Source organism: Myripristis murdjan, chromosome 19 (genome assembly GCF_902150065.1).
Source record: "Myripristis murdjan chromosome 19, fMyrMur1.1, whole genome shotgun sequence".
Lineage (NCBI taxonomy): Eukaryota > Metazoa > Chordata > Actinopteri > Holocentriformes > Holocentridae > Myripristis > Myripristis murdjan.
Window position 1 is genome coordinate 5,339,154 of NC_043998.1, and position 55,847 is coordinate 5,395,000.

A 55,847-nucleotide genomic window follows, 5' to 3' on the forward strand; every position below is an offset into this window, starting at 1 on the left:
TCCGCTTGCCAATTTAGGTAAGTGTGGGATCGTGACCGAGATTTATTTGTAATTTTATCTGCTTTCCATTCGCAGAACTCCCGCTGCCTCTTATGTCGTCACTTTAGTTTCACCGTAATCTGTTATTACTAAAATTATTTCAAGTGTAAGTGATCATTTTGGTCATATATCCTGGTGGAGATAGAGGAATGCATACTGTCATTCTCGATTAATAAAAACATTCTCGGATCATAAGTGATTACCGATGGTGGGGAGAAATTGTGATACTTACCACTTTTACATAAAACTGATGATGAGAGGACGGAGACACTCACTCGGACCGGTTCACATCAACAGTGAGAGATTAAAGGGGAACTGAAGTGGTATGAGGCCTCCTCATTATGAACTCCACGGAAAATAAGGGGAAGCCTCTCAAGCCTACAACTTTCCATGTTAAATAAGAGCAATGCCCCCTTGCCTAAACATTGCTCTGAGTATTTGTTAATGTGACTAGCAGGGTTATTATGGTTTATTTATTTTTTATTATTATTTATTTATTTTTTTTTTTTCAGTTAGTTTCCATAGTGGGTTTGCTTGTTTCAGTTTAGTTATTGTTTAAAAATGGTAAGCTTTTATTAGTTTCAGTATTAGTTTTTGTTGTTTCATTATTATATGGGGGTACAGTACCAACATATCTCTTTGTGAAGGCAGTTGATGTCCTAGTCTCTATAAACATCAGCACTAACGCCTCCTCATGCTTGTAGTGTTGACAAGTTTAGCCAAATAGACAAAGACTAAAACCTAAGGCATTTTCTGTATATTTTCATTTTAGCTTCTTTTTGTAATAAGTTTTTTTGTTTGTTTGTTTTGCTAAAGTCTAGTTTTATGTCTCTGTTAACTAAAATATTTTTGACACCTAGTTTTAGTTTAGTTTTTGTTAGCTATAATAACCTGTGTGACTAGTGGCTACAAAGGTATGCCCTCTGGTCTGAGTGTGGATTGCCTTTGGCCAGATTATGCAGCCAGTGCATGAAGAAATAATTCAGCCAAGACAGCACACGCCAAAAAAAAAAAAAAAAAAAAAAAATACTTTCATGGAATATCATTGTGAAATTCAAACAAAAGACCCACACAACTGAGTAAACAACAATTCATTTAATAATTAATCTTTGTGGTCTCTAGGGGAGGGATTTTGAAAGGTATAAAATGGTCATATTAAAATAATCGACCCAATGTCTTTTCCTCCTCTCAGTATACCCACTGTCTAGTTGTCTTTTGACAAGTCCTTTTACTTTTTTCAGTTCCTCAGCAGATGTCCCACTTGTCCATGTATATAACTTATTTTTCTTGATGAAACATCTCGGCAGTTCAACATACAAGGCTCATAATAGTCCCAAATGTGATATAACACACAACCAACGACACACACGCAAACCTCCCTCTCAGCATATTAACAAAGTCATAGATCAGATCCTTGAAGAGGCCAGAGGTTGCAATGGTTACGGCTTAATGTTCACAAGCATTTAAAAGTTTTCTGTGAAGCAAGCCTTTTGCTTTGTCTTTTGTATGATTTGAAACAACTTATTACTACCTGGGGAGAGAGTACTGGTTGATACCTGAAACAATGACAAATAACATAAACAGTGAATATATTTATTATTATAGAAGATAATTAATGTTAAGAATAATAATTACAAAGGCAATTTCACTATACTACTATAATCTGGTCCTGCTCATATACTGAGTCAGAGGAGAATGGGAAACAGTTACAGGAAGTTCTAAAATATTGTGTCCACCCACACAGTGTAGTACAGTTCATGTCGCCATTCATCCTTTGAAAATAAAATAAAAATGGAAAAAAAAAAGGTGGAGAATCTCATCACAGAAGTGAAGTTGAGGGTTTGGGGTTGGTTTTTGGGTGAAGCAGAGAAACTGAGGTACAGGTACTCACTGATCTTCATTAGTTCATACATTTCATCAGTATAATCTACTGTCTTTTCACAATGACAGACGCAATTAACAGAACAGAAAACACCCCTTTTACCACTGTATTCCTTTAGCTCTTATCCACAATACCGAATCAGGTTTGATTTATGCAAATGAGGGCTTTATTATATCCCACAAGTCTAACCAAGCCAAGGATGAACCTTTAATGTGTTCTGAAAGTGCACATCCCTCTGGAAGCCATTTCCAATCCACTCGGAAAAGGCTTGCTTAAAAGCATGGATCATAATTCACCTGATGAAACCAAAAAAAAAAAAAAAAGAAAAAAAAAAAGCTGTCCTCTGCCTCTTCATACAGCTTTCATCATTGAGTACTGTAATAACCAACAGTCAATATAAAATAAAAATACACAAGGATGCACAGAAACCATGTACCTTTAAATTGCACTGATAGAACCATTGGAGATATTCCTAGTCACACTGATGAGTCTTGCATTTCCCTCCCTGCTGTCATCGCCCAGTTAATCAGGGTTACCCTTATTTTGGGTGGGGGGGCTGGAACCATGTATGCTTGTGTGACTGGGGGGGGCTGGGTTTAGTAGTTTATAAGGGGGGAGGGGGCAGGTTGAGAGCAGCACAGTGATCCTGACATTTCCCTTGATCTCCTCTCCAGTGTTGTCCCTGTACTATCTGGACTCTCCGTCTTTGTGGGCGCTGTACAGTGCCAGCTCGCCTGGCCCTCCAAGTCTGGAGCTGCGGGGAGGGGTGGACGACCGGCTGGTCACGGACGGAATGAGGGGAGGCGGCGCCCCTACTGACAGAGCTCCCACCAAGCTGGAGGGTGTCTTTGCCAGGATGCCATTGGACACATGGTGTGGGTGTAGCGGTCCCAGACGGGAGTAAAGGCCCGGGTGGTGCTGGGAAGCGGCAGCGGCTCCTGGAGGGAGTGCGTGGGATAGAAGGCCAGGGTGAAGCTGCTCCAGGTGGGCGGCAGTAGCAGCGTGAGAGGGGCTTGGCAGGTGGGAGCCAGTGGAGAGGTGTGGGTGCATCCCAAAGTAGCGAGCTCGCTCATAGTCTTCCCTCAAGATCTGGGCACGCTGCTCCTCGTCCATGAGCCCACCTCCTGGCGGCCCGAGCTGAGGAGGCCGGTCAAAGTGATGCGCCATCAGGCCAAACTCCTGGCGGACAGCAGAAGCGGAGGCAGAAGAGGTAGATGTCTGAGGGTGGTGAGGGTTGGCTGCTGCTGCCGCTACTACAGCCGCAGCCCTCTCTGCCTCCAGTAAGCGCTGAGTGTGTTGATGCTGGAGCAGCCGGGCAAGATGAGGGTCAGAGCGCAGTGCAAGGTGAGGGTCTGACCGCAGTGCCATAGCCTCCCTGCGCTGCTGCTGTTGCTGCTGCTGGGCCACCAGCTCCCTCCAGGGGTCCCATGGGAAGCTGTGTGGAGCCTGGGATGGTCCTTGAGGTGGGCCATGAGGGAACCGCTCTCCTGGACCCACTACCAGCCCTCCAGCCCCTGCTGTGCTCCCAAGATATGCCCTAGAGCGCTCCAACAGGGACAAGTGGTGATGGGAAGGAGGGTGTGGAGTAGGTGGAGGGATGGGGACGCCGGGAGTAGGAGTCAGTGAAAGAGAAGAAGAGGAAGGGGTACCAGAGCTAGGATGGTGGGGGTGGCTGTTGGGGCGGTCAAAACTGTGGCTGGGTGCTGGGGGAGGCTGCAGGGTGATGGGGATGTGCTCTGGCTCCTCTTTCCGTTCCTCTTTGACTTTGACCGGAGGGAGGAGCAGGGGAGGTTTGGGAACTGGGGTTGTGGTCCGATCAGACTTCTTGCCCTGAGACAGAGAAGTGACAGTGGCAGAAGCTGAGGAGCAAGTAGGGAGGCTGCTGTCTCTTTGGGAGGAGGAGTGTGGGGGTTCGCTATGGAGGCTGTGTGCTGTAGGTGCCTGAGGGCGGGGGTACAGGTCCAGGGGAGATGGGGCTGAGGGGTTGGAGGGCGGGGGGGTGGTGAGCACAGACGATGATGAGGACCGGGGTCTGTCCCTGTCTGCTACTAAAGATGAAGAGCCAAGAGGTGGCCCCCTTGAAGACATTGTTGGAAGCTGCCTCTTGTCCCCATCTCTGTCACGTTCACGGTCTCTGTCCCTGTTTAAGCTGCGCGTCAGGTCCTCAATAGGCCCACTGCTCCCTCCCAGGGTGCTGCTGTGGCCATTAATGTGGGAAACTGGGGTGCTACTGCGGGCCTTAAAGGCAGGGGCAACCGGAGACATTCTCACAGGTTGCCGGCCATACAGCATATTGTCTCTGCAAAACAAAACAATGCGTGCATAGTCATATCATGGAAACCATACATATTTTTATAAAACAGCCTGCTCCAGCCTTTAGTTCTGGCTGGCTACGACAGGCCAGTGTACCCAATAAAATCAAATTTGTGACTTCATAGTGATTAATTCATACGTAAATGCATGTGTCACTGAGTATCCACTTTCTTTACGAGCTGGTCAAGAACTAACGTGTGTTAATAACAAATAAAATACTAACTGAACATTTGTATAGTTTCAACTGCCGTTGTATCAAAGCAATGAGCCACTCAACATGGTGCCATAGAACATCTAAGGGACACTACTAAGTAAGACACAATGCATGGCTTCTCGGGCCTTTTGAAATACCATATGCTGGGTGTGGAAAGAATCCCTGTTGTAAAAAGCAATCAAGCAGACATGACACTATGGTAAAAAAAAATAATAAATAAAGAAAACTAAGGAAAGATCTGCCACTCAGTGGAAATGAAACTCCAGTTTAAAGCCAATATTAAATTCTGCATATAAAAGGAGTGAGGTAGCTGAATGTCATACCTGTCTTTTTCATCCTTGATGTGAGGGATGTCTCTCCTCTCTCCATCCTTCCCTCGATCCCTCTCATCCCTCTTGTCTGCCCCTTTAGCCCAGCTGGGACCTGCAGGGAACCCAGAGGGGCCCCCGTGCACACGGTTCCACGGGTCATGATGGTTGGGGGTGGATAAGCCCCCAACGACACTGGCTGGAGAATCCTTATGGCCAAAAACAGAGCCACCTGTAGACAAAACAAAAATGTAGTACCATGTAAAAAACTGTCTGCATTGTAGCTCCAGAAGTCTATTCAGCGGTTAAAAACAAAACGACAGAGCTCCTTGTATGCAAAGAGACTTAAGTTGAGCTGTTTCAGTATTACTACTGTGGGACTGACCGAGTGTTGGGCTGCCAAGTCCTCCAAAGGCACCAGAACCCAAGGCTCCCAGTGGGGTAAAGGGTGGTGAGCGGCCATATGGATCTGAAACACACACACACACACACAACAGATAAACATCAAAAATCAAGTGAGAATACAAAATTCACAGCATCACAACATTCCACAGAAGCTTCTGCATGATTTCCAGCTGATGTGAGCAAATGAATATAAACATCAAAAATGCTATGACACTACTGTTCAAGTTTTAATCCATATTTATGTGTATAAGCATGCAGTATATGCCAATAAAACATACTTTACGCAAATACTGGGTTATAAGATAAGAGTGAATCAACGTGACAGAAATTGGTTGGGGGTTAAGGCAGCATGCAGGTGTGCCTTTTGAAGCTGGTCTTACCCAAGTGTGCCGTTGGTGTGAGGAAAGAGGAGTGAGGCGTTGATGGAGGGATGAAAGGAGTTGAGGACGGATTGACTCCACCTGAATGGAAGAGGGGGGGGAAAATCATGAGAAATCAAATCAAGATCAATGCTGTCTGAGTTGCACACTTGATGCTGCAACTCAGACAGCAATGCTACAGCATCTGTCAAGCCTCAGGAATATGAGAACAGGACTTAAAATGAAAGAATTAATTAGGTTTCTCAGCAATTAAACAAAATGGTGTGTGAACAAATAAAATCCTGAAAATTACAGTTCAAAAAAACTACAATAATATCTTTTGTCGTATAACACGATTATTCATGTGTTAAAAATGTTCAAAATCTTTCTGAGGTTGTGTTCAAATCACCACTTAATGAATTTATACGTCAGCTGTTGTTGAGATGCAAATGCTGATGTTTAAGCGTGTACCTGTAGCTGAGAACAGACTTGCAGGTCTGGTCAGGTCATGTGTAGGAGGCAGGGCTCCCCCAAGAGGCCCCAGAGGCCCGAGGCCCCCTGCTCCAGGAAGACGGGCCAGCAGGTCACTACGGAAGTCGAGCTTGTGAGGATCAGCCTGCATCAGCTGAAAGAGATGAAGAGTTAACTGACATATAATAGAGCTATTAACCTGGCAAAGAGTTTGAGTTTTTCTCTGATGACCAAATGATTTTGTAAAATGTATGATCAGAGAATTGGTGGGTAAGGAAGACTGTAGCAGGTATGGTGATTCTGTAAAGCACCAAAACACAACTATACAGTCCAGATTATGACCAGGATGGATGTGTTCTTTAAAAAAAAAAAAATGCAATGAACATTGATTAAAAGCTGAAAAAGTGCTTATGGTTTCATGAAAAAATTAAACCATCACTCTTTTCATTTGCTTGTATTGATCAGTGTGCTGCTCTTGGATGAAAAGGTCTGTTTTTCAACAGTGTATGAAATAATTTCCATTTTCAGAGCGTAAATGTTTCATTTTGTTTTTTTCTTTAAATTATAGAATTTATAATGACTGGGCTTTCTGAAAATTGGGGTCTCGATACTAAATGTGCACATGCAGATACATCACTTTTTAATATGGTTTTAGCATTAGAAACTATCAGGAGACGGGAGCAGGTTTTAAATTTTATTCATTGATAGATGAAAATGTCATGCTTTAAGAGATCAATTTTCAGATTAAAATAATCACCACTCAGATCTACATTTTTTTTTAAATTACTTGTGGTACATAATTTACAGAAACAGAAAAACCTACCTTTACTTTTTTCTGATGGCTAAGAATCATCCAGGCCACATGTACATGCATAGCACACCATTTTCCTGGTTTCTGCACGAGACAAAAATCACAGGGTTTACTATGCCATTCCATGAATCATGCATTTTAAAAAGCCTAAAGCCTTTGCACACAGAGTCAGATGCATTTCTGTTGTACATAAATATCATGTTTAGCCTCTGCACAAGGTTGGCGTTTTCCAGCTGGAGATAAGGTTACTTACTGCTGTTCAGTATATGTTCTGGGATTTAAAAGAGGACGTGAAAAGTAAACAAGTAGGCATATCAGAAAACCATGAGGGAGAAAACACAAACATACAATACACACTAAATTCTGGTTCTGAAATATCTAACTTGGTGTGCAAGGACATTGATTGGACCAGCAGTGGTCAAGATTAGCAGTGAGATTAGTGCAAAGAGTGAGTGAAGCAGTGAGAAAAGTTTCAAAGGCTGAAAGTTTTAAGGAGCCAAGGGATTCAAAAACAGCTATTTTTGCTTACATTACTGATTTTCAACGATGTCCCAAATGGATCAGTTAGCTACGAGAGAACAGAATTGCAAAACCACTTTTAATGAACATGTTTAACTTTTTATCAGGAATAGTTTTGCACTCTTTACTGCACTGACTAGGCCCATGTTGCAGCACATCATAACCTGAACTGACATGTCCACATCGGTACATCCCTACCCAAAAAAGGGCACGTCTAAAGTCTTATATTACCACGGCTCTAAATAAGCATGCTGTCCTTACCCTGGGGTCTTTGGGCTGCAGGTGGTGAGGCACAACCCCAAGTCGTGCGGTCATCTCAGGACCCGTTCCCTGAGGGACAAGAGGCTGTCAAACACAGTACACCACATCAGCCACAACCCACCAAGCTACAAACTTAAAACAAACTATGGTCAGTCGTTCAGTGTCCGTTATTTTTACAATAACATATTGTAAAAATAATGCCAAAAGGAGTGAAAAAAAATTACACATACACCTGATGTTTTGACAGCATCATTTTCATCATCAACAGACTGTATCAATTAGGGGTGGGACTTGTAAACGTGTACACGTGTACACGGTTAGCCAATCATAAACGTTTAGAAAAAACCACTAACCGTGTACATGTTTTTTTTTTTTATTACCTGACTTTAAGTTCACTCACGAGATGCAATGGCATCCACCAAAAAATAGAAGCACTGTTTGGCAGTTGTTTCAAAGAAATGTAAGTGGAAACACTGTCAAGTGTACACTGTGTGACGCTGAATTATGCGGTTTTGAAATAGCACGCACGGCGCAGACCTCGGCCGCCGCAGCCATTCATTGTGTATGTGATCGCGGGGCGCAAGGGCGCACCGGTCTGTGCCAAGCTGAACGCAGCGCGAGGCTGGCGCCACCGCCTGTGCGCACTGTGCCCAAGTTGATAATTTTTAAATAACCCCAATACTAACCCAGCGCAGAGCGCGGCCCAAACCGCGTGCTATGTGAAAGCCGCTTTAGCCTTTAAGGGTAGCAGCACAGGCTCACTGTTAAACCACCTGTGGTGGAAACACCCGAACAGCCTGGGGACAGAGCCCGGCGTCAGTGCAGGTGCGAGTGGAGGACGACAACAGCAAGTTAGCATATAGGATTTCATATCCAGAAAATGTGACAAGCCATGAAGCGAAGCAATTAACTTAATTGCGGTTGCTGTTGCGACTGTGTTATTTGAATGGTGACAGCGCCCTCTAGCGGTTGTATAGCAGTAAAAATCAACCAACTCTGAAGACACGTGTACACGTGTACACGCAATTAAATGGCGCGTGTACACGTTTAGTATTTTTTGTACACGTTCCCATCCCTAGTATCAATCATTTGTCTTTTCTCAGAGGTAACCAATGCTTATGATTGATAAAGAGAAGTTTGATAAGAAATGTAAAATTGTTTGACTTTTCCACAGCTAAAATGTTCGATTTGCACAACATATTAAACATGACTTTGTTTTTGTTTTTTTAGCAACAGTTCAGGTCTTATTCAAGTGTATTACTCTGTTGGAATAATAATAAAGTTGATATACATTCAACGTCTTATAATCAGGATAGTGAATAATACAGGAACACAATAAAAATTCTAAGAAATGTCATGACTTGTCCCATGAACGTATTCAATTCTTTGACGTTTTCTGTCTGGAAAACAGTTTTCAAAATCCCATCACTTTTCCAGAAATCCCATGTCCCATGGAAACCCTGAAGAGTTGCTCTCACCTTTGGCTGGAAGGCTCCTTGCAGGGAGCCGAAAGGCCCAGTGGGAGGAATCACAGGCTGGATACCCGGCACTGAGGGTGGAGGGTACTGTGGGAAGAACTAAGGTGCCACACACACACACACACACACACACACAGAAAGAGAGAGAGAGAGAGAGAGTCCTTCGTGACCACTGATGCTTCCGTACCACTCCTTCAGATCATATTCTACTAAACTGGTGCACTGTTGTGACTCTAAACCTTCATCATTAACATTTTGTTAATACTTGAGGATTTCAAATATACACCTTAGTTTCAACCTCATGGCACCGTCATTTATATTGTGCTTTCACTCACTGCCACTGTATGCAAAATTCTAATAATGTAGACAACTTTTAATCTTATCTAATCACAGATGTTTTTTTTGTTTTTTTTTTGATTTGGAGAAAATGCAGAGGTTGTAAAGTCTACCAGAACCTCAGGTTGGGTATTTGATTGGCTAAAGAGACTATCTGTGCTAAATAGTATGATGTCTTGTTGCATCCTTCAACCTGGTAATCTGTATATTATCACCAGTTACATAATCAGAATGACATTAGACAAAGTACTCACTGGGTGTCGGTACAGCCCGTCCATTTTGCCTGCATACTTATCAAACTAAAAGACAAAGGAGTGCATGCATTAAAACATTTACAAACTCAAGGCAGTCTAGATTGCAGGTACATTAGAATTTCAAGAAGTACTCTGTGCATTTTCAGGACTAACGACAGAGGGCATCTTACCAGAGGTGGTGCGGTAGCTGTGGGGTGCAGGAAGGGCGTGAAGTGTTGGTGCGTGTGTGTGTGTTGGTGCTGGTGGTTGTGCTGATGGAACTGGAAGGCAAGGGGCTGGATGTTCGGCTGGTTCTGGGACGTCCTGCCTGAGGAACCTGACGTGGAGCTCGATGCCGATGGACCAGGAGTGGAGCGGCCTGCACCTGCTGCACTGTTTTCAGCCGCGGAGACACTGCGCCTTTCTTCACGCTCTTGTGAAGCCAAGAAGTGGGAGTTCAAATTTTGGCGCAGCAAATCCTGGTCTGTGGTAGAGGGTTAAGGTATCAAGAGAAACGAGAGGGATTTTAGTTAAACATGTTCAAAAGCAATATTCCAATTACAAACTATACAACTATAAAGAGCATGATGGAGTTTAAAGCAATGCTACACTGTGTTTAGTGGCAATTAACTCAGCAAATGAAGAAGAAATAAAAATGGACTTTAACAATAAAAGTAAGACAACTCAGATTTAAACATTGTACCATAAAATAAAATATTCAGCTTCACAGTTACAACTGTTTTAATACAGAATTGTTTCTTAAGAAGCCTAACTTTAAGTTGATCAGGAATAGGACCAAGAGAAAATGACTTCACTTCCCCTCTGTTTCAAGTCAGCTCTAGCAGTAGAAAGAGGCTGAACCACAATTTGGTCTCACTTTCATTTTGCATATGTGAAACACTGCTTACATCAAAGGAATACAACAGATTAGCTTTGTATTTATTTATTCACTGCAGAGTCCGGCATAACCACTAGCCTGGTGGCCCTGGGCCAGCAAAAGCTCATCTCGGGACAGTAACAACAGCAGCTCACTGGCCCAATTGGGCCAGTGCTAAAAACTGGAGATTGATGTAAATGTTTCTTGGCAGGGGATTTAATACAGCTCGGACATCTTAAACGTCCTGTGTTTCATGATAAATAATTAGTGATACATAATGTGTATTTGCCTATTACACAGGATCACAATGAAAGCTCCACTAGTGTTCGGTGTAGTCAGAAATCTACAATTCTTATTTCCATCTACGCCAACTGCTGTGCTGCAGAATATACAGCACAGCAACACCTAATGTTTGCATGCTAGTAGCGTAACCCACATTCAAATGCTCTTGAAGTTGCAGCTTATTCATGTATATAGACATGCTGCACTGCTGCCCAGTGTGATCATTTCAAAACATTTATTTGATCAAAAGGTCGTATATTTAACAAACCAACTAAAGTTCCCTCCAAGGAAAAAACAACACTGCACCATTAGACAGTCTAATTTGTGCCATATGAATTTAGTTAAAAATCCATTAAACTGAACTAGAATTCATAGAATTCAAACATAATCCTTGTGACAATAAGCCACCCCACTGTGCATCAGAACTCAAACATACAATATCTATGCAAACCTACAATATTACAAATGGAGTAGGTAAATAATTGCTGATTATAATGCTGATTATTAAGCTTTTAGACACTGGGCCAGTAAAAATTGTCATGGGGCAAGCAGATTTCAGATACACTGGCCCAAGCAAGCCAGTGGCAAAAAATGTAAAATTGAACCATGCAAACAATAAGCTGAATGCTATTTGGATATGCTGTGTGTTTTAAACAAGCTTATAAGCTAATTTTACAGATACCGGACATCATTGCTTAACAATATAATAATACATGAAAGTTACAGGGCTTTTTTTCCAAATACAATACAATAAAATGTTGATGAGTATGCATCATGTATTTTATGAAATGAATGAGATACCTTTAGTGAATGTGTAACCAGATAGTGATATTTATTTAGCTAACTTCCTCAAAACTTCCTTAAATATACCAGACAAATCAGCATTTAGTGTGTGATGCTCACAATGTGCAAATGAAACAAGAACACCTTGTATACCTGAGGCACAACACACTAAGGCAACTGCCAGAGAAAGTCTGGGACTGTTTATGTTAGAAGTACGCTGGTTTATCTGAAGTGCTTGCACAGCATGACAAAAGGCTAACAAATCACTGTGTTGACATAAACAGCTGAAAAAGACCAACTCTGGTGGTTGTGAAAAGCAGAGAGAAGTAGGACCAATGTCGACTGTACCTGCTGCTGTTGAGTGGGGAGGGACTTGCAGCAGAGGTGGAGGGGGAGGCAGGCCAGGGGAGGAGGTGAACAGGGCCCCGGAGCCGGCTCGCGATGGGGGTCGGAGGGGTCCTGATGATCCTGAGCCTCTGATGAGGGACGACATACTGGTGGCAGGAGTAGGGGGACGCATGGAGGATGATGATGAAGCAGCAGAGGATGAGGGGGGTTTGACTGAAGTGCTGCTCCTGAAAAGAAATAAAGCACAACTAAGAATGATGAATTTCCCTTGAAAATGCCATGGGATGCAAGCTCCAATACAAAAGAATTTCTATCAGCAGGAATTCACAATGCACAAAAACAAGATATGCAGGTGAACCCTGCTGAAAATGGTAAATGACTTTTAAGAAGGTACTCCTCAGGGACTTACCTGTTGCTGAAGCCCATGCTGTAGATGGAGTGATGTCGTCCAGGGAAAGGGAGGAAGGGCTTGTGTTTGGTGAGCGGGGGGCTGGGGTTGTGGCGGCTGTGAAGGCTGCTGCTACCATTGTGTTGGTTGGACCGGGTGACCGTGGCTGAGACAGTGGAGTGGGAAGGCAAGCAAGAGAAGGAGGCAGAAGAGGTAGAAGGAGAAACGGGCTCTGGGTAAGGCGGCTCCAGGCTTCTCTCCTGACTGCGCTCCAGGCCTGATACTCTCGGGGTCACCAACAGCCGGGAGACACCACCGCAACGGGTTGGCAGAGGAGGGCAGCTTTTGCCCATAGAGGAGGCCATGCTCACAGGGGTAGGCTCCACTACTGAGAAGGGAAACAGGATGAAATCTTTATTTTATCTTGATGATGGTTTATCTTTTCCTGAATATTCCACAATGTAGAGTCACAGAGGAGAGAGGGAAAGGCATGCACATACGTTGAGAGAAAATTGAAACACAAAATGTCACAAATACTTGCTACAGCCTTTAGGCACTTAGATCTTTCATGTCAGAATGTAACAATGACTATTATAAGGGTTTTTTTGGCATGTGAGAAAATGTATTCTTCTGGATGAAAACTGAGACCTAGAGACTTACAGGAAAACCACAGAAAACATTACTAACTAGCTCCATTCCGTTCCAATATCAAACAACTTAATCATTCATGGTGTATTGTGTCAATATACATAAATACACATAAAAATGTTTGCCTCTGTATTTCCTGGTAAATCATGAAAATATTTTCAGATAATCTACTGTAATAATGTGGTGATACAGGAATGGACAAAACAGAATCCCTGGCTCCCTTACTAATTGCCCCTCACAATGTCAAGAAAACAAATCTAAATATAGCTCGATAAAGGGCTATTGACTGACATCAGTTGATTGTCGCATGCTTGAATGTGCAACAGCACAGAAACAAGCATGCGACTGAGCCTATCCTTAAGGAGCACCAAATTTCTCTTACCTTTCCTGGTACTGACTGTGAACACTGGATCCATGTCATTGTCAGAGGCCTAGAAACAAAACAAATTTAACATTAGAAGTATATTCTACATAAAACACTATAGAGTAAACATGTCTGGTGTGTATACAGTTGTCCCTCACTATAACGCGGTTCACCTTTCGCAGCCTCGCAGATTTTTTTTAAGTGCAATTTTGCATGCTGCTTTTTTTTTTTTTTTTTTTTTTTGTGTTCTGCATCCTGATTGGCTAAGGGACTATAGACCACTGTCAATCAATCTCCTCCGTGCCGTGTCTCCTGTACAGTACAGAATGCGTTCAGCTTGCCAAATTTCTATAAATCTTCGATCGCTATAATACTGGACTTATCTTTCTACGAAGGTTTGAACTTTGAGAGTGTTTAAACAAGAGAGAAAAGTGAGAAAATGTTAATGCCTGTCTGAGAAAAGTGTATAAAGTGTGTAGTGAGGGGTTTTACAGCCTTAAAACATCTATAATAATTGTAAAAAATAAAGCTGACTACTTCGCGGATTTTGCCTATTGCGGGTTATTTTTAGAACGTAACTCCCGCGATTAACGAGGGACCACTGTACACGAATGATGTTCTTTGTATCACCATTCACAAAATTAAAATTTAATTTTCCAAATCACAGAGATAGGAAACAGTTGTGATCAAGATCCTGTTAAAGAACAAAATTACTTCCCAGCAAGTGATGGCTGCAAAGTTGTGTAGAGAAGGCAGATAATGTCTCTTGTACTGCAATGGGTCACCTTTTTACTTAAATGATGCACAAACCCTTAGACTGCATATAACAAAAACTTGAGTAGCTAACTAGCATGATGCTATGCATATTTTAGAGATTACAAGTGAGTGGTACACACCTTGTCTCCTGAATCACTCTCGGTGTCACACTGTAAGAAGACAGAAAAAGCAGTCAGATTTGTACAAAGTGGAATTGTTCATGCAAGATACGGTGTTGTAAACATGGTGTATGATGCTGATACATCGCAATAGTTTTTAATATAGTTTTTAGAGGTGAAGCACAGTGCTGGGACGGCTGCCAATGAACAATATTACAAAAGAAACTTACAATGTAGCCAGTCTCCAAAGGGAGTCCCTGCAAGAATAGTAACACATAAGATTAGGTCTAATGGTATTCAATCAGCTGTTAAATAAGACTGACATTTTCTATGATTTAACTCAAGGGACTGGATCATTCAAAGAAGCAACACCCTCTATAAATAATGTTAGGTGTTATTACCACTGATGTTGTAACTAGTGTGTGAGAGCCCATCTCACTCTGTCACTTTCAAATACTCTACCAACAGCATGATACACTTGTCACCAGCGCCTCAGACATGCAAACAAGACTATTTGACTAGGAACAAGTTCAACACCTTACATGACAAGAGCAAACCACATTAAAACATTAAAGCCCATGAGAGGCCTTAGCAACATCTCATTTCTTCACCTTTTCATCTATCTTTCTTCTCTTATTTCTACTCTTGTTCCAACAGCTGCTGGAGTAGCTGGGTGGGGCCCCTTCCTCGGGCTCTGAAAGTGGCCCGCCACCATTCTCCTCGGGCCCTCTCTTCCCCTTGTTCCTCCTTCCCAGCATGTCAGTGCGCTGATTTGGCTTCAGAGAGCAGTCCATCTGAAGTAAAAAAGAAAAAAAGTATGTGTGTGTGTATGAATAGGTTTGATAGAAATCTCAATGTTAAATAACTTCCTGATGAAACTCTTTTCCCTCAAGTTTCCTTATACCTAGACAGACAGTTTGTGAATCAAGGACTTCCTCAATTCTCCAGAGAACTGAGAAGAAAAGAACTGAGTTCAGGTTGAAACACTGGAGAAGGAAGTCTGTTTCTGTCTAGTGAAATGTATAGTAGATTGCAATGCAAATGCAAACATTTTCAAGCCATACAACAAGCATGCACAGATGTATAGTCTTAACTGCAGCTTTTATCTGAGTACGCCAACACTAAAATTTCAGGATAGTAAACCTGACAGAGTGGATTTTTGCATCGTCACATATTTTGGTTAATTATTCCTGTTTGGTAGACTGGTTTGACAGGATGTTTCATAGTCACAAAGGAAAAGTTTACTGCACTAACGGTGTGGTCCAAGTTGAAAAGAGAGGAAAAAAAACTTCCACTGATAGATTGAGAGCCAAATTAATAAACTCAGAGATAGCCTGAGAAACAAAGCTAATATGTCAAGGTTGTGTGGCATTGAATTTTTTTTTTTTTTTTTTTCCAAGGAAAACCTTTTTGAACTGTGAATTCAGGTGTGTTTTTAATTTTTGGCTTACACCCCATCATCACTTAATTCAGAAAAGAAACTTGCCACCATCTATCAGCAAAATAAAATATTGCTGCTGTGTTTATTAGGCCTATGTATTTTAGTAGCCACTTTTGATGGTAACCAGGTTCACATGTTCCTCTGTAATCTTTACATTTCACTGCCAAGACAGAGTAGTGAAAGTGGCTACATAATTGGGGGTTTTACAATGTGACCTGTACCCAAATAGTTTGGTTTCCTGCTCTGCTGCAAATGTATTTGTGGACAGCAGATGCTATGTAAGCCTAACCCATGCCTGAAGGTTGATAAACTAATATGAATGCCATTCTTTTCATCAGATGCCAATCATGTCTCATTTCAAAAGCTGCTTGGCTTGGCTTAGTACTTACGTACTACACAGACATCCCTGTATTAATATACTGTTACTGTCAACTACTATCACTTGCCTACACATTAATTGATCATTCATGTACGCATGGTGAAACATACCTCTTGCCTGATGATGGTAAATTTTCAAGCAGATAAATTGACAATTGACACTGGTAAACAGGTATCATAAACAGATGGAAGGTGACTTGTGGAGCGTGTAAGCCACTTAAAGTGTCTTTCTCTGTCTCATGGTCTTAATAATATTACATCTTTGCAACTGGGCTAAACAGGCTTGGTATCAAAACTGTATCAATTCTAATTAGGTGAAGAGTCTTGGGCAGCACAATGACCCTTCACAAATAATTTAACAATGGTGCCAGAATACACAACACTCTCTGTGGTAGGGTCATCTACACTGCAGCTCATTCACGTTTTCCAATGGCTTATTTTTTGTTCTTGAAAACTCCATTGGCAGCTCATGAGCACTTCATAGTATTATAGCATGAATAACTGGCGTCTTTAAAAGGCCATCAAAAGGATGTCTCAGGGTGTCTGGCAGGCTGGGCTAAGTGGGTTGCCTGCTACAAACAAGAAATGGTGTCAGAGTTGAATGGTGTTCAAACCTATTGTTAGTTCACACATTTAGTGTAAAGGACATGATCTGTAGTGATGGGAGTAAAGTGGAAAAAGAATAACAAATAATAAATGTAAATCCAAGTTACAATCTTGCTGAACTAAACATGCCAATCATGTGTTTAGCTGGAACAGACAAAATGATTGTGCCAATAATCGTTTCACGTCAGTCCTCGTTAAGGAGTCTTCATTCCGTTTCCACTCTGGTTTAAATGTAAATGCAGTCCACTGCCCTGCATTAAGAAAGACAAGTGATAGCTGCATGTAAGAAAGGCAGCGCGTTTTACCTCCAAGGCCTCTAGGCTGATGAAGCTCGCAATCGCGAAACCATCGATGATGTCTTCCTCGCACGACACCGATTCTCTTTTCCTCCGACGGGGAGGCCTGTGTCTCCCGAACCCGGGTCGGCACTCTCTTCCACCGGGACCCAGGACAGAGTTTGTGCCGCAAGCCTCACGCTCAGAGCCCGAGGACAGGGATGTGGCCCGCTGCTCGGCAAGGTCCACTCTCCTCCGCCGCCGCTCCCTGTCGCGCTGGGAACGGGACCGTCGGCTCTGCCTGAATCCACTGCTCCGGCTCGGGCCCTCCATGTTCACACGACACCCCGCTCTATAGATCCAGTCAGACCAAAGGCACTTTATTCAAGTCCCGGTCCGGTCGAAGGCACCAAACCGCAAATGAACCACCACCACACAGGCCCTCGCAAGAGCCCCTGTTTAAAATGGCGATAATAGTACCAGTGTCTATTATTTAGCGTCCTTTGAGAACAGTATCATGGCATCTGTGCCTTTCTTGCGGCGAAATTTCAGTGTCATTTCACAGCATCTGAATGCAAACTTTAGATCCACAGAGGAATTTGTAACGCATTCACATGTCCAAATGTCAGGACATGGCTGATTGTGTCTCGTAGAGGGCTAACGTTAGCTAGCTAGCTAGAAATTCAGCCGACAACCAAATATACGTATGTAAACAAAAAAAGACAAGTCTGTGTTGCTGACAAAGTAGACCTGATTTACCACGACACTGATTTCAAAACGAAAACTAAATTATCCTTGGCATTTTCCTAATGCAGCCCTTATGTCTGGAATTTCCAAGGTTTCTGCATACACTGACAAATTAATTTGCCTGTTAGCAAAATGATAACGTTAGCCAGTTAGCAAGGCCAACAACCCAGATATCCAACATTAATACACGGGTGGCCATGACAGGATTTTGTGTTAATGTAAAAATATGAGGCAATATCATGGTCAACTGCCTTAAATATCCCCCAGTCTAAGAAAGGAAAAATTTACATATCTAAAGTTAGTTTAGTTCGCATTTATGCTACCACTGCCGAGCTCAGGATTGATTCCTCCGTGTCCTGCCAATGTTAGCCAATTAGCTTTAGCTCATTTGGATAGCCGATTAGCTACAGCTAACTCGATACATCACAATATATTCAGTCAGCTATATAAGAATAAAACCATATTCTTAAAACATGTCCGGAAAAATACTGGCAAGCCCCAGACTTAAACTCGCTAGCTAATGCTGTGCAGTTAGGTGGACATTTTCCTGCTGCCAAAGTGTTTTTGGGCCGATACGAACGGCTGAATTCGCATCACATCAAAAGAAAAGACGTAATGTTAGCACTCCGGCTAGCTAGCCGATCTAGCCGCTAGCTAGCTAAGACAGAAAACAAGAAACTATCAATTTTTTTCAGAGGAACCAGGAAAACTAAATAACTATTTTTACAACGAGTCATCCGTATGATATCGATGTATAGAGTCTTCACGCATAAATATCCTTCCGTTCCGCCTCCATTATGAAGAAAATATTCAAGGCCCGTTTCTCAAAGCCTCGGTGTCGATTTCCATTGACGAGGGTGTCGGCCGAGCCCCCGTTGGGCTGGGCAGCTCCTTCATGCAGCCTCGACTGTGTAATCCAATGTTTAGGAGAAGTTGGAAGCACTCGCCGACGTTTCCGGTCAACGATTTTTCTCTAAATCCAGTGTGCAAGTATATACAGAAGAAAATAGCAGGGCTCTACCGCTGCCCTCTTCGCAAGTTTCCAGTGAATTGGAAATTTATCGTGGAAATTTGGGAGACACAACCCTTGTCAGCCGTGCTGTGCATTGTGTGCGCGACTCTTCTTCCTCACTCATCATAGCTGCTGGTAGGAGGCAGCGCTTGTGGATACTGCCACCAAGTGGACATTTGTCTTTTTACACCCGGCCCGCTTGAAATCGTTTATTTATTTATCAGTAATCCGTGTGCAGATTTATGTTTGTTTTTTTAATCGTGCATGAAATAAGATCAGGCGCAGAAAAAGTGCCAGTCAAGGTTATTATAGCTGACAAAAACTAGATTCGAAAAAAAACATTTTAATTAGGTGAAATAAAATAAAAACTAGACTTTAGAAAAAAAAATGATACTTACAAAACTACCTAAAATAAAATAAAAATGTTTTAGTTTTAGTTTTTGTTAATTTGGTCAGATTTGTCAAGGCAACAGGCATGAAGAACCTTTGGTGCTGATGTTTGAGACTGTTTAAGAAATACAGCCCCTGACAAACACCCCCCATTTTTAAGAAGAACGAGAAGAACAAAAAGAACAAGAAGAACAAGAAGTCATGTGTCCCTTCATCCTTAGAAGGGTCTCTTCCAAAAACTATTTTCCTTGGTCATGTTTAAAACCAACCTATCACTGAAGCAGGAGTGACAGGGTTTAGTTTCCTTGCCTGCATCAGGCAAGGAAAGGTTATTCAATCTCTGGTGGACTTGTGGAGACAAAAACGAGCATGAGAGCATGAGATAACACAGCATTTAATAAGAAATATGCAAACTATGTAGAAACACAATTATGCTCAACAGGCATCATTTTATTCACAACTGCAACTGTAAAGAACTGCTAATTTAAAACATTTTTTTTAGCAGTGACAAAAATGAATAAGATAAGATAAGATATTCCTTTATTAGTCCCACGGTGGGGAAATTTCCCAAATAAACAAACTATATAATAAAGCATTATGAGAACTCAATATAATTTCATCTACATCATCAGATAACATAGACACACCTCTTTTCTCATGTATTTCACTGTTGAAAATGTCACAATGCACACACTAATTGTGCACAGCCTTCATTTCCATAAATAGTGCCAGTGCTGCAGGCAAAATCTACAAGTTGCATCCTTGCAAAGGGCAAAGGCCATCAGTCATGTTAATCATCAGGGCTGGGATAATATGCTTGTCTCCTGATTCGATACTACAACAATACTTGCTTGCCAATTCAATATGTATTGCAATTTGAAAATATGATTTATTGCACTTTTCATCCTTTGAATTATGCTCTAGTTTGTGGATGAAAGTTTCATGAGGCTGTTATTATCATAAAGGTCACAATGGTGACCTCAATAAACTGATGTCAAGTTTTAAAAATTGTCTCACTACAACAAAATACCTACTACTGGGGCTAACATCATCACACATTAATAAAATTGAGCTCATTGAGTCTCAGCTCTCCAGTCAAACCCAATTGCAATTCCAAGACTGTTTAGGCCCGAATGTGCAGAAATACACCATTTTAGAGTTGGTGAAAGTAACATATTTATAGGCTATGCAAAAACCTGCGTGGTTGCCCCAGATTGTATGAGTTTGGCATAAGGTGGGCATGTCTGCAAAGGGGAGACCGGTGGGTGCCCTTTTGCATTTGGGTATCTTGAGGTGAGAGATCAAGGGACCCCTTTGAAAAAAGCCATGTCAGATTTTCCCTTCCCTAAATGCAGCCTTAACTGTAAATCGATTCAGTAATACAAAAAAAAAAAAAAAAAAAAATTGTGATACTTAAGTGAATCAGTTAATTGATCATGATTTGCCTGGTGCCCTGGTGGACAGCAGAGAGTGCAGCAGAATGCCTGTCGCCACAGAGACATTGAGAGACTCGATGCCAGGAAGCAAATCTCTGCCAGCCAGGATGGTGACAAAGGTGTGGCAGTGAGACAGTGACTCCTGGGACAGGCCGTCCCCCTCTCCTCCCATCAGTAACAAAGTGGGCTTGGTAATCCGGAAGTCCGAGCACCGAGTCACAGGAATCTGCAACTCATCTGCTTCAGCTCCCACCGTGCCAACCACATGCCAGCCTTGTGCCACCTTCACCCTCAGCATATCCCCAAGGTTTTCATATCCGTACACCCCGATGATTTCCATGACCCCGGCGCTGGCCTTGCTGACCACCGGTGTCAGTGGACAGCTGCTGCGGACACTGGTGGCAACGCTGTCCACGCCCAGGAAGTAGGCCGTGCGCAGGATGGCACCCAGATTCATTGGGTCCTGAATGCCATCCAGCACAAGCCAGACGAGGGGCGTGGCATGATCCTTTCTGGGTGGCGCAGAGGCCCTCTCGGTGAGATAGCTCAGAGGACTGGCTTGCAGACACACCCCTTGATGCACACGTCCATCAGACATCCTGTCCAGGTCCCTCTTACTGACCCGCTGGACCTGTACCCCCCTCCTGTGAGCCTCCTCGCAGACCTGCAGCACAGAGGTTCTGTGAGATGCCTCCCCGTCCTTCACAAACAGCCTGCGGGCTTTCCTCCTCCCGTGGGTCAGAGCAAAGAGACAGGGGGAGATGCCGAAAACAATCTCATCGTTGTATTTTCTGGAGTTCGTCGTGGAATCGTCCCTCTCTGGCTTCTCCCGGTCCTCGGCAAAGTCATCCAGACTGAGTTTCCTGAGCTCAGACGACACTCGCCTGTCATGTGCCTGTGGCTTACGCTGCTCCTTACTTTGCACTTTCTCTTTCCTCCAGGCTTTACCTGAAGCTGGAGCCTTGGACCTGCCATGACCCTGCCACCCATCAGACAGAGCAGGCCTGTCCTGGTCGTGGTAAAGGGCAAAATGACAGCCTCCTCCTCTGGCTGCCACAGGCTTGAGCAGAATTCTGGAGCAAGCAAGCAGCAGCCTGGGCTGATATGCAAAAGCCCACATGTTGACAGTGTGTGGATAAAGCTACCCAGAGGTCCTAGGAGCAGCTTGGCTGGTCAGAAAAGGTCAACCTGAAGCAGAGCATAATTTATCCACAGAAATCACTTAATATGGCTGACAGGTCCGACAAAAAACAAATTATCTTTGTAAACTGGACGACGTCTTAGCAACTTCCTCTCCCCGTCAACAACACCAGCTACCTACTTCGATAAGTAGAATTTCACTGCGCCTCCATGTGCAGTCCGACTGCGTCAAGCCCACGAGGAAGAAAAACGGATGTTGAACGATTGTACCTACAAAATAAAAGCATAAAATGTACCTTACAGTGAGTGTGTGCGTGTTATGAAGACCAAGACTGAAAACTAAACAAAAAACAGCACATAAACTTAAACAAACACCAGGAAATTCACAGTGCTATCTAATTTCTAACAATTTCAAAACCCATAGATACAAAGACTAGCACTGGGCACCAGGGAGTGCCATATGGAAATTATACTTAAAATTATACATTCTGAGTATTTATTTATTTTATAAATAGCCCTACATTTTGTTAAGAGTTTAGTCAATACTGGAGTTTGCTCAACAAAATATAAGGACTTCAATAACAAGAATAAACAGTATAAACATACTGTATAGATGCATTCTGGTGATTGGTCCACTTTGTTTATTTTGTCAGTTGTATTTTTCAAAAGATGTAAATCTATCTATCTATCTATCTATCTATCTATCTATCTATCTATCTATCTATCTATCTATCCATCCATCTATCTATCTATCTATCTATCTATCTATCTATCTATCTATCTTGTACTACTAAAAAAACGCTGCAACTCGTTTGTCAATAAGGACTTTATTTTGAAAGCCGTGACTGTCTCGTGTGTTTATTTTGGTTGGCTTAGTAACGTCGGAAATTTAACTGGCGTCACTTCCTGGAAGTTGAGCTATCTCAATGCGGAAGTGTGTGAAAGAAAACAAATAATCGTTCAATTTAGTCGAGTGGAATTCAGGTGAAGACGTCTTGAGCTGCACTCTCTGGCCTGCCGTCGCCTCCACAGAAACACTTTACACGGTGAGACTAAAACAGTGAGAAAAGTACCGAGTAGCAGATATTAGCTGAACTTCCTACTTAGCCAGTTAGCCGTAGCCGGTGGGATGTGGAGAGGAAAACAAACGAGAGAAAGCGTCGCTAAAAGTGGACATTAGCTGAGGTGCTGGTCCGTGTTGTGAAATAATCAGAGACTCAGTGGAGTTTACAGGGTTAAAGTGGCCGCTGTTCAGCCGCAGTGCCTCACACACTGAACACAAACCTGTGTCATAACTATCTCGGCTCAAAATGGACAGTCATGAACAGAGGTGGATAAAAATCAGTCTGCTTAAGTATCGCGACTTTTTCTTACGGTTTTGTTTTATCACTGAATTGATTTGAAGTAAATATATTTATATAATGTGAAACTAGACGACCTAAACGGCCAAAAATTGCTCCAAAGTTAGGTGAAATCTTGGCCATTTTCAAGGAGGCCCTTTGACCTCTGACCTCCAGGTACTTCAGTGACACTGGGTCCTGTGGGCACCCACCCACCCTCAGCAGACATGCCCACCTCATGCCAGTCCAGTTCAGTTTGGGGTACAGGTGTGTTATATTGGCCTGTTGTGAAATGGTGTATTTGTGCAGACTGGGGCCTAAACTGGTTCGGAGTTGCATAAATCTAGTTTGACTGGAAAGCTGAGACTCAGTGAGCCACATTTTATTAATGTGTGATGATGTTAGCCCCCGTAGGAGCCATTTCACTGTAGGGAGAGCATTTTGCGGAACTTGACGTCACTGTGTAAAATGATCCATCGGCGCCATGAAACTTTAGAATTGTGATACATATCAAATCAGCACCCAAGTTTGGTGATAGTATCGAATTGGGAGATAAGCATATCGTCCCAGCCCTAATTATAGATACTTTCACTTCTCTCTATGTAACTGTGTGTGTTTTTATGAGTGATTGGTGACAGTACAACAATGCAGTGTGGAATGGATTAAAGTTTTTGACAATCACTTATTCAAGTTTGATAAAGTGGTGATGCTGTTTTTCCATAGATGGAGTTCCTATTCGGGAAGAGGAAGACCCCGGAGGAGATGCTGAGACAGAACCAGAGGGCGCTCAACCGAGCCATGAGAGACCTGGACAGAGAGCGACAAAGACTGGAACAACAGGAGAAGAAAATCATCGCCGACATAAAAAAAATGGCCAAACAGGGACAAATGGTGAGAGGAAGACAACTGAAAGAATGATAAAGCCAGTAATATTGATGATAAAAATAATATCACCTTTCTTACAGGGGGTGTAGCTCAAAGTGCTTTACAGTGAAGTGAGAAAATGAGAATACTGTGCAATAAAACCAGGCAATCAATTGAAAAAATAAACAAGAAAGGCAGCAAAAGAGCAAATGATCTGCTCTCTCTTTCCTGCTCTTGTTAATAGCCCAGCAGCAGAGGTCTGAATTAATTGCAGTTTATCAGTGGGTTGCTTTGGAGGAGCAGTGCAGAGAACATTAGAGAAGTGTAATCTACTTGAAATAAATGCATGAGCCATTTTTCAGCATGTTGTTGGGATAGGAACAGACAAAGGAGAAAAGGAGTTGATATGAGAAGAATCACAGTTTTGATGTGTGTGTGTGTGTGTTTTTGTTTTGTTTTGTTTTGTTTTAAATCACCACAGGATGCTGTCAAGATCATGGCAAAGGACTTGGTTCGCACAAGGCGCTACGTAAAGAAGTTCATCATGATGCGAGCCAACATCCAGGCGGTCAGCCTCAAGATTCAGACGCTCAAGTCCAACAACAGCATGGCCCAGGCGATGAAAGGCGTCACCAAAGCCATGGCCACCATGAACAGACAGGTCAGCTTGTGTAGACGTCCGCCACAAAACACAAACAATACTTGACACCCACAACAAATTCCAAATAGAGAGAAACAACAAGACGAATGTCGAAATTGTTCAAAATGTATCATAAACTCCTATTTATTTCATGCACACAGCTGAAAATGCCTCAGATTCAGAAAATCATGATGGAGTTTGAGCGGCAGAGTGAAATCATGGACATGAAGGAGGAGATGATGAATGACGCGATAGATGACGCCATGGGTGATGAGGATGATGAAGAGGAAAGGTCGGAGAAAATATCTTTTTGGACATGCCGTTTATTCTGTTCTCACGTAACAGTTTAGCGATGGATCAGTAATTTTCCCTCTGCTTCCTGTGCAGCGACGCCATTGTATCCCAAGTGCTGGATGAGCTGGGTCTTAATCTGTCCGATGAGCTGTCAAGTAAGGGAAATGTGTTATTGTGCTCGAAGAGAACTATGAGAACAATTATTAAAAGTCTGTTTTTCCTGTCTTTTGCTCAAAATTTTAAGTGCTGTATGTGATCAAAGTGTTAAATTTCCCTCGTGTTCGTTTCCAGATCTGCCATCCACTGGAGGAAGCCTGTCTGTGGCCGGTGGAAAGAAGGCAGAGCCCCAAGCTGCCCTCGCAGACGCAGACGCTGACCTGGAGGAGCGCCTGAATAACCTGCGGAGAGATTGAACGCAGCGCGCAGGAAGCTCTCCAAACAAGAGCACTTTGGCTGGCGTGTTAATACAGATACACTTGTACTTGGATTTCTGTATCTGAGTTTCATTAGGAGGAATGGGCTCACGAACAGTCAATGACTTGTCCTATAAAGTTATGACTTTTTTTGTTTGAGGTATTTCCATTTTATGTGTGCAGTATGTATTTTATCAACAAACCTACAAAGGCTCATTATCATCCATAGGCCTAGCAAATTCTTGTCTCATTCAAGACATTGCCAAATGAAGCATTTTTGTCATAAGGTGAAAAATTACTGCACAGCGTGTGTATATACTTACTCCCTATGGCATGTTTTTTCACTATTTGAACTAACACTAAATACAAAATGTTTTAATGAACCCAAAGGTTAAATAAAAGTCAGTGATATTATATAAGCTGATATTTTATATGTTTATTTGTGGGAGTTTATCACACAGTAATGCATAGTAGAAGATCACGGCAGTTGTCAGGGTGAAGATGGTGTACAAAAATTGTAAGATTATCCAAACCTTTTTTTCTTTTAAGTGTAAAAAAAACAAACTAGTAATAGGGCAGCAGATTTTTAACAAAACATGGAAACCGGATGGAGTGTGAAGAGGGGTGTGCCCCACATGACTCATCGTCTCCAGTGACAGATGAACAATGGGAGAGCATCCCCCCCACCCACCCACGGTGCCTGCTGTGTAATAACCTGTTATCAGTGGCGTTTTTCAGTCTGTAGGATCCTTACCAAAAGGTTGAAGAAGGGTGGTGTTAATATTCTTGAGAAACTGTGTCTCATTTTGCTTTTGCTTTTATTCAATAAACATTTTTTCAGATTTGACAGCAGGTGTGGTCGTCTGATTTAAAAGGCCTTCAGAAAAAAGGCAGACCTTGGCTGATGTTTATCCTCAGAGCGCTGCTGCAGAACAACTTAGGAGTAATATTCATCTTATTCTGATTTGTTTGGTTTTGTTTTTAGTGACTGTATTTGATTTGAATTAATTGTTCACAAGGCAATCATTGAATCCCTGGCGAGGAAGGGGTTTCTCTCTCTGCGATCTGATCGATATTTTTTTTCCCCTTTTGGCCTCTGTGGACTGAAAGTGATTAAAGCCTCAAAATAAACTTAAACTTAACCATCCACTGATCCCAGGATGGTTGTCGTTTCTAAGATTTTGCTTTTACAAATCTCAAGATTTGTAAAAGCAAAATGTCCATTAACATTTTGCTGTCAACATTGTCCTTGAGCTACAGAATATAATGTGATATTAATTAAATTATCCTTAGTAAGATGAACAAATGAAATTTTGAGACAATTCCACATATTATAGACATGTTAATCTTTTTTATTCCAAAAAAATCTGAACTTTTTCAAAACTGTCATTTTTTTGTCAACATACAATCATTATAGAACAATATTGAATGTACTCAACACTTCAACATTAAATAATAAAAAAATAACAGCCATGTTTTATTTATGTACATTTGTTTCTGAAAGCTATGTACAGAAGACCAGTTTTGTATTTCCAAAATCTGCCTACACATCTGCTTGTCAGTTGTGGTAAAGAGGCAGAGAGCCTTTTGTGTTACATGTAAAACAGGTGAACTAACTGTGAAGCGAAACTTTCACTTTGCCATAAATCAAACTGCACTTGTACATCGTAACAAGAATAACTCAGAGAGGGAAAGATAACTGGCGGCCTGTAAAGAGCATACTGGAGGACACGGCTATTAACTACAGCTAGAAAGCTTATTTATGTCCTAAACTGGTTCCCTTGAATGTTTTGATAATTGCATCCTTAGAGACCAATGCATACATAGAAGTAGCCTAATATTTACTGCATTTAAGCATATTGTAAAGACTGGAAACAGAAAATTAATTACAAAACTTTGCTTAGTTACTCTTAGATAACCTTAAGATAATAAGGCTGTTCAAGTTGAACACAGCGGTGCTCGTTGAATAAAGCGGCCTAAAGTCATGCTTTCAAAGATTCAAACATGTTATTTATCTTCTGAATTTCAATGAGCAGAGATAAATGCTCCGGTTAGAGGTATGCCATGCTACCACCTTGTTGGAGCAGGTTGAGCAGCTCAGTCGAGCTCATGCAACTCGCATATAAAATCAAACCAATGGAAATGAAAAGAGGGAGCAGAACAAGGGGTTCACCGCCAATTTAAACCATCTGTCTGATTTGCCAAGACTGATTCAGGCTGTGATTTTCTAAATATCTCTATCTTGTCCGAGGGCACTGCCTTGTGTCTAATTATTCCTTACCTCGGCTCAAAAGTTGCAATTTCTGATATGAAATCATGCTGAGTGTGGATCCAAACTCTTGATATCGCACTTAAGTACACACCGATAAAATCTTGTTTGAAGTTGTGTGAGCACAACAAATAATATAGGCAATACACAGACAGCACGATACAGTCAAATTTAGACATTTTTCATCTAGGCAGAGAAAATGAGTATGGTATCAGAGCAAATAGCTAGCTGTAGCGATGTTGCTCATACTGTACATTTCAAGCTCTACTTTTCAGTCAAAATGGCAACAGAACTTCTCTAAAATAAATACTCTCAAGATTAGAGTCCCCCGATTATCCTGCCCATTGACTATGCAACCATGTAGTAATAATTTTAAAAAGTGATACGAACTACTCACATTTATGTAATAAAATCAATTTAGGATGGCACAGCTGCTACAAAGTGTATTTGCAATGTGTCACAAGACATGCATATAACTTGTTGGTACATTTTTTTCCAGAACTTATACAACTGGAAGATGTTTTTATCTTCAATAGCTGTTAATAAGGGGACTGTAATCTTGTGGTATCAAGGTTTTAGTCTCCTTTTCAGAGGTATAAATGGGGTCAAAATTAGCAAAGTTAACTGACGGTGCAGCTATCTCCCAATCCCCATCTCTCTCTAACAGTCTGCTAGAGATCAGCTGGTCTGTGGCAACAGGTTCAGACTGGACAAGACTACTCTTCCACAGAGTGAAAGTGAGAGCAACTGCTATAATTAGCAACTGCTGGCAGTCTTTTTTTTCCCAGAGAGGACAATGTATCATTTCAAATCTGGGCATTCAGTGGCATCTCCCCTTTGGTCATGCCACGCGGCTTTCACTTCCGACAGGTCCGGTGAGGTGTGTGTTTTTTGGGCACCTCGATGCGGCACCGGCTTCGATCATCCAGCCAAGGCAACTCAAAATTCCTGCAGGAAGATCCCATTTACACATTTTAGTTTTTCATTCCATAAAATAAGCATTAAGGCTCTCTTATTTATTTTTGGTTTTGTCCTGCCTTCAGCTCTCTCTGACTCTCTCTGCACGTGACTGCATCATCTCCCTGCCAAGACTTCCTCTGCATTTTGGAAGAGATTTTGAAAGGCCCAAATGGATAACACCCCTAGCAACATCACAAACTTTTCAATCCTGTATAAACAAGAAATCCTCAGGCTGGACTCTTGATTATTCTGTGGTTAGGACTGAAAAATAATAGTGCCCTCTCCATCAAAGTCTGCAGACTTCACAGCAAACTGGCCAAGATGATCAAAGTAACAGAATCAGTAGCATCTTTCAAAATCACAGAACACATTGCATAACTTGCTTGTACTAAATGATCCTCTTTTGACATACTACTACTTCAGAGGGACTGTTCCTCTTTCACTGTTCTTTTATTCTCTTTTCAATGTTCCATTTATTTGAAAGCACTCTAACTCTGTTATCAATAAGGACTTTATTATTTATCACTGGCTTCAATCACATCTTCAATCGTCTGTGGATCATGGCTGTATTACCCAATTACGCAGTGCAGAATTTAACCAAAACACAGATGCAGTTTAGACTTACTGTTGTGTGAGTTTTGGTAGTGGCCGGCCAAATGCAACCACAGGCAGAAAGGGGGTGATGACTATAGACTCAACTGGTAGAAAGAAAAGGATTAAGTTAAATGCTTGGTTAGGGGTAATTCATTAAAAACAAACCAAAACCAAAGACACAATATATCAAAAAACTGGTGCTAAACTGCATTCAAATTCATTCAGCAACTGGGAATCAAATAAATCATCAAATGTACCATCTTCAGTGTCAGGATAGAAAGATGAAAGCTCTGGCTCGACTTCCTGGACGACTTTCTTCTTGTTCATGCGCTGCTGTAAACGCTGGAACATGCGCTGCTCTCTGATTCGCTGAATGTCCCATCTGCAAACACAGAACATGAATTAAAAAAGAAAAAAAGACAAGGAAGACAGAGAAGTCTTGGTGCCAGGGCACTTAACACATAGCATACACACAATAGACTCGACCTCGTGCTTTCCTCACATTCACTCAGACCTTTTCAGAAATTACTCAATGACACAGACACTCAAACTCTGCATAATAATTGCTTTTGAAAGATGTCAGTTATTCAAAATTCCTCCTCAGTCGGGTTTTTGCATGTATAAAAAGGCCAAGGTCAATACATTTTACACTATCAGCTGAAAGCATGAACTCAGCTAATTGTGAAGTCTGAGTCTCTTCAAGAACCAAGTAGCTCAAAAGAAATGACTACTGTCAGCGCTGTGTACCTTTTCCTCCTCTTCTCATCCAACTCCAGCTTTGCGTGACGCTTCAGAAACACACTGTCGTCCAGCGCCTTGACAGAAAGACACAAGTTACTACACAATTCACAGGTGTGGTAAAGTTACATGATTTTGGATCTGTTGTTGCTGGAAATAAAACTGTTGTTTGGGTCATGTTGAAGTGTCTCACCTCTGGGATGTTACTGGGTGACTCTGAAACTATGGGCTCTATACAGTTTTCCCTCCAGGATGGAACTAGAAAGCAGTCAAAGAAAAATGAACAAAGAGGAAAAGGCCCTCACGGATGGATGAAAACTGAAGCACTTTTAAATCTCATAATTATTACTGACAGGATCGATGTAACTCATTATAAGAAACCAGCAAATCATATACTACAGCTCACTCACTGGCCACATCTTCTTCCTTTTTAGGGGAAGTCTCACGCAGAGGGGACAGGGGGGGTTGATGCCAGCAACAGAGATACATTTCTGTGGTAGACATGAAGGGCAGCTCTTCCATTTGAAAACTGAGCTCAGGCTCCTCTTTGCATGATAGCAAAATGTCCTTTTCTGGCCCTGACCTCCCAGGCCCAGTCTTCTCCGGAGTCTCCTTACTACGCAGCTCCCTTTGATGTGGAGAGCCGGGTCGAGGCTCAGACTTCTGGGGACTAAGCTTGGAGCTCTTGCCCCGGGACTTCTGGACTTTTGAATCTCCAAAACAAGATTTCCTGTGTGAGCACGGCAAAGCAGTTGGTCATTCATAGTTTAACTTTTGGGGAAAAAAATAAGATCTGACACAAACAAATTATTTCACAAAACTTTGCTAAATAAACAGTGGTGGGCTCTCTCTCATTTCCTGCATGCTTTTCAGCATTGTGGTTTGATTCCCTGCAAGACAGATGTGAGCAAAGCCCAGTGTATTGTCTTCCTTTGTTTTATTTACCTCTTTTGACCTTTGCCACCTCTACTAAAGGGAAGTGGTGTGGGTGGGTTGGGCTGGGGACTATCCACCACATCCAGATCCCACATGTCTTCTTTATCAGGGGTCCAGGGCTCCAAGGGCTGGAAGAGGCGCTTGTCACGTGGGTCCTTCCTTGTGAGCTGCAGACGACGCTCCATGCGCTCAATACGCGCAAGCAGCTGCAGGACAAGGACATGAGCAAAAGGCATCTGTTAAATTATACTGTCAAGTCCACATACCAATACCTGCTAAAAGACAAACTGTTACATACCGTCTCCTTGTCCGCTTTTAGCTCATCTATTTCCTTGTCCTTTGACTGCAGCTGTTGCTGCTGTTGTTCAATGAGATCCAACTGCAGGAGGAGAATCTGGCGGAGGCAGTTGGCTTGTGTATGGGGGTTGGCAGGGGTCTTCCTGATGTTCCTCCACTTGCCCTCAGAGCTGAGCTCAATGGATGCAGTGCCGAGGACTCCAGGGACAATCCCCTTTGCACTCTCATCAACACCAGCATCTTTGGGGTTATTGTTTAAAGCCATCTGAGGGTTTTCCATATTGTCAATGGAGAGGGCTTTACCTTTCACTGGGGTTCCCTCACCCCCCATTTGTCTGACCGGGGACAATATCCCCACACTTTTATTGTCTCCTTGAACTACTTCTGCAACTGTGGCAGCGCGGGCAACTTTGCTTGTTGTGTAATTCTGGTCTAAGTCCTTTGATTTGTTGGGGATCTCGCCCCCCTGTAGGTCGTGAACATCTATACCAAAGTCACAAGATTCCCTCTTGATGCTTACAGGACTCACAGTGGCGGCCCCGATGTGTGTTTTCTCAAAGTCGATGGTGTCTGCGTTCAGCTTGAATCCAGCATTAGGATACAGCGTCGATCTCAGAGTCATGGCGAACACGACGACTTCTCATTCTGCAGCGTCTCGGCTGTGTGACTGACCAGCAGCGGCGTCCCCTCGCTAACTTGAGAGCATCTACCCTGCAAAACAAAGAGTACATTTTGGTCCATTAACGCCCGCTGTTTGGCTGAAAGCACATTTTTCAAAAATCTGAGCTAGGAGCAGAAGAAATGCAAACACTACTGATACTTGTGCGACCCAAAGAAAACTAACATTAACACCCGGGCATCCTTTTCCTAAAATTGCAGTCCGGGATTTGAAATGCAAGCTAAGCTAAATTAGCAGTGCAGGGCAAGATATAAGACGCCAATTCGGTGAATAACTAAAGTGGGTTGGAAATAATTAGCTCGGTTTATTCGTTTTGAGTACGGTTTCTGTATCAAGAGCTTCAAACAAGGACTCGGGAGTGGCTGCGTAGGACACCAGCAACAGTCATCTCCTCCATTTTGGCTCTCGCGAAATCATGAAAAACAATAACAGCTCTGCTAGCTAACAGGCTAACCGTTAGCAAGCTAGCTAACTGACACAAATGCACGCGCGGAGTGGGGCGGTTAGTGCAGCCACGTCGCAACAATCACAGCTTGGATGCCATCGTTTTTTTAAAAGACAGGGAATGATGTGTTTTTTTTTTAATCTTACCGTTAGTGTTTTTTTAAATCACACCTGCAAGTGCCTTCATGTTCCCTCCTCAAGGCTTGTTTTAAAGCGCCGACTACTGCGCATGCGTAATTTGCTGTATGGCCATTTCTTGTGTTTTGAAGACGCCCGTACAGAAGAGCGCCGCTAGGGGGAGCCAGAGCACCGCAGCCAGTCAGACTTGATCATAAGCGCTATATTTATCTGTATAATTTATGTATTCTAATTAATTATTCTATAGTATTAATATTTAGGCCTATCTATTTGTCCAACTGAAAACACGGTAAATTGCTGTCGCCCTATCATGGAACAATAAAGAGAAGAGATAAATTAGTTTATTGTAGTACACTTGTGTTTTTCTTATTTTTTCTTTCTTTTTTATTATTATTTTTATCTTTTTGTCTTTTTTGTCAGGTTTGTTTTGTTTTTGCTTGATTTTCCTCTCTTTGTACTACTCCAATTCCCTCATGAATACAAAGAAGGGAAGGCTTTTTTTTTTTTTTTTTTTTTTTCTACATTTGAATTTGTTAATGTGGAATTTGGCAAGAAGTAAAATTAAATTGTAAAGAAAAAATGCATTAACATCTCTGTTACTATAAACATAGTGATCAAATATAGTGTTTATTTAGAAAAGAGTAAAATCAGATAAAACGTTAACTATAAAGTTATCAACATCTTTCCACAACTCGATAAATAAACATCTTTCTTTCTGCTCTGACGGAAAAGGTTTTATTTGACAACATCTTGTTATTAAACCATTTACGTTTTTCCTCTTTATCTTACAGTATTATCAGCAGGTCATTACTCTTTCCATATCCCGCCAAAGTGCCACATTTTTATTAGTTCAATGGTGCATGACAGTTGTTCCTCAGGGTTGTTAACTCCAATAAACTGTTTTAACACTCTTTGTAAAGAAAATGGGGGAATAAAACTGAATTCCCCACATTTATCACAGCGCTGCTTATCAGTAGTCACCTGTGCATGTGTGTCTCATTAATGCTGTAATGTAGTGGAACTAAAATGTTTCTCTTGCTAATATACCTGCTATAAATTACCTCTGGGAAACCATATAAAAGGTGAGGGTCTCAAGGCAGCTCGCACGATAAAGCAGCTCAAATCCCACTGAGCATCCTAAGGGTATCTCTATTGTAAAGGTAAGCACATTAATTAAAACTGTTTTATTATAGGATTCCTCTATGTCAGCTATATTGCAGGTTTTACATTCTCATCTTCCAAATCAAGCATTTTAGCCAGTTGTGCTCACTATATAATACTGTATTATTGTGAGATTATGATTTTACTACCAAAATAACTTCACCCAGTGTGATGCACAGACTTCAGGCTAAGCAATAAGACCAAACAGATATGCAGGCATGATCCCTGATACACTCATTTCATGTTTCATGTTATCTGCTCATTTTGCGTCCCAGTCACCATGAAGCTCGTGCTGTTTGTCCTGGTGGGCCTGTGCCTGTTTGGGCTGCTGCACGCTGAGGCCGGGGCCCAACCTGAGGAGGCACGGTGAGTCCCACAGTGCTGAGGCCTCTGTTTCATACACTGGATGAACCGATTTCTAACAGCTTTTAAATGTCAAGAATTCAAAAGCGTATGCACTCCAAAATCTGTATCTTGCAAGCCAAGCTTCACTCTACTTCAAACTTCAAAATAAAACACATAATTGTAGCTGTAGGCTTGTCACTGGGGCCTCTAAGGTGTAGCTTTTCCACCCTTGACATTGGGTATTTATTTCTACCCTTATGTTTTGTACCTTATAGATACCAGCCTTGGTCCTATATTATAACTACAGCATTGACTGTGATAATAGTATTACCTATTTTTCATATCCACAAATCAACAAAACCTATTTAATTTCAAGGCTATTCAATCTTAATTTGTTTATTATTTATTTAATTGTATTCGGCCTAATAAACAGTCTCCTGATATTGTACCTTAACATTTAGAGTGTGTACTGTACATTTAGAGTACTCTTTACTGCTTGGATACATATGTGTACCTTTTTTGGCCCTGAAAAGGTGCACATAATTACCTTGGGGGACAGAAATAGACTCCTACTGTACCCCTATTTCTGACAGTGTTGTTTGCAGTTAAGGTTATAATCAACAAGGAATTTTACTCTCATGCAAGCAGATTTTTAATTATATAAGGAGCCTGCAGAGTATAAATATGTTTGCCTTGTGCTGGGGAATAACATCGTTAATATTTTCCTTTCAAAGCGATGTTAGTTTTCTTTGTACTGTTGAAGGAGCGTGTGCAGGGAGTTTAATGTTGCCCTTGTGATTTTATCTGTCAGCGTGTCGGGTCTCATCAACACCAAGCAGCACTTAGGCAGGAGATATGCTGAATCAACCATCGCCAGTGACATCAGCAAAATCATGGACTCTATGGTGCAGAAAAACTTTGTCAACTTCTTGCTCAACCAAAGGGAGAAGAAAAGCGGGTATGTTGTTGAGTCAAGCAAAAATATTTTTCATGCAAAAGCAAAATTAATACTCGTATAAAAGCAGCTGAATCGCCCCACAGGACTGCCAGTCAGGACGATCCAGAGTTCAGTGACCTCCTGAGGCTCACTCTGCATGAAAACCAAAAGAGAAAGATCTAGGTGTGTGTTTCACTGATTAATCACATTTATCTGGATTTTCTATGGATTTTAAAGTAAACTAATACCATCTCTTCTCATGTAACATTGTCATCAGGATACAGCAAGACCCACAGATGCTTTGAAAAATCACCCAACAAACCAAAAAGCCTACTGTCCTGATGTCTGCCTCTCACTGAAGCATTAGAAGCTGTGTGTGATTAGAAGAGAAGTGTCACTTTGTCCCGTAGTAAAGCTTGTGTCTGTGTGTCTAACATAAAACGTTGCATAGCAAAATAAAATCGCTTTCAACAACTTGATGTGGTATTTTGCATGTATGCAATGATTATTCGCATATAACCAGGAATATAAATCATCATGAACAGCATCACACTGAGCAACATAGCCTTTTGGTTAACTAAAATGTTTTTCAGATTTTCATTTAACAAGAACCTTGTGATGACTGCCACAATTACTTCATATATAATGAACTTATGAACCTATATATGGGCTGTTAAGTGTTTTAATACTGAATGAATGTGTGTAAACCTCTGTAGGGTGCAGAAACAATTTCTCTCTTCTTCCCCTATGATTAAATGTGTATTATCGGTCTGCTATATTCGCCAGACCACCAGGCGGCAGTGTTCACATCTGTCACTGACTTTACCATCAAGGAAGTCCTTCAGTTCCTGGTTCCTGTAGAAAAAAATAGTCAAAATAGAGACAGCTGTACTTGCTATATGTAATACTCCTATAATTTACATAACCTATTGTTAATTTGTGCACCTCAGACTTTAATGAACTGATTATAATGGTGGCCTGCTGCACATGACGATATCGGCTTTATTGACACTCGTGGAAGTCAAGAGAGCAACGAGGAATACAACAAACAGCTATTAGCAAGGGATTTATAACACGCAGCTGGTATTATTCTGCAAATACAGATCATTGTTAGACATAGTTTTGACCAGACAGCAGCAAAATGCACCGGAGAGGTGTTGGTGCCGGGGCTATTGCCAAAAAGAAGCTGGCAGAGGTAAGTTCAGCCACAGAAATGTGTTTTTTACTTTAACTTAAAGTGGACAGACACACTCTTTCTCATCCCATGCTTTCATTTTTTTAACACTCAGGCTAAGTACAAGGAAAGAGGAACAGTTCTGGCCGAGGATCAAATTGTCCAGGTGAGAGAAACAGTTAAAAAATAATAATAATAATAATAATAAAAACTATATTAACTCTGGTGTGTGTGTGTGTTGGATATTGCTGAAAGCCTACACTATAAGATATTTAAACTGAAAGTCTTAAATGCATAACAACACGTGGTTCTTCATGTGTTTTTTTTTTTTTTTTTTTTTCCTGCCAGATGTCTAAACAGCTGGAGACCTTCAAGTCACACCTGGAGGAATTCGCCAGCAAACACAAACAAGAGATCCGCAAGAATTCCCAGTTCAGGGTTCAGTTCCAGGAGATGTGTGCCACCATTGGGGTCGATCCGCTCGCCTGTGAGAACCGCCCGGTGTCCACAGTCTCTAGAAATGCAGTTATTGTATATATTTTAATGTGGCATATGACCTTTTTGATGTTTTTTTTTCCTCTGCTCCCACAGCTGGAAAAGGTTTTTGGTCGGAGATGCTCGGTGTAGGTGACTTCTACTACGAGCTCGGCGTGCAGATTATTGAAGTGTGCCTTGCCCTGAAACACAGAAATGGAGGTTAGGTTCCTACATAATTCAGTCATTATAGTCATGTTACGAAGCAATATGTCATCTGTCATATGCCATATGATGTGAAAAAGTCAGTTATGGTCATTTTATGTGGCTACCAAAATAAAATACTCTTCTTCCATTTAATCTTTGACTTTTAAGATGGCACAAGTGCCTTTTTGTTTGCATTTAAACCACTTTATCCACTTTATTATTCATCTTAACTTATATCTTTATGTATGAATGTCTATTATGTGATGAATCAAATCCTGGAAGATGGCATGCTGTGAACACTGTCACTGCTGTTGTTGCTGGCTTGCACATGAAAGACATATCCTGCTCTGTGTTTCTCCCATTCAGGGCTGATTACTTTGGATGAACTCCACCAGAGAGTGCTGAAGGGAAGAGGGAAGTACGCTCAGGATGTGAGCCAGTGAGTTTCCCTGATCAAATATTTCACGTATGAAAGCACTGTGTATGAATAGTCAAGTTTTTTTTTTTTTTTTTTTTTTTTTTTTTCATATTTTGTTGCTACACTACAGTGCTTCATAGTATAGTATTCAGCATCTAAGCATCATTTCTTAGTTATTCATGTTATGATTATTAAATCTACCAAATGTGTGCTTGCCAGAGATGACTTGGTGAGAGCCATAAAGAAACTAAAAGCCATGGGAAATGGTTTTGGGATGATTCCTGTGGGCGGGTCTTACTTGGTGCAGTCGGTCCCAGCAGAGCTCAACATGGATCACACGGTGGTGCTGCAGCTGGCTGAGGTGAGGCTGTGCTGCTTAACCACTGAGTTTATGGAAAAGTGAGAGAAAGCCGTTAAATTGCATCCTGCCCCTAGCTGACGTAGTTTCCCACTTGTTAGTGTCAGTGTACAGTGAGCTTTGTATTCCTGAGTATGTAGAAACAATAGGCTCACAGCACAGCCATTTATTTTGACTGGCTTTGATCCTTCAAAATCTGCACTCATTCTGCTGTGCAATAGAGCTGGGCAATACAGTTGAAATAAATATCATGATAATGGGTAATTTCTTTTGTATTGATGTGTTACAGTGTGACTCACATATGCAAAATTACATTAAACTAGCAAATTAGAGTTCAATCCACTGAACCAAAAATTAGGTGTGGTGTTAAATAAACATGACCTTTTCCAATAATATTCCCTCTATACCTAATTTTCTCAGATTTTCAGTATAATTGACTTGTTTTCATGAGTTGAGACAGCATAATTGTCATGATATTAAAAAAAAAAAACAAAACACCATATCATGAGGATGCAGTCCCAACGGTGATATTGAATGATTGCACAGCCCAGTCTCTGGTAGATTTTGTTCATATGATCTTGATCAAGTCCACTAAAATGATAGTAGCTGTTTGTTGATGTGTGGCATCTGTTTGCTTCAGTGTTTGTTTCTGTGTCCATTTGTAGAAGAAGGGCTACGTCACAGTGAGTGAGATCAAGGAGAGTCTAAAATGGGAGAAAGAACGGGCTTGTCACGTCCTGGTAAGTGTCTGAGCGGCATTTTATTTCGGCTCGTCATGAAAGTCTGACTCAGCCTTTTGGATTTACAGCCCCCTAAAAACTCGTCTCGTGTTCCCAGGATCATCTGTTGAAAGAGGGATTGGCTTGGCTGGATTCTCAAGCTGCCGGAGAACCGCAATACTGGCTGCCGGCTCTCTTCTCTGAACTGACTTCCCGCGATGTCACACCCGAGGAGGCCAATCAGATGACGCCTTAAGAAAAATAAATCGGAGTACAGACAGTTTGGAAACATGCTGGTAAACAAAATGTGCCTGGCAGAAAGGCTCGCTTGATGGACTTGGCAGGCACGGTGAATTCCCTCTCGGATCGTTTTCGGAGCCCAAAGAGCAAAGCTGTGCTCAGTGGGTCGTCCTCAGAGTCCACAGACACTGAAAGCAGGACACAGCATTGCTCACTTTCCATTACAACATATATATAAAATTCAGTGGAGGTTGTTATTACTACTTAAGGTGATCATCGGTGATGGGAGAGCTTGGTCAAAGCAATTTTCAGAACATGCCGTTGCATTTTTTTTTCTTCAGGTTACTACTGTATATTTAAAGTAACTGAAAAAAAAGCATCCACGTCAGCAGAGGTGTACAGGCAGAACTTAACTTTTATTTTCCTCTAACAAGGCCATGTAAAGGGTGCAATGTACATTGTAGAGAAAATTATTTGTTCAGATATAAAATACATGGTTATGTAAATCATCTGAATGGTTGTTGACATTTGATTTCATCTGTTGCATCAAACATTCACATTAACAAATCCTCGGCTTCACTCATCCATAGGCCTACTTTACATTTAAATTAGACCAACAAGAACTTGGGAAGCAAACTTCAGAAGAATTTGACACCGAAATTCAGTGACTTGATTGATATGCAGTCAATATAATTAGGTCTGAGTCATTGCACACTTAGTAAATTTTATGTATTTTAAATGCACATAAAGGTTTTAAGCAGACTCAATATAAACCGGCTTTAATGAATACATAATGTAAATAATCCTACCAAAGCTGAAGCCACAATGCAGTTAAAATAAGTCTAGATATTGTGCTCTCCGTCTCTCAATATTGAGAGACACTGACAAAACTATATGTAAATAGTTATTAGATTTCTTGGCACGTGGTTTCTTTGAACTGACACTTCGATATGTGATCACACAACCTGCATCATCCATCACTGCCATGTTTTTTCTCCAAGTACAGTTCTTACACCTCGTGGCTGTAGACGTGATCCTCAAACACGGACTGCTCCATGTTGTCACAGATGACGGTACAGAACGGGCACACTTTGTGACTCTGCTCGTGCAGCACCAGCTCGTCCTGCGTGATGCCCGGGAAGATCTCCTTGCAGTGCCGACACACCAACGATTGCTGGGACAGAAATAGAGACAGGAGGTCATAACTGGTAACAAAATATGGACAGGATTATATTCAAGTCAGCATCAAAGATGTAAACAGCGGCGTAACTCCTGGCTTGTGCTGTGAAAATCACATGGCTACACGTGATGGCAGTTTTCCCCAGGCTCATTTATGTGTTTACATTTATTTCAACTGGTGCACAAAGTTTGCCCAGACATTAGCAGGTAACATTAAATGACCAGTGACCAGTTTCTCTCTATTCATACCCACATAAATATTACAAAATTATATTTCTCCTACCCTTTCTACATTTTGGTCACAGCAGAGGCTATGACAGGCTAAAGAAATTTTTAAAAAATACATTTATTTTGGTTCACTGACAGCACAGAGTTTAGACAGGAACTGACTCCTGTGATAAAAACACTAGTATGTTGTCCTGCTTTGCCTAGATTTGATATTCTATACTGATCACTTTGAAGAGACTGACATACCTCTACTTCTGTGTTTGAGGCACTTTCTGCAAGAAAAGACACAGCAGTTAATAATTCAGTATAAACATATCATACATCAGTGTACATTAAGTAGGACAATAGATATGAGATGATGAATTTTGTCCCACAGAACAGTTAAAATGAAACCCATTTTGGCATGAGGGTTCTTATAATGGAGCCTGCTGCTTACCCACGTTCTCATATATGTTGTCATACACGTGAGACTCTAAAAGGGAGTCCTGCTCTTGTGCGTGAGTGGCGGCTGAAGTGGCGTCATCTGCCGAGCCGCGAGGGCTGGCAGGCTGCGCGGGCAGTGTGTCAGCAAGTGGAGCTGCCTGGAGGTCGGCGAACTCTCTGCGAAGGCCTTCGATATCTCTTTGGAGATTCTGACAGGATAAATAAAGTTAAACAAACACAAGTGCACCAGATCACGCGTTGGGCTTGTGGAATCAGTCAGCCCGTTGTTGAACAGAGGCGAGCAGGCAGCCTTGGGATAGATTTACCTGGGTTTCTCTGAGTAGCTCTTCTTTCTCTTGTCGCTCAATCTTGAGCATCTTCTCTTTGTCTTGAATGGTTTCATCTTTCTCTGCGATGATTCCATGGGCCTCTGTAAGTTGGAGCTGAAAGAATTAAGAGTGTTATCAGCCGAGCCAGGCATGCTGTGGGTTTTTTTTTTTTTTTTTGTTGGTTTCATCACAAAAGGAGAACCTGAAATCACGAGGCCTGTTTATTGTCAGATACTCGTATTCACCTCTAGTTTGCTACTTTTCCGTTGAATCTCATTAAATGTTGTGACTATGCCTTCCAGCTGCTCCCTGGCGTCCTGCAGCTGTCGCTCAGTTTGTTCTGCGTCTCTCTTCATCCTCTTGGACTCCTCCAGCTCACTAGCCAGCTGTGCCTGAGCGTCCCGCAGCTGGCTACGCAGAATGTGACACTGCAGCCCAGAGAAGCACATCATTACAACAATGGTTCACTGTCTGATCATGGATAGCAATGAGGAAAAGGTTGATTCACTGTTGTGGTGAAATGATACGAGCCTCATCATCTGGAATGTTCTGCGGTGGCTCCTGCAGGGACAGGCTCCTGCGCAAGTGCTGGTTCTCGCTCCTGAGCTCATCCAAGCTGTGCGTGAGGCTTTGCAATTTGTGCAGCTCAGCGGAGAGCCTCTCCTTCTCCTTCTCGCTGCTCTGAAGGTCCACCTAGGAAGGCAGCGGACATCTGAGTGTAACTTGAAGACTCCAAAGCAGACCCTTCTCACATGAACTTGGACAGAGCTGCTACAAGTTTTAGGCTATGCAGTAACCCACAGGGCTGGGGCGATATGTTTATCTCTCGATTTGACTTTCAGGATACTTGCATGCCGACTCGATATGTATTGTGATTCTCAAGCATTGCGATTTTACAATTATTGCTATTCAGTATTACAATTTATTGCAATTTTTGCATTTTGAATTATCCTCTAGTTTGTGGATGTAAAGTTTCATGAGGCTTTGAGTTTCCTAAAGGTCACAATAGGTTTGTACAGTAACGTCAAGTTTCAAAAAATGCTCTCATTACAACGAAATGGTGACTAATGGGGCTAACATCACCACATATGAATAACATTGGGCTCATTGAATCCACAAGAGTCTCAGCAAACCCAGTTTATGCAACTGCAAGACAGTTTAGGCCGCAGTATGCACAAATACACCATTTTAAAATAGGCCAGAGTTTGCACCGGCCACATTTGCAAAAAACTGGCATAAGGTGGGCATGTCTGCAAAGGGGAGACCCGTGGGTGCCAATAGAAGCCATTTTCATTTCATTTTGTTTCATATGATACCCAAATCTTCACTTTAAATCAATTCATTAATAAAAAAAAAGACAATCTTTCTATTTTTTTGTTTTTTTCCAGATCAAACTAGACCAACCTGTAAAAGCTGAATGTTATCTTGTAGCTTGACCAGTTCCTGTTCTTGTTCTCTGGTTCTGCGCGTCAGCCTGAAACACAGAGGCAGACGTTAGTAGGTCGCAAACATGTGACACAGGAAGTGGTAAAAGATCTCATCTCCTGCCACGCTAAAATCGGTTGCATGACTCACTCTGCTGTCTCCACACTCTGGACATCAAGCTTTCCCCTCAACTCCTCCTGCACCTCCTTCAGCTGGTTGATCTTCATCACAGCTCGACTATATTTCTCCTGCATGTGTGTCAGAGACTGCAAACATGTTCCAGGAAGAAAATGAGTCCTTTTCAGCATTTCAATGATTGCGGCACAGCTATTGATAGTGAGATAAAATTCACTTGTGTTTACCTCCTGTTGTTTTAATGATTCATCTCCTAAATTCACACCTTGACTCAGCTTTTCTTCCTTGCTGTCATTCTGTTGCTGCAGCCTCAGCATCTCCTCCTAGAATCAAATACCAGAGTGAGGTTCACACACTGACAGGACGCTGATTTTAGTATATGATTTCAAAAGTGGGAAACAAAAACCTTAAGGCGGTCAGTCTCTTGTTGTTGTTCCTTTAAGTTTCTTGTCATGCTTTCATTCCTTTCCTTCATTTCATTCACTTCCTTGACCAGCACACTCCTTTCCTGTGCTTTTTGTTCATTCTGTTCCTGTAGAAAACAGATTTTGTGCCCACAACATGTTGGAAATGGTGGTCTTTTCTTAAAACATGCATGTTGCAATTCCCTTTCAGGAGGCACTTAAAATGAAACAAGCAGACCTTCAGGCTGTCGATTTCTTGCTGTTTCTCCCTCAGAGCGTTTTTCATGGCCTCACTCTCCTCTCGCATGTGATCCAACTCTTTCATCAGTTCAGCTTTCTCTCGTACACTCTGTTCAACCTGTTCCTGGGATGTCAAGAAAAAAAGTCAGTATGAAACTTTATTTACTTTTTGAGGTCAGACCCAAATGTGTTTTCTGTGGAGATGACCTTCATTTTGTGTATTTTTGCACAAAGCTCTAATCATCAACACATAACCTTCAGTTTAAAACCTGGTAGTTGATAGAATATCCAAAATTTCCAAAATCCTATCAGATCAGTGCTGAAGTCTCTGTTTACACAGGACAACATTATCGGCTGGATGATGAGTCTTTAATGCCACACTGACCGGCTTTGCTCTATTTATTTATTTATTTATTTTTCATCATTTCAGAGTTTTTAGCTTGCTGAATTGTGTTTTGATACCTGTGTTGTAATCACCAGAAGGTCATTTTCCAGGCTGCTGTCCATGCTTTGCTCCACTGGGGCTTTGAAACAGAACGGGGTGCTGGCTCCTCTCACTTGGCCTTTGCTATCAACGTAGCAGAACTGGTAGAACTCGGCTTCATCCTTTGGCAAGTAGTAGTCTAATGTAACAAGGTCAGAACAAAGTCACAACAATTAAAAAATAAATAAATAGATAAATAAAAAATCATTGTACCATGCAGACAGCTTACACTTTAAAGTGAAACTAGGCCTTACCATTAAAAACTACTTGTTTTCTCACTGGCTGCTGCCCAACAACATCCAGAGGTGGATCTACCCACACAAAGGTATGATAATCTTTTGTTGTGCTCCACCCAACCTGGACAAGACAGACAGATAAGGTCATGAAAAAAAGAGAGAGAGAGAGAGACTTTCACACAACCACACAGGAAGGGAATAAAAACTGTCCCACCTTAAAAATCCCCACCCAGTCCCTGGCGTTGGGCTGGAAGGGCGCAGTCAGGATGTAGTAGCAGGTCAGGGAGGCTGCAGGGGGGTAGCAGTGGGGGATGTCGCTGAAAACCACCTGGGAGAAGGCCGCTGCGGAGGGGTCGGAGGCTGCATCCCCGGTGGGCTTGTCCATGCTGGGCTGTCGGTGCAGGCAAGGCACAATGACCACAGTTCAAGAGTGTGACTGACGGCGACAGGTGTGGCAGGCAGGCCTGTGTCTGATAGCGCACTGATGTGTACCAAGGCTTCATTTCATCGCGCACATATAGACGCATATACAGTATAAAGTTTCACTTTCAGCAAAAAAAAAAGAAAAACATCCACGCACTTTGCCCTATCTATCTGAGTTACAAAGTCATTTCCTTGCGTAGACAACTCTGATTTCCTTCATTAGACTCATTACTTTCACCCAGGATAACATTATACCTGTTATCAAGACTTTTAAAGGTAGTACAAGAATAATTCCAAACAGAAATCGAAAGTAAACTATGACCGCAGCAAACGCTCTGATGTCGCTTCGTTGTTTTTTTTGTTGTTTTTTTACACTAATATTGTCACCTATAACTGTCCTGACAAATCTGAAGATATGACCTGAGGTGTGAAGTTAAAAGGGTGAACTTACATGTTTGCTGACGGAGCGCTCAGTGCCGCAGCTCGGCCAGCAGCGACGGATCCAACTTGTCCTTCTGTGCTACCTTCAGTGACTGCTCGTTTTTTTTTAATACCAAGTTTGAGCTCGCCGGATGTTGATATGACTCACTGGGCGTCGTACGGGATCACTTGATCGGAATGAGCAGTAAAATGGATACTGCGCCCCTCTCCCTGCTTCTGTAGTTCTTTTTTTTTTTTTTTTTTTTTTTTTTTGTTTTGTTTTTGTTTTAGAAATCAAAGTTAGGTTACCACAATGGCAGCAGACACGAAGGCGGATTGAAATTTCACGTGATTTTGTTGCCAAAACGTATTGCACATTTGTTACATTTACTGATGCAATATAAATAAACTGTTGACTACACTAATTGTGATTTGCAGCTGTTGTTTCACCAGGAGTGCAAGTTTTAAATGTGCATAACATGACAAGTTAAACAAAAGCACCGATAAAATCGGCTTAATAAATAATAATAGTCGCGTCATCATCACCATCATCTTCATATATAACATAATAGTAATATAAAATACATTCATTTCACCCAGCTGCTGACATGACTTTCGTGCTCTCTGACCACTGTTTATTTGTTATTGCTACGTTTAATTTTTTATTGTCTTGTAATGTGGACCACAGGATCATTACTTGAGTAGCCTACTAACTTTTCAGCTAATGGGGATCCTTTAATGGACAAACAAACAAACAAACAAACAAACACAAACATACATACGTCACATCATGCAAAACTGTGTGAACCTCCCTCTGGTAATTTACCCGGTCATATTTGACGCATTGGTCTGTGTCATCCATCTCATCTAATTCCGACAACACGTGAAGGCAGCGTTAGACTAAGTTTCGTCGTCGATCTCACAGCTGGCATGGGAAATGTAGTTCTATAAATAGAAATAAACAGGGTGAAAACAAAACATAACTTTGAGAGCGAAAGCACATCGGTGAGGGTCGAAACACAACCTCACACACACACACACACACACACACACACACACACACACACACACACACACGCGCACACACACACGCTGCGCACACACAGACTCACAAGCTCAGATTTACAATTGTAATATCAAGATGAAACCACAAGAGGGAGACAAAGGCCTTTTAAATTGTTTTGTCCCCTTCTGTTTATTGAACATCATGAACATACAGGCGTCCAGCTGGTGCATATGGAGTATTATTGTACAATTTAATATTCCAATGTGTGAGGAGGGGAAAAAACAACCACAATTATAAGATTTATCATGTAACTCAAAGATTTATTGTTACGTTCAAATTTGGTAATAATGTCTTCAGGTATAATTGATCCAGAATTTCCTGTCTTGTCTTGTCAGCTCTATCTCTGATTCATGATGTAACATGATGTAATCACACTTCTGCATTACATACATTACAATATACCCCCATTTAGTTATTTTGTGTGTCTCATAGATTTTAATCAGATACTCTCTCTCTCTCTCTCTCTCTCTCTCTCTCTCTCTCTCTCTCTCTCTCTCTCTCTCTCTCTGTGTGTGTGTGTGTGTGTGTGTGTGTGTGTGTGTGTGTCTTATTATTATTAATTTTAATTTATTTTAACATTAGGGACTTAGGGTTCCCTCTCCAGGTGACAAAGAAAAAACAAGCCTGGCTATGCCTGCATCAGCATGAAACTCAGAAAACAGAAATATAAAAGGAAAAACCTAAATATAACACAACTGGCCAGTTCTTGCTGCCAGAGTGAAGCCATGCCATTTTCAACACTGGTGTCACAGAATTTTGACCATTCAGCCGTGAGAGTTTCTGTTTTCCTTGAAATTAAAATGAATACCACTAAACATTTCCACAGCTGAACTACCAACATAATTTCCCGTCGAAGGGAGAAGGTGATAAAATTAAATTTAAAGACGTGAAACGCTGTTCTCAGAAAAATAAGAATTATTGAAAAACTAATAATTTGTTGATCTTTTGCCCTTACCAAAAAAAAAAAAAAAAAAAAAAAAAAAAAAAAAAATCCATGTTAAATAAGATATGACTGATACGCAAACGGAGGTTCACGCAAAGGCCATCCAGGAATACGCTGAATAAAACATGTGATGAAATGTAGACTAACATAACGTAATGTAATGTAATAGAATAGAATAGCAAAACGGTCGATTTTTTTGTTTGTTTGTTTGTGAGTATTTGTTTGTAGGCTATAAAAGCACGTGCATGTAGCCTAATGCAATTACAGAGTACTAGGTGCACCTGTGTAACGCGCACGCAGAAATACTCCGCGCTGAGCCGACAACCAATCAGAGGAGAGAGTTTTTACTCCCGACGGTTGCTATTGGCTAAGAGCTCAGCGGGGGGACATCCGGATGGAAGGTGCCGAGGAGAGGCGCCTGTGACTTGAGCTTATGTTTACATGATTACAGCGCGGGGAGCCGTCTGAGCGCCAAGGCTACAGTCAGCAACAACAACAACAACAACAACAACAACAAAAGCGACGACACCGGCTGCTGAGGTGACTAGAAGCGGGGGACACGGTGTTTTCTGCCGGTGATGTTGTCTTTGTAGACGGTTTAAAGGGGCGCGTTGCAGCCGTTAAATCCGTTTCACCGGGGAGAAGTCGGCGTTCTGTTACCATAGCAACAGCCCGGGCACAACCATGTGTTACGTGTAAGATTTTGCTTGATGTCCTCTAAAATACAATGCTATTTTTTTTGTCTTTTACCTTAAAGCCTTTTACAGTTCTGGAATAATGGTGTTTAAAGGAGTGTTAGGCTACTGAATGCAGCTTTGTAAATAGTTTAATGGCTTTGATATAACGCTAGTCACGGGACGGACCGAAGACATTAAAGTGTCTCTCTACGGCTCAAGTCTTTTATGCATATAGCTAAAATATCTGCTGTCATTTATCCCTGTCTACGTTACAGGTACGACAGGTAACCAGGCCATGACACAGGTTTTGATTCTTGAAGTCAGAGGTCCGCCTCAGGAAAGGCAGGATAATTGTCTCACAGTGCATATCTGAATTATGCTAGTGTATTTAATTGATATTTACTTAATATGACTTACTTGTTACTCCCCCCCCCTCATCCTTTTGCTCTGCCTTGCTCTCTCTCACAAGAGCTCAATAATGTGGCAGCAGTGTTTTGATCCCCTGCCACATTCCCATTTTGCTCCCTTTGTACCTATTCCCTCTTTTATCAAATATTCAACTTTGCATGAAATTCCTCAGCACCAGCCCTTTAGTGCCGCATCTGAGTATGTGTTGTGTTTATAATGATGGAGAGTTTTTATAATGCTATTTTAGCAGGTGCAACATCATTGAACCTTGAGCTCCGTGTTAGGGCAAGAAAGGGAAATCAGCCTCCACAACTAAAACAGAAAGGCTGCTTTCTGTAGCTTCAAATCTGCTGGAGAGCTCAGTGCCACAACTTCTAGGAAATAGAAATAATAGATAAGCTTCCCTTCTATTTCACACCCAGGATGTATTATGAGAGAAACAGTAGTAATAGTATAATAGTAGCAATAGTAATGCCAATATTTTATGGGGTTATCTCATTATGCAAACTGACAATCTGCAGGTATTTACTTTCAAGTTACCAGAGCTGCCAAAGACTGTGCAATGTGTAGTACATTTAGCACCAGTATCTTTTGAAGTTCTGTATGAAAAACTTAGGCAAAGAGAGAATGGTGCACCGAACTTGTTGGGGAAATATGGCAATTTAACTCATAACTCAAAAATATTTGCAAATGGAGTTCCTTCCAACATATTTTAAAAGTTTAAAATTTAGTGAAATTATGTGCTGCTTGGTGAATCTGATATATGCTGTACACTTTAATTGAATGTAAGACCGTGTAGAACTAATTTAAACTTTTTTCGTCACACACATATACTTGCACATGCACTAACACTTCACATACTTACTTACAACTAGAAGCACTTGAATGCTTGACAAGTTGTGTCCTATTTACGTCTCGCTATCTCACAGCTAGGATCTTATCAGGGGAACTTGAAGACAAGGTTAGATAAGTGTGTATGGCATTTTGCCAGTGTTGGTCAGTCTTTGAAATCCTGCCAGCTTATTATCTTCCAGTGTTGACTTTATCAGACTGATGCCTGGTTAACCTCCATGACAACCAGAAAACATAGGATATGGTGTCCTGTTCAGCTGCATTGTAGCTCTTTGCCAGCCCTTCGACTAATATTTTCCCTTTGCCTGTGCTCTATTTTTAATGCCTTCAATGGAAGACCAAGCTTCAGTTGAACTTACTCTGTTTCAACTTGGCTAAGAAGATAAATGTACAACCTGCTGACTTACACCAGATAGTGCTGTGGTGTTTTTAGCACATACTTTAATTTAACAGTTTCGGGTGCTGAGAGGTGCTTCTCTTATTTCAGTGAACAAATATCAGGGATTATCCCTCTTCACTCACTCCCTGCTGAGCTCTCCTGCTCATTTTCTCTCCATCATGTCATGAGGGATCAGGTGTTTTCCCCCGCAGCTTCTAATTGGTCACCAGATCCACTGCTGGGCCTGCCGTTGGAGAGTGCAAGATAATCTCAACTGAGCCACCTCTGTGATGATACAAATTTACTCTTTTGTTAAAGACTAGGGAGGCAGCCAGCAGAAGGAGGTAGAGGTATGGCTCACTGTTTTGCCTTCTGAGGAGAGTGACAGCATCTTGAAACTGAGATTCCTGTAGTGAAGAGGTATGGAGTGAGAAGGACGGGGGCAGCATCTTCCAACGCCTTTGCCTTCCCAAATGTAGGCTAAAAAAATGCAGGTGAGTGAAATCCATTTCTCAAATAATGATAGTGACCATAAACTTTGATGAAGAAAATAAATGAATTGGTGAACAATGGTGAATTGGAGTATATTGCATTATTGAATCCAGAGTGATTATGAATGTTTACAAATGAGAACAACTATACTGTACTCAGTCACTGTTCATAACTAGACCACATTTGAAAACTTTTTTAATGACATTTGGAGGATTTCTCGAATGTTTCATGTTTTAGACTATTATGCAGTGTCATTTAAAGACAGGAGCTCTTTTTGGATCCAGACATTGTTTGTGAGTGACAGAAAATACAGAGGTGTTATTCATGCACCTGTTATTGTTGTTTAGTGAAGATGGACCTCAGGGAAATCCATTGTGGTGCTGTAACTGTATCCTGGTTGAGGTCAGTGTGGCGTTGCGGTCCAGTGCAAAGCTAAGAGTTCAGAGCCAGGATTATCCAGATCACTGGATCAGAATACGGTTACCTGGCACCCTAACCTCCCACAGTGTACCTGGGATGTCCCTCCTTATTGTCCCCCCACCCCAGCCAGAGCTCTACCACGATCATTACTCGCAATTAGCTTGACCTCACCTTCACCCTGCAAGACACTAGATAGTGGGGGAGAGGCCAACAGCAGAGATGCTAGTATGCAGGCTGCTGGCTTCACTGTGCTCAGGTCCAAGTGCAGATGGACACTTTCAGAGGAAGAAGACAGAGTGGGGCACACTGACCTGACTATATGCCTATACAATTTCATCCTGTTGAAGAATGCACATTGCATTAAAACCTAAGTTCATATCACATACCAAATTTGCTTAATTCTGTCTACAGCACCTGTCTGAATCTGGGGAGAGAAAAATGTTCTAAAGCTTGATGAATTGCTCACTTCAGTATGGTTGCATGTTTAATTTTGCAGTAAATTTTGCTTTCAGAGAACAGAGAGCCACATGTGGTTGTTTCCATGTAGTAGCAACTAGTAGTAGCACCTCTGCTTGTTTTGGCATAAATTATCCCTTCTTATTGCCTCGTTACTCTCCACGTTGAGTGTTTGTGTCCGTCCTGCCACAATAATTCTTGAATGGCACTGTGTGATGGCATGCTGACAGCTAGAGCACTCACCTGAAGAGAGAAATGGAAACAGAAACATGATTCCATGTGTGCACTTACAGCATGTCCTCCGTTCCGTTTGATTGAATTTCAGGGTACAGGCATGCATCCCATTAAAAGTACCATGGCAAATGGAACAGCTCATGATTGAGTTTTTGTCTGTATTGTCAAACATTTTTTTTTGTTTTGTTTTGTTTTTAAAGTAGATGAGGAAGTTTCACTTTGTGCATGACATATCCCAGATGGGGCCACCTGTGGAGAGTCCTGATAGAGACTCTGATGATACACACAAATGTGAACAGGAGGGAGGGGGATCAGAGAGTGATTGCCAAACTCAAGCTTGCACCATCACTTCTCCATCCACAAGCAAGAAGAGGAAGAAACGCAAGAAGAGGTACTTTGCAGCTGGATCTCTCCCATTTTTACTTATATATTTATTTCTTATGCAAGAATACTACATCCAAGTAACTAAATAGTTAGATCTTGGAGGTTCTCAAGTTTCTGCTTTCCTCACTTGTTATCTTCCTCATAATGTGCTATGAAAAGGAACATGAGAGTAATGAGGGATTCATAGGACCTGGTAGCAAAGCACATGTCTGTCCCTGTCTTTGCTTCTCTTCTCTTCCAGATGACTGTGGATCAACCTCACCAACTGTAAATATGAGAGTGGTAAGTTCACAAAAGAGAATATTTAATCAGGGATGTTAATTACTACGTTACATGGAGTTATCTGTGTTATATTGCACCAGTCCACCCATTTATTGTTGTAAAGGCCAGATTGAGACCTGAATGTTCCTCCATACCTTATAATGCTGGATGTATGGCTCCAGTATCAGTCGTTGAAGCAGAAAATCTTGACCTGCACCCACACAACAGCACTTACTGCAGTAAAAGCACACCTGTGTGTGTTAATTTCTCTCAGTGCGACGTGCTGCTTGTAAATATGGCCTGAGGGAGGCGATGGAAGGCGAGGACTGGACACTGTTTTGGACCGACTGCTCTGTGTCACTGGACCGTGTGAAGGACGTGAAGCGCTACCAGGTACTCTGCTTCATGTCTTTACTGGATTCACACCTTGAGTTTACCGTCATAATTTGCATTCAGTCACACCAGCACTGACTTGCACAGCATCATCACAATACATAAGTTGTATTAAAATACGAACTGATCGAACTGAATTCATTTCTGTGAATTAAATGTCTGATACGTCTTATTTGTGCAGTTGAAAAGAAACTGAACATAATAGTGGTTCTGATCTATTAAATTGTGATATCCTTATCTATATTTTAAAAAAAATCTCCTCATTAAGCCTATCCCATTTAATAATTACAAATACAACTGTGATGAGATTGAATCTTTGTTTTTTTTTTTTTTTTTTTAAAGTATGCCAGGCTCACAATTATCACTTGAATGTGCAATCTAATTGGGTAATTCAGTGATTATACAGTTACTATTCAGCAGTTTACAGACAATCTACCTCACACTGTTCTGTTAGCATGAGACAATTTATTTTAAGTGTCATAAGAGGCTTAACGTACACAAAGTCTCCCACCATCTTATACATGAAATATTTAATGCGTCTGGCAACAATCCTCCTATAGCCTGCAGAACATTTCCCATGTTACCACTTAACACCCACCACATGCTTTTGTGTCTCCTGTGACTTTGCAGAAAATCAACCATTTTCCAGGGATGAGTGAGATCTGCCGGAAAGATTCACTGGCAAGAAACATGAACCGCATGCTGAAGCTCTTCCCGAAAGACTACAGCATCTTCCCCAGAACATGGTGCCTCCCTGCAGAGTCAGTATGCACTTCACAACATGCCTTTTCAGTGTTTTCTGTGCAAGTCTCAACATACCAACTGATTATCCATTTCTACTTTGCAGTTACAGTGACTTCCAAGCTTATACCAGGGCCAAAAAAAACAAGACATATATCTGTAAGCCAGACACAGGCTGCCAAGGCAGAGGCATCTTCATCACCAAATCCAGCAGAGACATTCACTCTGGAGAGCATATGATCTGCCAGGTTTACATCTCCCGGGTGAGCATCTAAAACAACGCTTACACACACATGCACACACATACATACACAGTTTTAAGTTTAAACATGCCCTTTATCCCCTCTCAGCCATTCATTGTTGATGGATATAAGTTTGACTTGCGCATCTATGTGCTGGTGACGTCGTGTGACCCCTTCAGCATATTCATGTACAAAGAGGGACTGGCTCGCTTCTGCACCACTCAGTACAGTGAACCCACTCATGGCAATGTGGTAAGATGGAGCACAAACTTTTTGAAGTTTCTATATTGTTTAATAACAGTAATCTGTCATAGCAATTTCTAGTATCCTGTGCTGTCACAAAAGTGAAATTTGATAGTCTGGGTTTATTCAAAGTACAATGAATAATCAGCATTATGATGACATGTAAAGTGTTTTTCAAACAAAGCAATGAGAAATAAAAACCAGTATAGTGTGTAATAAAATGCCAAGTGTGAATTAAAACCTTGTAAGATAAAACGAAAAAATCCAATGGAGCTCGTCAGGCAGAGCGTACCAAGCAAAAAAGTGCCCTGATGTAAATAATAATGTGTTGTATAATGTATCTTGCTTATGTGTGCTATCTGTCTTTTTCTCCTCCTGCCTTCGTTAGGATGATGTGTGCATGCATTTGACAAACTATGCCATCAACAAGCACAGTGACAACTTTGTCCGTGATGATGACTCTGGCAGTAAACGGTACATACCCAGATGGTTGCTTTCCTGGCTTTGCTGTGTGCCGTCACTATTATTCTCTTCCATGCAGCATTTTCCTCTCAGCAGCGTTTCCTTTTCGTTTCATTTTTTCCAGAAAGCTGTCCACCCTGAACAAGCGCCTGGAGTCCATGAGCTACAACACAGAGAAGATGTGGAACGACATTGAGGATGTGATCATCAAGACTCTGATTGCTGCTCACCCCATCCTCAAACACAACTACCAGACATGTTTCCCCAACCACACCACCGGCAGCGCCTGCTTTGAGATCCTGGGCTTCGATGTGCTGCTGGACCACCGACTCAAACCCTGGGTGCTGGAGGTGAAAGGCCTTTCTGACACTTCTTTTTAACATATCAACCATAAATATACATATTACTGGTGTATATTAGTAAGAGTTATGTGGAGGACATTACCTGAATTACAACTACAGTACAACTACTCCCATAAAAAAATACATGAGTAAAAATGACCATTTAAGCAACCTACTCATGCACAAAAGTAGTTGCTTACTAAACCTCTTAAAGTATAAAGTGTATCCCTTTGCATTTTAATATCATTTGGTGTGTGTGAGCCAGTGTAAAATAATGAAAGAGTAAAAACACACAAATATATTAATAAAATATATTTTTTAATGAATTAGGAAGCAGGCTAGACTGTTCAAACAAGTTATGGCATACAGTTGAGTTATCATCAATCTCCCTGTCATACAGTTATTTATGACATAAAGACATGTCATTTACTACATGTCGTCATCATGTTGGCTCAGCAAGCTAAGGCACAAACCGCGCAATATTGTGGGTTGGAATTAAGCTTTCAGCTGTTAGCTAATAATGTCACATCTATATAATTTATATTGATAAACCATATTGAAATAAAAGTGTTTCATACAGTAATTTTTCATGGAGCAGCTTGATAGATGTGTGAGTCTGTATGTGTCTCTGTGTAGGTGAATCACTCCCCAAGTTTTACCACTGACTCGTGGCTGGACCGTGAGGTGAAGGACAGCTTGCTGTATGACACCCTAGTTCTCATCAACCTGGGTGCCTGCGACCGTCGCAAGATCACCAAGGAGGAGCGACGTAGGGTGAAGGACAGACTGCAGCAAAACCGCTCTAGAGAAGCCAGGTTGAGCTCTATTAAATGCAAATGTGTAAATTTGTTGAGCGGTTATAAAGTGAAAGGCTTTACAGTTAAATAGAAACAGTGTGTCCATTCTTGCATACTCATGACTGCACATATGCAGGAGTACTGAGTCATTATCTAGGTCACAGTTGGCTGGTTTTTAGTGTGTGTGCACTTTGTGACCAGGTCTGAGGAACTGCGTCAGTGCCAGGCAGCCATTATGGAGCAGATGGAGAGGTACGAGGCCAAACACCTGGGAGGCTTCAAGAGGATCTATCCCAGGGAGGGAGGGGAGAGATACGACAAGTACTTCAAACACAGTAGCTCCCTCTTCCAGGAGACTGCAGCTTCCAAGGCCAGGGAGGAGTGTGCCAGGTACAGCGATATGCTGCCCATATGTCCTACCCTTCAGTAAAGAGCACAAGCTCCGAGAGATGTGCAGAGAGGCTGAAATAACCGCATCATAACACAAATGCCCATATACAGCGGACATTATTAAATTCATCCCTGCTGATAACTGCAGATTTCAGTGAAAATATGAGCAGCAGTTCAACTGCCCACCATGCAGCTCATTAAATTTGAATAGAGCACTTCACTGCACACAACTATAGGCTCTTAGTAATGCACATGCAGTGGATGTATCTCTGCATTCACTATATTAAAAAAATAGGGGGCAATATACCAAGACAGTCATGAAATATAACATCATCACTGTGGGACACTCGGCACAGGAAGGGGAAGTGCTTTTATTTAGGAATACAGTAGAGATGAAAATACTATTATACCAATTGAAATGTTGTCTCCAGAGAAAAGTGCTACAGTTTCTCTGTTGTGTGTGTATGTGGAGGCAACAACTGCAGGAGTTGCGTCTGAAACAAGAGCAGAAGGAGAGGGACCAGAAGGGCAGCCGGAGGAAAGACTTGCAAGGGGAGTCTGCAGGGGAGAGAGTCAAATTGCGGAGAACAAAAGCAAAGCCCTCCACCCCCGACGCCAACCCCAATTCAGACGGCAACTCCAACTCAAACTGCAACTCCAATTCAGACTGCAATTCCAACTCAAACCCTGACTCAGATCCGCTCACGGTGAGATAATGACATTTACTTATCAGTGGAGATGACAATCAGTGGCATAACATTTCCTTTCAAAATTCCTTTTCAAAATCATTACCTAAACCCACTTGCCAACAATTTTTTGAGTTGCAGTGACAACATGAAGCCACAAGAGGGAGCAAAAAATATTTTCCGTTGATGTACTCACTATGACTCTGCTTGTCCCATGATGCATGGTTCATATTCTGGCTGACCCCTGTTAAAGTAACATAATATAATTATACTTATCCATTATAAATAAGCTGTAATAATGTTCCTTGAGATCATTTTTATTGGATGCTCAAACTGAAACTCAAATAAGCTTTATTGACATGGTAAGAAAAACAGACAATGTCATAATGGTTTACTTGGTGACAGTAATTGCTATGATCTTTTAAATACAATGCAGGATCTACCTGTATGCTGCTGCAATAACAGTAAATAAATTGAATCATCTGGCTCCATCCGTCTCTTTCTCTCTCCCTCGCTCTCTCCGCAGCTCTTGACCATGCCCCCTCTGTCCGGTGTGACGGTGACTCCCACGGCTATAGAAGTCTCAGAGGAGGAGCAGGAGGAGGAGGAGCGGGTGAGCGAGCTGCTCAATCGAGAGAGACTACTGCGAGACCTGGGGGTGGTAGACCAAATTTACCAGCTGCTGCAGGACCAAGCGGGAAGAAGAGGCCTGCCTGACACCAGGAGAACATATCAGCCAGCCCATCAGAGACAACAACAACAACGGGCAAAGGTAAGAAATAACCGGGTATTTTGT

General features: G+C 41.7%; 8 protein-coding genes across 12 annotated transcripts in view; 4 read left to right on the forward strand and 4 right to left on the reverse strand.

The window, feature by feature from the left end:
* Positions 1-1,119: 1,119 nt before the first annotated feature.
* fbrs (fibrosin) lies at positions 1,120-18,750 on the reverse strand. Of its 3 annotated transcripts, none has more exons than XM_030077398.1 (18): positions 16,925-18,750; positions 14,806-14,988; positions 14,425-14,451; positions 14,216-14,245; positions 13,338-13,386; positions 12,329-12,695; positions 11,920-12,146; positions 9,821-10,113; positions 9,651-9,695; positions 9,061-9,159; positions 7,583-7,651; positions 7,332-7,370; positions 6,815-6,886; positions 5,992-6,145; positions 5,542-5,622; positions 5,142-5,225; positions 4,772-4,988; positions 1,120-4,220 (listed from the first exon to the last, which is right to left on the reverse strand). In XM_030077398.1, exons 1-18 carry the CDS (start codon positions 17,225-17,227, stop codon positions 2,609-2,611), a joined length of 3,951 nt encoding a protein of 1,316 aa, XP_029933258.1. In that variant the 5' UTR covers positions 17,228-18,750; the 3' UTR covers positions 1,120-2,608. The 3 variants fall into 3 exon arrangements, with proteins under 3 accessions (XP_029933258.1, XP_029933257.1, XP_029933259.1); XM_030077397.1 differs by having other exon boundaries at positions 7,583-7,666; XM_030077399.1 differs by lacking the exon at positions 7,332-7,370 and having other exon boundaries at positions 7,583-7,666.
* Positions 18,751-19,619: 869 nt separating this feature from the next.
* mrm1 (mitochondrial rRNA methyltransferase 1 homolog (S. cerevisiae)) lies at positions 19,620-21,855 on the reverse strand. The gene is made up of 2 exons (XM_030077077.1): positions 21,801-21,855; positions 19,620-21,667 (listed from the first exon to the last, which is right to left on the reverse strand). Exon 2 carries the CDS (start codon positions 21,597-21,599, stop codon positions 20,478-20,480), a length of 1,122 nt encoding a protein of 373 aa, XP_029932937.1. The 5' UTR covers positions 21,600-21,667; positions 21,801-21,855; the 3' UTR covers positions 19,620-20,477.
* Positions 21,856-22,522: 667 nt separating this feature from the next.
* Positions 22,523-26,017, forward strand: chmp2a (charged multivesicular body protein 2A). Its single transcript, XM_030077660.1, has 6 exons — positions 22,523-22,665; positions 23,683-23,850; positions 24,305-24,484; positions 24,625-24,755; positions 24,851-24,912; positions 25,049-26,017. Exons 2-6 carry the CDS (start codon positions 23,683-23,685, stop codon positions 25,168-25,170), a joined length of 663 nt encoding a protein of 220 aa, XP_029933520.1. The 5' UTR covers positions 22,523-22,665; the 3' UTR covers positions 25,171-26,017.
* Positions 26,018-26,497: 480 nt separating this feature from the next.
* msl1b (MSL complex subunit 1b) lies at positions 26,498-32,325 on the reverse strand. Of its 3 annotated transcripts, none has more exons than XM_030077656.1 (9): positions 32,235-32,325; positions 30,966-31,675; positions 30,677-30,873; positions 30,142-30,461; positions 29,925-29,989; positions 29,741-29,808; positions 29,251-29,375; positions 29,025-29,097; positions 26,498-28,387 (listed from the first exon to the last, which is right to left on the reverse strand). In XM_030077656.1, the coding sequence occupies exons 2-9, from the start codon at positions 31,584-31,586 to the stop codon at positions 28,297-28,299; spliced, it is 1,560 nt and encodes a 519-aa protein (XP_029933516.1). In that variant the 5' UTR covers positions 31,587-31,675; positions 32,235-32,325; the 3' UTR covers positions 26,498-28,296. The 3 variants fall into 3 exon arrangements, with proteins under 3 accessions (XP_029933516.1, XP_029933519.1, XP_029933518.1); XM_030077659.1 differs by having other exon boundaries at positions 32,259-32,278; XM_030077658.1 differs by lacking the exon at positions 32,235-32,325 and adding an exon at positions 31,809-32,030.
* Positions 32,326-33,666: 1,341 nt separating this feature from the next.
* Positions 33,667-34,851, forward strand: gip (gastric inhibitory polypeptide). Its single transcript, XM_030078355.1, has 3 exons — positions 33,667-33,752; positions 34,543-34,689; positions 34,773-34,851. The coding sequence occupies exons 1-3, from the start codon at positions 33,667-33,669 to the stop codon at positions 34,849-34,851; spliced, it is 312 nt and encodes a 103-aa protein (XP_029934215.1).
* Positions 34,852-35,495: 644 nt separating this feature from the next.
* On the forward strand, positions 35,496-38,769 carry snf8 (SNF8 subunit of ESCRT-II). The gene is made up of 8 exons (XM_030077829.1): positions 35,496-35,863; positions 35,958-36,008; positions 36,191-36,329; positions 36,434-36,538; positions 36,890-36,962; positions 37,161-37,302; positions 37,965-38,039; positions 38,137-38,769. The coding sequence occupies exons 1-8, from the start codon at positions 35,810-35,812 to the stop codon at positions 38,272-38,274; spliced, it is 777 nt and encodes a 258-aa protein (XP_029933689.1). The 5' UTR covers positions 35,496-35,809; the 3' UTR covers positions 38,275-38,769.
* calcoco2 (calcium binding and coiled-coil domain 2) lies at positions 38,656-44,305 on the reverse strand. Its single transcript, XM_030077828.1, has 15 exons — positions 44,216-44,305; positions 43,556-43,732; positions 43,360-43,462; positions 43,084-43,244; positions 42,620-42,745; positions 42,384-42,509; positions 42,205-42,300; positions 41,993-42,108; positions 41,822-41,891; positions 40,949-41,110; positions 40,663-40,845; positions 40,415-40,531; positions 40,102-40,297; positions 39,912-39,937; positions 38,656-39,432 (listed from the first exon to the last, which is right to left on the reverse strand). The coding sequence occupies exons 2-15, from the start codon at positions 43,724-43,726 to the stop codon at positions 39,268-39,270; spliced, it is 1,818 nt and encodes a 605-aa protein (XP_029933688.1). The 5' UTR covers positions 43,727-43,732; positions 44,216-44,305; the 3' UTR covers positions 38,656-39,267.
* A 2,334-nt stretch (positions 44,306-46,639) lies between these two features.
* ttll6 (tubulin tyrosine ligase-like family, member 6) overlaps positions 46,640-55,847 on the forward strand; it is an 11,863-nt gene continuing 2,655 nt past the window's right edge. The window contains exons 1-14 of the mRNA XM_030077827.1: positions 46,640-46,888; positions 48,828-49,003; positions 50,315-50,502; positions 50,740-50,777; positions 51,031-51,149; positions 51,780-51,910; positions 51,997-52,153; positions 52,241-52,384; positions 52,764-52,849; positions 52,962-53,187; positions 53,815-53,993; positions 54,177-54,365; positions 54,838-55,072; positions 55,578-55,823. Coding sequence (XP_029933687.1) covers positions 48,998-49,003; positions 50,315-50,502; positions 50,740-50,777; positions 51,031-51,149; positions 51,780-51,910; positions 51,997-52,153; positions 52,241-52,384; positions 52,764-52,849; positions 52,962-53,187; positions 53,815-53,993; positions 54,177-54,365; positions 54,838-55,072; positions 55,578-55,823 — 1,944 coding nt within the window. The 5' untranslated portion in view covers positions 46,640-46,888; positions 48,828-48,997. The remainder of the gene's footprint in view (positions 46,889-48,827; positions 49,004-50,314; positions 50,503-50,739; positions 50,778-51,030; positions 51,150-51,779; positions 51,911-51,996; positions 52,154-52,240; positions 52,385-52,763; positions 52,850-52,961; positions 53,188-53,814; positions 53,994-54,176; positions 54,366-54,837; positions 55,073-55,577; positions 55,824-55,847) is intronic.

Excerpts from the sequence above, each read along its gene's own strand:
- calcoco2 (XM_030077828.1), bottom strand. The coding sequence starts at position 43,726 with ATGGACAAGCCCACCGGGGATGCAGCCTCCGACCCCTCCGCAGCGGCC. Across the intron at positions 43,245-43,359 it reads AAAACAAGTAGTTTTTAATG|ACTACTACTTGCCAAAGGAT; the intron begins GTAAGGCCTAGT and ends TTGTTACATTAG. Across the intron at positions 40,298-40,414 it reads AGCTACTCAGAGAAACCCAG|AATCTCCAAAGAGATATCGA; the intron begins GTAAATCTATCC and ends TTATCCTGTCAG.
- mrm1 (XM_030077077.1), bottom strand. The coding sequence starts at position 21,599 with ATGTGGGCTTTTGCATATCAGCCCAGGCTGCTGCTTGCTTGCTCCAGA.
- gip (XM_030078355.1), top strand. The coding sequence starts at position 33,667 with ATGAAGCTCGTGCTGTTTGTCCTGGTGGGCCTGTGCCTGTTTGGGCTG. Across the intron at positions 33,753-34,542 it reads GCCCAACCTGAGGAGGCACG|CGTGTCGGGTCTCATCAACA; the intron begins GTGAGTCCCACA and ends TTTATCTGTCAG. Across the intron at positions 34,690-34,772 it reads CAAAGGGAGAAGAAAAGCGG|GACTGCCAGTCAGGACGATC; the intron begins GTATGTTGTTGA and ends ATCGCCCCACAG.
- snf8 (XM_030077829.1), top strand. The coding sequence starts at position 35,810 with ATGCACCGGAGAGGTGTTGGTGCCGGGGCTATTGCCAAAAAGAAGCTG. Across the intron at positions 36,009-36,190 it reads CCGAGGATCAAATTGTCCAG|ATGTCTAAACAGCTGGAGAC; the intron begins GTGAGAGAAACA and ends TTTTCCTGCCAG. Across the intron at positions 36,539-36,889 it reads CCTGAAACACAGAAATGGAG|GGCTGATTACTTTGGATGAA; the intron begins GTTAGGTTCCTA and ends TCTCCCATTCAG.
- chmp2a (XM_030077660.1), top strand. The coding sequence starts at position 23,683 with ATGGAGTTCCTATTCGGGAAGAGGAAGACCCCGGAGGAGATGCTGAGA. Across the intron at positions 24,485-24,624 it reads TGGCCACCATGAACAGACAG|CTGAAAATGCCTCAGATTCA; the intron begins GTCAGCTTGTGT and ends TCATGCACACAG. Across the intron at positions 24,756-24,850 it reads GAGGATGATGAAGAGGAAAG|CGACGCCATTGTATCCCAAG; the intron begins GTCGGAGAAAAT and ends CTTCCTGTGCAG.
- fbrs (XM_030077397.1), bottom strand. The coding sequence starts at position 17,227 with ATGGAGGGCCCGAGCCGGAGCAGTGGATTCAGGCAGAGCCGACGGTCC. Across the intron at positions 13,387-14,215 it reads AGAGTGATTCAGGAGACAAG|GCCTCTGACAATGACATGGA; the intron begins GTGTGTACCACT and ends TTTTGTTTCTAG. Across the intron at positions 9,160-9,650 it reads ACGGGCTGTACCGACACCCA|TTCTTCCCACAGTACCCTCC; the intron begins GTGAGTACTTTG and ends GTGGCACCTTAG.
- msl1b (XM_030077656.1), bottom strand. The coding sequence starts at position 31,586 with ATGACTCTGAGATCGACGCTGTATCCTAATGCTGGATTCAAGCTGAAC. Across the intron at positions 29,098-29,250 it reads CTATCCTGACACTGAAGATG|TTGAGTCTATAGTCATCACC; the intron begins GTACATTTGATG and ends TCTTTCTACCAG. Across the intron at positions 28,388-29,024 it reads CTACCAAAACTCACACAACA|GAATTTTGAGTTGCCTTGGC; the intron begins GTAAGTCTAAAC and ends ATCTTCCTGCAG.